A 72,089-nucleotide genomic window follows, 5' to 3' on the forward strand; every position below is an offset into this window, starting at 1 on the left:
TTCCAAACCACTTAAAACCAACCAAACTAATTTAGGTTCCATTACCATGTTGTGCAATGCAAAGTTTTCAATAATGATTCTCATAGGTATTTTAACAAACATGTTGAGGGCATAAGATTTCCAAAACTAAAAATCATGTATCAATTTAACCATTTCCATGCAACCACATGTTCAAACCACAATTATAACTTGAAAACTATAAGAAAAACATGGGAAAACACTATTAAACTAAGAACAACCAAAACCCCCAACATATATTTCAAAACCCTAATAATACCACAATAATACCATAAAAATCATCTATTAAAGCATGCTTTTAGTTGAACTAATAATGAGGGAGGATTAACATACCTTAGACAACAAGGAAGATAGAGAGATTCACTCTTGAAAGCCCCTAATTTAATAGCTTGATAAAACCCTAGCCTTTTCTTGAACCAAGACCTTGAGAGATTTAAGAGATGTTTTAGAGTGTTTGATTGTGAATAAGGGGTTAAAAAACCCCCCAAAATGTGTTTATGTCATGGGGTCAAAAGGATTTAAGAGGGGGAAATTCCCTCAGGTAGGTACGATTGGACCCATCAACTCATAACCACATCATAAGAGTGGTACCTTCAACTCATCACTAGAATAGAAAGTTGGACATCATATTCTGTCCAACAAATGGCTTCCTAGCTCAACTCGTATCATCACCATATGACCAGTATCATTCAAGTCCTACCCTAAGCAGAACATTAAGGGCTAGACACTGGACAACATACAATTGGACACTATACCCCTCGTATTATGAACATATGACTCCTACTCCGCAAGTCATAACCACAATAAAAACTCAACCACCAATCATTAGACGCCATACGAATTGGGTCACCTGACCCGTACCCACACCATACAACTTATATGGTGAGTTGTTACAAGGACAGTGAGCTCAAGGCTCAGGAAATTTTCAAGGTCCAAAACTTAGGGTGCTTCAGTTCTCTCCCACTTGGATCATTCATCCCCGAATGATGGAACAAGAGAGTACAAGCATGATTAAACCCCCAAATGTCTCTACTTTTACCTTTAAGACAAAAAACATAACACCACGAATTTACCTTTTTACCTTTAACAAAGACACAAAACAAAAAGGTTAAGAATTAACACATACCTTGAGCACGAATTTCTGAAATGGGGAGTAGAAAAGGATATTTAGACTTTACGTTCTCTTTAGCTTCCCATGTAGCCTCTTTCACCTATTGTTTTCTCCATAGAACCTTTATCGAAGCCATATCCTTGGTATACAACTGACAAACCTGACGATCCAAGATTTGAATCGGGATCTCCTCATAAGATAGGTAATCTGAAATACCAATATCCTTGATAGGTATATTTTGCGATGGATCACCTATACACTTTCTCAACATAGAAACATGGAATACCGGGTGAATGGAGCTCAAGATAGAATGAAACTCCAACTTATATGCAACATGGCTAACCCTTCTCACAACCAAGTACGGACCAGCATACCAGGGCCTGAGCTTCCCCTTTTTTCCAAACCGCTTCACTCCCTTCATAGGAGACACCTTTAGGAATATCCTATCCCCAACCTCAAACTCTAACTTCCTACGCCTCGCATCCGCATAGGACTTTTTGCGACTTTAGGTAGCCTTAAGACTATCCCAAATCACCTTTACCTTCTTCATAGCTTGGTAACCAAATCCAGGCCAAACATATCCACGTCACCAACCTTGAACCACCCAATAGGTGACCTACACCTCCTACTATACAATACCTCAAATGGAGCCATCCCAATGCTAGAGTGGTAGCGATTATTATATGTGAATTCCACAAGGGGCAAGTGCTCAACCCAACTACCACCATAGTTAATCACGTAAGCACGAAGCATATCCTCCAACATCTGAATAGTCCTTTCTTTATGACCATCCGACTGCGGGTGAGAAGCAACACTAAGACTAATCTTGGTCCCTAAATTTTTCTAAAATGACCGCCAAAAGTGAGATTAAAACTGTGTACCACAATCAGATGATAGAAATAGGTACTCTATGTAAATTTATAATTTCTTGGAAGTACAACCTTGTATAATCCTCAGCTGAGAAGTTAGTCCTCATTGGAAAAAGGTGAGTCAACTTTGTCATCCTATCCACGATGACCCAAACCAAATCAAATTAATTCTGAGACCAAGGAAGAACGATAACAAAATACATATTGATTACCTCCCACTTCCATCCAGTCAACTCGATTTCTTTATATATTCCCCCAGGCCTCATGTTATTAACCTTTACTTGCTGACACACCATGCATTTGGCCATAAAATTTTCCATATTCCTCTTTATATTGTTCCATTAATGCATCTCTTTAAGTTCATGATACATTTTCATCAAACCAGGATGAACAATATTGCACAACTCATTCACCTCAGCCAAGATTCTCTCTTGCAAACTATCTATATTGGGAACACATAATCTCCCTTGGTACCGCAAGGTACTATCACCACTAATCTCAAAAGACATCACCTTTTTCTCACCTATATTACCCTTGATCCTCACTAAGACAGGATCTAACATCTATTTCTCTTTGATTTCAGCACCAAGAGATGACTGCGCCACTTTCTACATAAGTACACCACCATTCTTGAAGTCCAAGAGGACAACTTCAAGGTTACCCAAATGGTAAATGTCCTTAAATAACTCCCGCTTATCCTTATCAACATGAGCTAGACTCCCCATGGATAACTTGTTAAGAGCATAAAAAACTATATTATCTTTACCTCGGTGGTAGTGAAGACTCATGTCATAATCCTTGAGAAGCTCAAGCTATTTTCTTTGCCTGAGGTTGAGATATTTTTGATTAAACACATATTGCAGGCTCTTGTGATTAGAAAAGATATCCACATGCACTCTATACATAAAGTAATGCTAGATTTTCAATGCGAACACCTTAGCTAACAGTTCCAAGTCATGAGTCGGATAGTTCTTCTCATGCACCTTCAATTGACTAGAGGCATAAGCTATTACCCTGTCATGTTGCATCATAACATAACTAATTCCCATATGGGATGCATCACCATATACCACAAACCCATTCGTGCCTTAAGGAAAAGTCAAAACTGGAGCCAAAGTTAGCTTGTCCTTTAGCTTTTCAAAACTATCCTCACAAGTATCAGACCATAAGAACTCTACCTTATTTTGAGTCAACTTAGTACACGGGGTAGCTATTGTCAAAAAACTCTCCACAAACCTCCTATAGTAGCTAGCCAAACCCAAGAAGCTCTAAATGTCAATTGGAGTCGTGGGCCTAGGCTACTTCTTCACCACCACAACTTTCTATGGATCCACCATGATTCCTTCACTAGAAATGACATAACCCAAAAAATTATAGTACCCCATACTTATCCTAGCTCGATTCATTTCTTAGTTGCATGCTTAAGGGGTTTAATGGTTGAATTTTTCACTAAGTGTTGGGGACTTAGTCATTTTCAACACCCTAAAACTTTGAGAATTTTTATTTTGGTCTTTCCGACCCTGAGACATTAGTTTTTGAGTTAATTCTTGTTCAGAAAAGTAAGAAGTATGTCTTGGGTAAGTTCTGGAATTTTTGAACGAGGTTTGGGTCGTGTTTGAATTTTAATTTAGCAACTTAATGTGATTTTGCCGTGTCGCACTGGGTATAACGATGAGCATTCCATCGCATCACGCAAAGCCCCTAAATGACATTCCAGTTATAACTTTAATCTCTAGAAAGACAATTAGGTCATTTACCATCACCTCAAGTCATGAAAACATAAGATTAAATGATGGTTTATGCATTATACACCTATTCTCCATCAATTTTCTCTCCAAGAAACCATCCTAACTCCAAAAACTCCAAATGTCCATTACATTCTCTTTAAGATAATCAAGAATTTGAGACCCTTAATCCAATAACTTTAAGAAGAAGCCTTTAAGAGTACCTTAAAGAGTTCAAAGTCAAGCTTCTACACCAAATCAAGCCTAATAAGGTATGTCGGGTTATGAACAAGGGTATTCTGTCATCCTTGTACCCAAATTACATGATTTTAAGATTTTATTTAATTTTTTTAAAGTAGGGTTCATACCTAAGTTTATATATTCTTGAAGTATGTGATTATTATGAGATTTAAAGCTTTAATTATATCAAGACGTGCTTATGTTTATGTTTTTAACATACATGATTTATATGAATGAGATTGCACTATCTTGACTTGTTATTGTTGGTTTAAAAAATTATATTGACCATGGAGCTTTATTATGAATTGACATGAGTTTAAAGCATGGGTTTTAAGCCCTAAGTTTGAGTATCAAGATTTCAAGAAAATTATGCTTTCAAGTATTCTTTGATAAGCTTATTTCAAGATTTAAAGCAAGAATTGATCTTTTGATCCTCAGTTAAGATATGGAATCCACATTTATTCATTTTGATTATAGTTTAAAGTGTAGAGAAACTTAATTGGTTTTCATTATAAACCCTTATGCTATTTTAAAATGGATTTCCTAAAAATCAAGAATATAAGTAATATGAGAATAGTATTTAGCACCGAGTTGGGTATGAGGCCAAGGTCACATGCCCTAGAACTACGTGCCACCATAGGTTTAAGTCCCAATATGGGTTAAGCATAGTGGTCACTCTATTTAGGTTCTATTTCGATGGCAAGGGTAGAACTGCTCTACCAACGTGGGTGTGAGACATTGGACTCCATGATAGCTCACATGGTTTATGTCAGTTAGAAGAACTTTCAAAAGAAAGAGTAAAAGTAAAGCTTTTAGAAACTAAGTGTGTGACTCATAAAGTTTATTTAGTATGCTTTATTATTCATGTTTTATGAGTTTTTAGCTTTCAGTTTTTTTCTCTCTCAAGGTGAGTCACTTACGCTTAGAATGCATTATTTGAAAGTCTATGAAAATATTAAGTTATTGTATTATTTATGTATTCACCCCGATATACTTAGTATATTCTAGAAGTACTGATCCATATATATGTCTATGTGCTACATTATCTGATAATGTAGGTACTGATTGTAGCCCATACATCATAATCAGACAGTGTCCAGCCTCCAGTCAGTAGGTGATGAGTCTTTTTGATTCGAGGGCTCAAGTAAATCATAGTTCGAGTAGCATATTTTTTCTTTAGTCAGTTGTATTGATTTGGGATTGATGAGGGTCATATCCTATCTACGTATAGTCAATGTTAGTAGCGGCTTCATAGAAAGTTAGTATAGTTGATGTATTTAATTTCAGTTTTATTTTGTATAACCAGAGTTGTAATTATTTTATACAGTTTTATATTGAACCTACTTAGTAATGACATCTCTTTCACTTATTTCTTTTAGATTAATGTATCTTGTTTAGTTGCACATGAGTTATGCCAGTATAAAGGTTAGCTTAGGATCACTTATGGTCCTAAGCATCATGTGACATCCATGGGTAGTCTCAGGCCATTACAACTTGGTATCAGAGAACAAAGTTCAAGTGTCCTTTGGTGTCTATGAAGCCGTGTCTAGTAGAGTCTTGCAGAGTGGTACAATGATGTCTGTACTTTTCTTCGAGAGGCTATAGAGCATTTAAGAAATGTCTTATTTTTTTTATATCTAGATCATGCAGTAAAGTTGTTCTTTCAAAAACCTTTGTTGATTTGAGTGTTACTTTATAATTCTCCATCTATGACTTTTCGAGATAACATGAGTAATAGATTCCAATTCCTCCCATGATGATGCTCTCAAATTTGCTATCAGTAACTTTGGGAGTCACACAAGGGGCTTCAGAGGAGCTCGCTAATATGTTATAAGTCCCTTATGTTTAAAGCTTATGTACTCATCCATATGAGTTGTGTAGTTAAGACATAATATGTTATGTATTCAGATTCCTCATTAACCCCCTTTATCCAAATAGTGCTCATAAAATGAGATAGTATGAACCTAAAGTGTTAAATAGTGTTCGCATTTAAGGGATATTATGACCTGGAGTATTATGATTCATAAGTAGTAGAACCTTTTTATAGTTGGAAGTATGGGTATAGAAGTATAATGATAAGAAAAATGGTGATGGCGATTGATTGAATGTATATAGATAAACTTTTGCATATGATAAAGTTAGTAGTGAGGTGATATATCCTTAAGTATTAGTTTAGGGGTAATGAATATGGTGTAGGTTCTTTGGAGGAAGGTTGAGAAAGAGTTATTAGTTAAAGGTGAATGGTTGTTTGCTTGAAGTAGGAAAGGAGTTATTGATGGTATTTATTGTGTTAGAAAAGTATAGGTTATTAATGAAGTATTTGGAGGTTGAGTATTGTGAATTTAGGATTCTCTTGAGGTTGGAAGGAGTTTAGTTGAAAATTATTGAGCTATGAAAGAAATTTAGGTGTATATATGGGTAAATAGTCATATGTGTAAAAGGAGGATGTGCTAAGGGATTTTAATAAAGTATACCATAGGATTATGATCGATTACTATTGTTATGAGGTTCTAGTGGACTAGTGTTTATTGGTGTTTTATTTTATAGTTTTCATGCGAGAATCATACGTGAGGTTATGTTGTTAACCCTGCCTAGCACTAAACACTAAGTTTGAACAGTGGATGATCATAAAGGTGGAAATAATAATTGTTTGGTCAGTGATACTAGTTATATGGAAGTGATCTAGTAGGCTTAAACAATATATGTAAGAGTTTAAGTTCATTTATCTATAATTGAGTATGGTACTGTAGATATGATTTAGATGTGTACTAAGGTGATATGGGGGATGCATTATTTTCTAAGATTATTAAAGAGTGTGTGGGGTTAGTAGTACCCATGAGTTGCTAAATGAGAAGAGGCTAGTTATATAGCATATGGTGTTCTTAATAGCTAAGTTAAGGAGTTATGGATAGATGATGTTGAACCTTTTGGTATGATTTTGATTCTTATGGTTTAGGAAAAAATATAAGTTTAGAGATGTGATATTAGTAGGCTATAATGGAAGTAGTATGGTTCATTAAAGGTTTAGGGATATCCATGTTAAGTGTTATAATCTAAGTTTGAATCTTTGAAGATTGAGCTAATAAAAATAAGTGTTGAAGCTCTAGATGGTGTGAACTCCGGGTATGGTGATGCTCATGAAGGTTTTGTGTTAGTAAGTGTTCAAGCTATTATATGATGACTATTGGGTTTATAGAATAATAAGAGTTGTATCTCAGAATAAAGTATTAGAAATGGGTTTTACACTTTTAGGTATAGTTTTTCAGAGTAAATTTGTTATTGATATGTATTGTCATCTCCTGAACTTTAGAGTAAAGTGGTTGCAGTTTAGTTTAGAGTTAATAAAAGGGTCTCACTGGCTTAGAATGATGGTAAAGGGGAGATGGTAGGAAAAGGAACCAAGTCAGATTATCAGATTCTAGTAGTGATGACAGTGTGTTGCAGAATAACTCTAGGGAGGAAGATGCCCGACCCAGTCTTATTTTAGTATTTGTACTTTAGTTATCATGATATCTACTCATGCCTTATGTGGCAGTTCCCTGATCATATTTTATGTTCATGCACATAATAGAGAATCATGTATGCTTCTAGTTCCTAGTATAAAGAGTTTCAGTTCACTCAGTAGTACGAATCATGTTCCATGAAATCATGAAATCCAAACTCAGGTCATGCAGCTCATGACTCATGTACTTATGCTTTACAGTATGTTCAATTCTCGGTACTCATGCTATACTCTTAATTATCAGTGAAATGCAGATTTTGCATTGTATATCCTCAGTTTTGATCTCTATAATGAATCCATGTCATGGATACTTTATTCCTCGGGCCACAGTTAAGTGTCCAAGTTATGCATATTATTGTTTCACTCTTCAGGTTCTCATGTCCTAACTTTTTACTGACCTTTTCTTAGGTCAAAATAGTGATGACGAATAATTATGTAGATGGGAGAGAGTAAATGTTTCATGTTGGGAAAGATTGTTGTATGCTTGTTTTATGTAAGTCTATAAGTTTGAAAAAATATTGAGGTGAAGTTTTTTTGTGTATGTCTTGGTTACTTAAGAATTTTTATGTGCGTCTTCCTAAGAATAGTGTAGGGAAGTTGTTATTGATGGAGGTATTAGAGAATATGAGAAAGATTCTTTTATGGGTGTTTTGTTTAGAAGTGCATATGTGGTTATGAAGATAGGCTTGAATGTCATGTTGGTATATATGAGTGGATGGGTGCATTGTGTGTTAGTGAATTCCTAGTAAGAGGTTGAATTTAGTTGTTAAAGTGGTAATAAGAATTATTCATGAGATGAGAAGTTGTGAAACAGCAGGGTATATTGAATTCATGATTCAAACTAGTATTACGATATGAAGTGTACAGTTTGTAGATTCAGGTAGGCTTAAACATAGTGAGAGAATTCGGTTCAGCTCAGTGTTCAGTAGGTACATTTATCAGTGCCTATGTGAATATTTTTAGTAGCCTCAAGTGAAGTGCAGTTTTGAAGTGGAATGTATAGTTGAGTATAAGCTTTCAGTATGATTCAACCCATATAGCCAGCAATTCAGTCTAGCAGTCAGACAAATAAATTCCTATAGTTTTTTAATCTTTCGATCTAGTCTTACTATCTAAAGTTCCATGAGTATGGCCATTCCAAGGGGTAGTTTGTTCGCATCCATGTAAATTGTGAATTCAGTTCAGTCCATGCATCATGTTTCAGATTCATATATTCAGTGATAATTCAGTTCGTAAGTGTGCCCTGCATCATGTAAGTCTTTACTTAGTATTTCAGCCAAGCCAGTCTCATTCGAGGATGAATGTTCCCAAGAGGGAGATATTGTAAAACCTCAAACTAATCCTAGCTCGATTCTGCTCTTAGTTGTATACTGTAGGGGGTTAAGGATTGAATTTTTCACTAAGTGTTGGGGACTTAGTAATTTTCAAAACCCTTAAACTTCAAGGATTTTCATTTTGGTCTTCCCAACCCCAAGACATTAGTTTTTGAGTTAATTCATGTTAAGGGAAGTAAGAAGTATGTCTTGGGTAAGTTTTGGAATTTTTAGATGAGGTTTGGCTTGTGTTTGATTTTTGATTCCAACAGCTCAACGCGATTTTGCCATGTCGCGCCAGATATAGCGATGAGCATTCCATTGCGTCACGCCAAGCCCCCATACAAAATTCTAGTTATGACTTTAATCTTCAGAGGGGAAATTAGGTCATTTACTATCACCCCAAGTCATGAAAACATACGATTAAACGACATTTTAAGCATTATACACCCATTCTTCATCAATTTTCTCTTCAAGAAACCCTAACCTAACTCCAAAACTCCATTACATCATCTTCAAGATAATCAAGAATTTGAGTCCCTTAATTCAAGAACTTCAAGAAAAAGCTTTCAAGAACATCTTTAAGAGTTCAAATTCAAGTTTCTACATTAAATCATGCCTAATAAGGTATGTGGGGTTATGAACGAGGGTATCCTTTCACCCTTGTGACCAAATTGCATGATTTTAAGATTTTATTTAATTGTTTTGAAGTAGGGTTCATACCCAAGTTTATATATTCTTGAAGCATATGATTATTATGAGATTTAAAGCTTTAAGTATATCAAGACATGCTTATGTTTATGTTTTTAACTTACATGATTTATACTATGAATGGGATTGCACTATCTTGACTTGTTATTGTTGGAATATTTCAAGATTTATATTGAGCATAGCACTTTACTATGAATTTACATGAGTTTAAAGCATGGGTTTTAAGCTCTAAGTTTGAGTATCAAGATTTCAAGAAAATTATGCTTTCAAGTATTCTTTGATAAGCTTATTTCAAGATTTAAAGCAAGAATTGATCTTTTGATCCTCAGTTAAGAGATGAAATCCACATTTATTCATTTTGATTATAGTTTAAAGAGTAGAGAAGCATAACTGGTTTTCATTATAAACCCTTATGCTATTTTAAAGTAGATTTTCTAAAGAGCGAGCATATAAGTAATATGAGAGTAGTATTTAGCACCGAGTTGGGTATAAGGCCAAGGTCATATGCCCCAGAACTACGTGCCATCATTAAATTAAGTCTCAATATGGGTTAATCATAGTAATCACTCTAGTTAGGTTCTATTTCGATGGCAAGGGTAGAATAACTCTACCAATGTAGGTGTGAGACGTTGGACTCTATGATAGCTCACATGGTTTATGTCGGTTAGAAGAACCTATGAAAGTAAGAGTAAACGTAAAGATTTTAGAAACTAAGTGTGTGGCTCACATAGTTTATTTAATATGCTTTATTATTTATGTTTTGTGAGTTTTCAACTTTCCATTTTATTCAAGCTCAAGGTGAGTCACTTACACTTAGCATGTATTAATTGAAAGTCTATGAATATATTAAGTTATTGTTTTACTTATGCATTCACCCCACATACTCAGTATATTCCAGAAGTACTGATCCACATATATGTCTATGCGCTACATTGCCTCATAATGTAGGTAATGGTTGTAGCCCACACATCATAATGATATAGTGTGCACTTCCCGTCAGCAGGTGACGAGTCCTTTTGGTTTGAGGGTTCGAGCCAATCATAGTTCGAGTAACATCTTGTTTTTTTATTTATTCAGTCGTATTGATTTAGGATAGCTAGGTGTCATGTCCCTGCTACCTATAGTCAATATTAGTAGAGGCTTCATTGACAGTCAGTATAGTTGATGTATTTAATTTCACTTTTGTTTTGTATAACCAGAGTTGTAATTATTTTATACAGTTTTGTATTGAACCTACTTAGTAAGGGCATCTCTTCCACTTATTTCTCTTAGATTAATGTGTCTAATTTAGTTGCTCACGAGTTATACCAGAATAAGGTTTAGCTTGGAATCATTTATGGTCCTAACACATTGTGATATCCAGGGGGTAGTCTCGAGGAGTTACAAAAAGTGACAGTGTTCAACCAGAACTCACATTTTGAAAATTTGACATACAACTGTTGTTCTTTCAAGGTCTATAAAATAATACGGAGGTGGTCGGCATAGTCCACCTCACTCTTATAGTACACTAGAATATCATCTATGAGCACAATGACGAACAAGTTAGAAACTGATGAAAGACCTTATTCATCATATCCATAAATGCCATTGGGGTACTAGTCAACCCAAAAGACATAACCAGAAACTCGCAATGCCCATACTGGATACGGAAGACAGTCTAGGGATATCCACCCCCTAATCTTTAACTGATGATACCCAGATTGAAGATCAATCTTGGAGAAAAACTTAGCACCCTGTAACTGATCAACCAAATCATCTATCCTTGGAAGAGGGTACTTATTCTTTTCCATCACCTTATTCAACTGTCAGTAATCAATACACATTCGAAGGGAACAATCCATCTTATGCACAAGTAACACCGGTGTACCCCATGGGGACTCATTAGGACAGATGGAACCCTTGTCTAAAATATCCTTGAGTTGCTCCTTAAGCTCCTTCAAATTAGTCGAAGCCATTCTATATGGAGGAATAGAAATCGGACTGGTGTCCGGAACAAGATCAATCCCAAACTCAATCTCCCTATTAGGAGGAACACCAGTAAGGTCATCAGAGAAGACCTCAGGAAATTCATTCACCACCGGGATAGAATGCAAGATAGGACCCTCCAGGTTAGAATCTTTATCTTTGATCAGATGATAGAGACACCCCTTGGAGATTAATCTCTGAGCTCTAAGATAAGATATGAAATTCCCTTTACGATATAAGGAACCAACCTCTCACTCAACAACAGACTTATTAGGGAATTTAAAGACAACCTTACGGGTTCGAAAGTTTAGAGAAGCATAGAACGAGTGCAACAAATCCATCTCCAATATGAGATTGAAATAAGCCATATCTAATTCAAAAAAATCCATCAAAGTCTCCCGATCACCCATAAATACCACATAACCTCTATAGACGTTGCTAGCCACCATAGAATTACCAACTGGGGTAGAAATAGAAAAAGGGTACAAAAATCCTCGAGACCAAAACCAAAATGCCACAACCACAAATAGGGTAACATAAGAGAGAGTGGATCCCAAATCAAGTAAACAGTACACATCATGAGAAACGAGTTTTAATGTACCAGTCACGACATCAGGCGATGCCCCAGACTCCTATCAGGTAGTGAGAGCATAAAGTCTTTCTAACAAACACCGGAGCTAGATGTGTACCCTTTGGTGCTGGAGTTGATGAAGAGGCAAATGGAACCTTGTTTGTCAGAGGTAACATAACCAATAGGATAGTTTCTAAGCATACGCCCTAGATAATCAAAGAACTTATCCCTTCCCCCATTACAGAAACCCTGATAAAATCTACCATAAAACTTATAGGAAGGATATGATAGAGTTTATTGAGCCCCACTAGAATAAGTTGGGCACCCTATGCCCTGAAGTTATCGCCACCTTGGAAACGCCTGCCACCCAATGACTTTGGGTAAGGAGCACTAGCCATCGAGTAAGACTTAGAGTTTCCTCACTTCCTCTTGGGCCACTTTCCCCCATCCCTGCCACTCTATTATTGGCCACCACCCTTATCAAAGAACCTAAACTTTTTTCCCTGCCTCCCCCATCTCAGCATGCTTATTCTTCTCTTTCTTTACCTACTACATGTACACAACCGACCTGGAAATATCCATATCTTTGATCAATAAGGAAGCCTTACTCTCTAAAATCAATTCTTGAGAATACCCAAAAGCGAAATTCCTCATTCTAGCCCTCAGGCTAGAAACCATCTCTAGAGCATACCGAGATAACTGATGAAAATTCAAGGCATACTCCTTGACTGACATCTTGCCTTACGTCAGATTAACAAACTCTTTCACTTTTTCTTACCTCAACTTCTGAGGAAAGAAGCGGTCTAGAAAAGCATTAGAGAAATTTTTCCATAGGGCTGACTCGGCATCGTCCCCCTTGACTGATCCTATTCCTTGTATCACTAGTACTCCACATCCTTTAACTGGTAGAGGGAAAACTTCACTCCCTCCACATTAGTTGCATACATAATTTAAAAACTCTTTTCCACCTTATCCAGAAAACCCTAAGGATCCCCCTTCACCGTAACACAAATAAAGGCCAGAGGGTCTAACCCCATGAATTGGCCAACCTTTGTGGCCTCAGAAAATAGAGTAATAGAGCTCCATGCTCAGCTTGAGAAACTACCAACTGTGCCAACATATGGATAGACTAATGAAACTCAGCATTTATTACGTCAACCTAAGGAGCTCGAGGAGGACTGGAGGGAAACTGTGGGACTCCAAAAGGACAATCATGAATTGGACCCCTACACTAGGCCTAGACCCCATAAGTAGAATATATCCCATCAGCATTGTCCATGGGTGGGATAGAGGATTTTCTGTGTTAATCAGATCATCGAGAAGGCATGATCTGAAAAGCAAAAAAATAGGAATTAGAAGAAAATTTAGGACCTTAGACTCTACATCTTGAAAACAGATAACAAGAAAGAGAAATATTCCTAAATGCCTTGTAGCCTCTTCGTTATGAGTGTGGCGTGCTACAAATCCTTAAAAGAGACTGTACTCGATACAACTTTGTGGACTTCCTATTAACCATAAACCAAGGGCTCTAATATCAATCTGACACGACCCAAATTAGGGCCTAGTTATGTCAAGTATCTCAAGTCCAACCCAGACCAGAGATCGCCCCCAATACCCAATAGTAATTGCCCTGCACCCTATGTCGAATGAATCCCGAACATATAACAAGATAAAACAAAATCAATTGAAAGATATTTAAAAAGGTACATAACCATAACCAACCAAATATCCAACCGATGTCAGTCCTAATGCCAATACCTATACCAAAGCTGACACCAATATTGACACCACCCATGCCTATAGTAGTTACACAAAGCCTCTAATAAAATCCAAGAATATCCGATCGGGGCATGCCTTTGACTATAGCCAAAACCAAAGTCCAAGAAATAACAAAAAGTATGAAAAGAAGGCCATAGTATGAAATGGAGTCTTCCAAAGTATGGAAGCTCACCACTTCAGTTTAATACAAATGCTGTCTCCAAATCTAAGTCACTAAGTTAGAAGAGTAGTATGGCCAATTCTTTCATTGCGTGGGGATACAATGTCTGAAAATGGTTAGCGGGTGAACGCTAGCATGTACTCAGGAATAAAGATATAATAATGCCATTATTTAAGACCAAAGTAAATGGTCATATGCAATCACATACATACACATATATATACTATGCTGGAAAAGGGAACCGGGTTTAGCATGCCCTTAAAACCTTTAACTTAGGTTATGTAGCTTTACTGTCATAATCCACTGACAGGCTATATAGGTCTAGTGTTACCTCTTGAACGATCTTAGTGTGTGTAGCCGAATGAACCATTGATATCACAGGGGCCAAGGATTTTTGTGTACCCTTCGCCCTCCATGATACATATATATAAGTATAAACTTGGGGGATTCTCATGTACCCTACAAGCATATGGTCACCAAGACCAACCCTCATGTCAGCAAATATGAGTTCTCAGCATCCGTCCATCTGACTCACACCATCATGGTTACTATCACCACCCATCATTATTGCCCAATTAAAAGCATTTAGCATGTAACCAAACCACCAATTCAGAAGTCAAGTATCAAGGCATTATGTAGTGGTTCATCATACCGACTATAGCTTGCGAGTAATGTCACAAGCCAACACTTAGGGGATACCCATATTCCCTACAAGATTTCTAATTAAACCAAAGTCATGGCCTTCAAGGCCTTTCCAAACTATTTAAACCAACTAAACCAATTTGGATCCCATTACCTTGTTATGCAATGCAAAGTTTTCAATAATATTCAAACTATGTGGCAAAATCATTCTCATAGGCATTTTACAAACATGTTGAGGGCATATGATTTCAAAAACCAATAACCATGTATCAATTTGACCATTACCATGCAACCACATGTTCAAACCATGATTATAACATAAAAACCATCCTAAAAACATGGGAAAACACTATTCAACCAAGAACAACCAAAACCCCAACACATATTTTAAAACATAAATAATGCCATAAAAATCATCCATTAAAATATGACTTAGGTAACAAGGAAGACAGAGAGATTTACTCTTGAACGCCCTTAATTTAATAGCTTGATGAAGCCCTAGCCTTTTCTTGAACCAAGATTTTGAGAGATTTTTGAAGATGTTTTAGAGTGTTTGATTCTGAATAAGGGGTTAAAGAAGCCCCAAAAGGTGTTTTATGTCATGGGGTCAAAAGGAGTTAAGAGGAGGAAATATCCTGAATACCCTTAACTTAAACTGTAAAAATTCCTGCAAGTGGGTAAGATTAGATCCGTCAACTCGTAACCACATCATACGAGTGTTACCCTTAACTCATCATTAGAATAAAAAGTTGGATACTATATTTTGTCCAACATATGACTCCCTTACCCAACTCGTATCATTTCCATATGACTAGTATAATTTAAGTCATACCTTAGGAAAAATATCAAGGGCTAGAACTGGACAACATATGATTGGACACTATACCCTTCATATTATGAACATACGACTCTTACTCATCAGTTGTAGCGACAATAGAAACTCAACCACCACTCACTGTACACCTTAAAATTTGGTTCACCTTACACATACCCACACTATATGATTCATATGGTGATTTGTTACAAGGACAGTGAGCTCAAGGCTCATGAAATTTTTAAGGACCAAAACCCAGGGTGTCCTAATTTCCCTCCATAGTTTTTTGTTTTTTAATAACTTTTGAGATGAATTTAAGATTTTAAATTGTAGGAATATAACTTTTAAGGATTTTAAATCTTTAAATTTGGTTATTTTGCCAATAAGACCAATCCAACAAGCTATGGTCCGCGTTGAACGATAGGCCAAAATTTTTTGTATATGTCCCCTTTTAATTTTTTATTTTCTCAAATATAAATATAGTTATAGTTGTTTGAAGTTGTATGTATAACACTTTATACTGGAATCTCTTTCACTAGCACATAGGAATGAAAATTATAAAGAATAATAGCTATGATGAATTTGTATAGTCCAAGGCTCCACATATTATTTTTGATGATAACAAACCAATATAATTTAATAAAAGAATATTTACTTGTGTTGAATCTATTTTTTATGTTAAAGGATAATTTGATAGGCAGAGAAAAAAATAATGTTAAAGGGCGTTCCCCTAGCAAACGTAGGGCTCATAACAATATTAGTTCCAACCATATCCTAACTTGGTAGGCTATTGAAAAAGTATCTAATTATCTAGAGAAAGTAGTTCTTAGTGTGCCTGTCTCCAAAACATCTCTTACAAACACAAGAGGAACTAGAAAAATGGTTATGCTTCCAAAACCCTCGGCCCTTGCTCCTTTCCTTGCTAGCATATCCGCTATATTGTTCTGCTCCCTAAACACATGCGTCAACATTGCTGCTCCTAATTCTATCATTAGAACCTATATTCACATAAAATATTACAGTATAGAGGGTGGTCAGTTGAAATCATGTCAATAATAACATTGCAATCTGTGTTGATTTACAAGGGCTTGAGGATATAGTTAATGGCTAGAAGTAGACTCCTTCTGAGAGGGAGGAAGTAGTCTATAAGAGAGGTTATATGAGGAATGTGTTCATCAAAACACAATTTTCAAGTGCCTAGATGGTCCCTAAAGACTCCCCCAGGTCTTCAGGTTCAGGCTTTTCTCTAATAACTCCTCTCGAGGATAGTTCACACTTAACGTGAATACAAATTCTGGGGTTATACCCTGGACTGTGGTCTACTATAAAGAGCTGATATTCTATAGCTAGCTAGATATTGGCTTTAGGGGAGGCTAGGTCTTTTAGTGATTGAACAAATTTTTGTTTCTTGTGAGCCAGATGTTCCATAGGTAGTGGCGTATAAGGATTCCCCATATTAGTAGTTGTTGTAGGCCTTTCTTAAGGTGGCTTGCCAATATTTATGCCAATCAGAGTTGTTGATAGAGTTCAGGTCCACAAAATAAGTGGTGTGGCTTAAATGGTTAATCTTATTCATGAACTGCTGATGTGCGATCTTTGTGTTAGCACATTTAAGGCTTTTAACTCAGAATAATTGTTAGTTCTTAAGCAAATTTTGTCGTGTTTGATTATATTCTCTGTGATATTGTAGGTAAGTCAAGATGTATGAAAACCTATGACAACTACGTCAAGAAGGATGAATTTTGAGAAAGTAGATATGAATATTGCAGTTGACGACTTTTCTGATAAGTCATTGTGATAAGCCATTAGAGACGTCGTCAATTAAAGACAGTGTGTAGGAGATGAAGTGAAAAGTTGATGGCTTAACCTAATATCAACCTCCTAATAGGCAGTCAGATTAGGTCATCACTCGTGGGCAGCAAATACGAATTTGAAATAGGAGTTGATGACTTAGTCATATAAGTCGTAAACTCTCTGATAAGCCATCAGAGAAGGCCGTCAACTATGTATAAAAAATTTGGGATTTGAAATTTGACTCCAAAATTAGCTTGAGTATTTAAGGGAAAGTTTTAGATTTTCAATGGCATCTTGAAACTTACATAAAATAGCAGCTTTTCAATAGTTTTCTCTGAATTTTTCAATTAAGTTTTTGGGATTATTATTGTGGTTTTGAGAATTCTCTTCTGATTTAAAAGGAGGAACAATCATATATCTTCATCGTTTGTAAGTTAACAACTATCGAATTATGAATTCAATATATGTTATTACTCTTTATATCATGAGTAGCTAATCTTCTTAACCCGAGTTGTGGGATCTATGAGTTTGGTCTTGTAAATTCATTAGTTGATCAAGATTCTTAAGGTACTAAGAACTTCTTGATAATTCTTCTGTTGTGCATGTTATTTATTGGTTGAAAACAATAGATTAGATCTAATTATTAATTTGTTTGAAGTAAAAAATCAATCTGATAGGAAGTGAGTTATCGACGGGGATTTGGAAGCGTTAAACTTTCATCCAATGATTAACACTATAACAAGGTTAATTAACTCGAGATAAAATCTAGTTAAGTATACGAATTTCCTAAGTTAGAAAGAACTAGGTAATTAAATGTCTAAATAGGTTGAGAGACATTTAGATAGTTCTTTGATAGTGATAGTCTACTGTTCCTACATGTCATAAGAATCTTGAGCCATAACTAATGTACATCAAGTGCCAATACTCATAGTGAACATAACTCTGGTTTTCCCTTAACATTAATTTGATTCATTGAAAATATTAGTTGCAAGCTGTTAAATAAAAGTGAACAATAACTTCTGTTTAATCTCTGAAACCCCCATTTACAGAAATCTATTAACTATCAGTCGATTGATTCACGAATAACTTAAATTAGCACCATATTCCCTGTTTAATTTGACCCCAATCTAGTTGGGTTATATATTTGATAACGACTGCTTAATTTCTCGTAAGAGAGGTGTAATTTGGGCATGTCAACTGAGTAGCATTAGGGAAGTGGAAAAAGATTTGCTCTATGTTTTCTTGGGGTGCATTACAGTAGCAATATTCATCAAGAATGTTCAGAACAATTCTATGAAGGTAGTAATTAGTAGGCGTTCTACCATGATGCATGAACCAAAGAAAGGTTTTGATTTTGTTTGGGCAAGAGGTTATCCAAATATGATGATAGTTGGATGCTTCTCCCTCTACTTGAATACTATAGTCCTTCTTGAGACTGTCATAAGTATTGTCAGTTTTAAAGAGTCCATTACTAGTGAGACACCAGATGGGAGTATCTTTTTTATTATTATCCAAAGTGAGAGGATAAGTGTGCGGATGTGGATAGTATTTTGGGGCAGCTCAAAAAAGATTTTTCAGAGGTTCCAAATGCCATTAATAAAGATATCTTTGATGGTTAGAGCTTCATTAATGATACCCCTGAAAGCTTCATTAATGATAACCCTAGTTATGGGAGTTGAGCTACTCACCTCCATGTCAGAAATCAAAGTTATATTTATGTTCATAAATAGCTCCAAAAGGGTACTTACGAAATTCACAATATTGTTCTTCTCAATCTTTGATGGAAAATATGAAACTAATATCGCGTCTCAATCTCTAGATTCAAATATCAATGAAAAGTAGTACAAAGCTCTCAATAGAAGAGAAGGTATGAAATCGAAGACAAAGATGCCTACTAAACCCTAATACTCGGTATTTATATATTCCCAACTAAATGGATTTAAAATTCAAGATCATAAAATTTGCATCCAAAGTGACGGTTAAATTGGTGGTCCATCGTAAGGTTGACGGTCCACCATTTGGCCCATCGCTGCTGATCTGTGAAGGTCACTTTCTGGATAATACTAACGGCCAAATTGTTGGTCCATCATAAGACTGACGATCCACCATTTGGTCCGTCGCTAAGTCCTTCAAGGAGCCTGGTTCAGGATGACACTGACGGCCAAATTGGTGGTCCTTCATAAGACTGACGGTCTGTTATTTGGTCTGTCACTGCAAGGCCTAAACTCTTGGGTTTTTTTTAGGCGTGACGGTCAACTTGGTGATCCGTCGCAAGACTGACGGTCTACTATTTTGACCGTCAGAAGTGTTTTTCTACCACTTCTCTGAGTCTTTTTTTCCAGCTAGATCCTTACCCTGAAACATTAAAAATTAGCATTAAACACAACCTTAGTTGCTTGAAAACATAGAAATTTCTCAAGAAAATGATGCAAAATATTTTATCGAAAGCCGGAACATCAACACCTTCAACTTAAGATCATTTCTTGTCCTCAAGCAACTCAGCATCCAATTGCAAACATGAACCATACAATGAAAAGCAACTAGCAAATGAATCACTTTGACGCAACCATTCACTCATCATTTCACTCATATGAGTTTCAACTAGCATGTTCTACACCCAACATTAATTATAATTTAGCACACACAACATGGATGTCATGTCCCACAACGAACAACAAAAATAAGTGAAACTCCAGTTGCCCTCACAATAATGAATTCCACCACTCTTTATACTACGTGGACACAATCTAAACTCTCATGCTCATCAAAGAAGTTACAAGCATAGTCCAGCTACCCATAGGCTTGCCCTTACCATTTAACACACCCTCAAAGCTGATTCGCTAGGATCAAACAGGTCTTTTCTAGGATTATAATGAGAGTTCAGGCTAGGTGAGGGTACTCTTTTGAGTAAAGTTACTCATTAGGGCTTAACTCTCATTGACCTAGCAACTTTTCATCCCCAAGATGCTATTTTAATCAACTTACTTACAATTTTCTTTTAATTTATGAGTTTTTTTTTACTAAGCATCAGCCACCCTCAACTTATGCTGATGCAGTAAGCTAAGGTGCATAATATCTTTGGAAAGATCTTGGCCAAATGCCTTTAAACTGTATTCTAAACCAACTTTCCACTGGGTGCTTACATTTTGACAATAGCCACCCTCAACTTAGGTGTTTAACCTAAGTTGAGGTGCATAATGTCCAATATTGGGCCAGGGCTAGAGTTGAATGCTAATGCCCTACAGTTATAGTTATAGGAAATGAAGAAAACTACTAAAAAGCTCAAAACGGATTCGAGTGAGAGAAAAATCTTAGAGAGGTTAATTATTTAGGCTAAGTGGACTAAAAATACAAGGAGGCCTATCATCCTATCCTATTAAATTAGTTAGAGAACAGTATCAATGACTCAGTCAAGTTCTAGGCACTACACTATGCAAGAACTCAAGACAAATCCTCACACACGTAGTGGCAACTGATTTAAACTTCTTCTGCTGCTCTTAGGATTTCTATCACATGATTCATGCACCTCTTACATGTTAATGCCAAATGCAGACTCACTGAAGGTTATGCACATATGCTACATGATTAGAGTAAATAATCACACATTCATGCTCATAGTCTTATGCCAACATCATTCATTATTCATATCTACAAAGGGATACTGAAACAGGGAAAATTTTTATAAAGAACATTAAACAAAGATATTTACATTACAAGCTTAGGAAATTAGAGATGCGAAAATAAAACACCCTAGACATACCGATTCTATTAGATAGCACATGAAGGAAAAAGATATCGGCAATATAACCCACCATAATACAAGTACACCATCCCCACAGAAAAATAGATGCATTGTCCTCAAAGCATTGATTTAAAGTACAAGGAAATGGCTTTACTTGTTTTGCCTCTTATTCATCTAAGGTTTCTGTGAAGTGTGGCGAGGCTCCTGCATCCTCACCTGGTGCAATGTTTGCCCCTATGATGGTATGGGTGCTCACAACCTCACCCTCCAAGATTGGAGGAATCATCTCTCAAACAGATCCTGCACTGTGCCCCCTTGCTAGGGCAACACTATTGGATACCTTTGCTGCTTTGTCTTCTTTTTTATTTCTTCTTTTTTCTCCATCCATCAGTGAATTTTTCTGAGCTCTCTTAATATCATGTCATTCTTGTTGTTCTGGTGTCATTTCTTCTCTCTTTTTCCTTTTCGCTTCTTTTCTTACAACTTTTTCATCCATTTGGTCCTTCTATTTGTCCTTCACTGGTCTGACCAACATCACTTTCCACCAATGTTGGGTCGAAAATAGGCTGCTTACTCTTTAGCTCTGCAATATCCGCCTTTGCTTGTTCAAATTCAGCCATTAATTTGGCAAGGTCGGGGAGGGATAGTAAATTAAGCATTTTGTTGATACGAAGTTCTATGGTGTCTATCCTAGTATGAATGGTTTGGAAGGATGAACTGTATCAGCTATGATCTCATAAAAAAAGGCTTGAAGTCTGCAGACAACTTATCTAGTTATCTCTGAAACCTCTTTGCGTCTTCATTGACTTAGGAAAGTTTTTTTTTGTGAACCTGTATTCAGCAAAATCTGCTCTACCCATAGATTGTGCAGAACCTGACCCTACATATGTACCTTGGGGTACGTACTCAGGTAGCACATAGATGGTAATAGGCAAAGGCATACCTGTGGAAATCTCCGTTGTATCAGGAGATAGTGTAGATTGAGTCTGGTAAGCTGGAGGCTTGGTGACACACATCTCGAACTTCAAGTCGTCTTTCAACTTCTCAAGGTCTTGTTTGTGTATAGCCTGGATTTCATTATCTACTCTGCTAATCAAGGGCACACCATCCTATCTACATAAAGTCGTGATTAAGCACGAAAATGGCAATGAACTGGAGATTTTGTGTACCCTCACGAACATCTCATTTGTAATTATCTGACCAAAGTCAATTTGAAGCCCTGAGATCAAGCTTGCCACTAACACAGCTCTGTGTTTATCCAAGTTTCAATCCCCTTTTTTTCGCATTAACCTCAAACGAACAACAACCCACCAGAATTTAGCCTTAAAACTAAGGGATTATTTTGCAATACGCTCCCGTGAGTTGGTCAACCAAGAGGGGTTACCATCCTCAGTCAAGAATGAGGCCACCCAAGGACTTTGAATGGAAGCATTTCTCAATCTATACTCAAGATCAGGCACAGCAAGTGGGGACTCGTACTCTGGTCCGAACAATATCCTATTAATTATTCGGGATGAAATATCAATAGTGACTACTCAGACAGGTACAGACTCTCTATCTGGAAAGTTTGTAATTGATGTCCCTTTTGGGAAATCTTGTACTACCAGTACAAGGTAATCTTCAAAGAATTCTCTTACCCAATTTGGCTGATAGGCTCCCAGTTGCTGGCTCATCCATGCTAGTTCATACTCGTTAAACTGGCGTTCTAACTCAGGATATTCATGTAAGTCCTTGGTCACAATCTGATGCTCTTCCACAAATGATCTTTTGATCCCTCTCGCAGTGGGTATTAACCCATCATATAATTTCTGACGTGCTCCCTCTATCTACCATCTAATCGCATCCCGAACTTGAGGATCCTTACGTCTGACAACATTAGCACCCTCAAGTTCAATTTCTGCGTTATTCGCTTCAGCTTGCCCTTCTACATTGGCGTCCTCAATTTTAACATCAGCCACCTCAGGTGGAGTGACATCAACTGTGGCCCTGTCTAGGCTCTAACTAGTACTGCTAGTACTATCCTTACTCTCCTTTTCAAACAGGGAGAGTGGGGGATTTTCCCTTCTACGTTTTCTGGTGTTGTATCCGAATGCGGTTTCGCTGCCACCCCTTTGAGATCTTCCTCCTCTGTTTACTGGTAGTTTGGGAGCCATAACACCTGAGAAAGAGGTAACAAATCAGTCCATAGCAAAAATCTATCAAATCAGTGTATTTTATGACTTGACGGTCAAAATGGTGGTTCACCATTGGTGGGACAGTCCACCACTTTGGCCGTCGAGCCTTATCCAGTGTCCTATAATTTTCATAGCCCTGTGACAGTCAGGTTGGTGGTTTGTTGCAAATCTGATGATCCACTTTTTCAATCGTCGCACCCTCTTCTTCAGGTTCAACTTTCAACTAGGTATATATTCGAGCATTTGTTGAGCAACATTGTATGTTCAGAAATATTTGACAACCATAACACAATCAAGTACAACTTTTCAAATTTTAATTAGGTAGGTTACTCAGACTTCACCTAAATAGATTATGCTCAAACTCCTATTTCAAAACCTTCAACAATTCAAGGCAACAGAACTATAACAAGATGCTAATTACTTTACAAAACAACTTGCCAAACACGACCCATAATTGAATACTTCGTTTAGACAAAGAAGAATAGAATTATTCGCATACCTTAGTTCTGTAGAGAGACAAGCTTGAAACTTTAGAGAATAAGACTAATTCAAACAACTCTTCAACTGTGATCTCAACTTGATTGTGATGAAGAGGAAAAAAAGAGTGGATGTGTTTAAATAGGAGAAAAGGAAGGAAACGTAGAGTCCTAGAGGCAGAAAGTTCCTTCAGATTCTTTGAACCCAAAGGGAGTTGAGCAATTAAGGAGTTGAAGGGGTTACAATGCAAGTAAACACCTTTTTTTAATCACTTTAAAAGCTTTTGGGTCAAATATGGGCCATTTAACAAGGCTTCAGAGTCAAACAGACCCGACCCAAAATTAGGGTTACAACGACTCCAGGCCCGACGATCCGTCAGATCTTCGACAGTCCACCAGGTCGGCCGTCGAAATTTACCAAGACCTGAGCACTTTTTCTTCATTGTGACTGTCATCGGAATGGTCCACCTCATTTTTGATAGTCCACCAAAGTCATGTCGTACCTTTCTAGAACCCAGGTCATCTAGGTTGATTTTGATGGTCAATTAGATGATCCACCAACTTTGGGATGGTTCACCACTTTAACCGTCAACTTGATCCAGTGAATGGATTTTTCTGCTTGTTTACAAAGAAGGAAATGGTGAACCGTCATAGGAATGGTGGTCCACCAAATCGGCATCACTTTTGTTCCAGTGGCTCAGCTTTTTACCCCTATTTTTGACTATACCACTCCTCCTTTTTTCTATAATTTTAATCCTGCACACTTCACAAATGCATAAAAATTGGACTAATAACAACAAACTTAATTTAATACATACTTTACATAACACATTGTGGGTTGCCTTCCACTAGCGCCTGAATTATTATCGTGGGACGACTTAGTTATATCGATTACTCAGACTTCATAGAGATAGACAGTAGCAATATTCTTTATCGAGTCCTTTGGACTGATATATAGTTTCACAAGTTGCCCATTTACCTTGAAGACACTATCGTCTTCATTTCAAGTTCCACTACTCCAGATGAGTAGACTTGACTCATTTTAAATGGGCCAGACCATTTGGATTTAAGCTTACCTAGAAACAGTTTGATTTTGGAGTTGAATAGAAGCACTAAGTCACCTTTCTGAAAATCCTTCTTTTCAATTCTGTGATCATGGTATTTCTTCATTCGTTTCTTGTATAGGTCGGCTCTCTCAAAAGCTCCAAGATGGAATTCGTCTATCTTATTAAGCTGCCCCAGTCTCTTATTTTTTGCCTCATTCCAACTCAGATTAAGACACTTTAGTGATTACAATGCTTTATGCTCTAGCTCAATCGGCAAATGACATACCTTTCCATAAACTAATTGGTATGGAGACATGCCAATAAATGTCTTGAAAGTTGTTCGATATGCTCATAATGCATCGTCCAGCTTCCTAGTCCAATCTTTCCTGCTAGGACTCACAGTCTTGTTAAGGATAGCCTTGATTTCTCGATAGGAGATCTCCACTTGCCTACTTGTTTGTGGGTGATATGACGTAGCTACCTTATGCTGCTTAACCCCATATTTTGCCAATGTGGCTTGAAATATCTTGTTGTAAAAGTGTGATCCTCCATCACTTATGATGGTACGTGGTACCCCAAAATGAGAGAAGATATTTCTTTTTAAAAATGCAACAAACCACTTTCCTTCATTATTCGCCAGAGCCACAGCCTCAACCCATTTTGACACGTAGTCAATAGCAATAATTATGTACTTCATTCCAAATGAGCTCATGAAAGGCCCTATGAAATCTATGCCCCACACATCAAATAATTCTACCTCCAGCATTTTAGATATTGGAATATCATGGTGGTTTGAGATGGACCCTTGTTTTTGACATTGGTCACATCCCTTCCCGAACTCATAGGCATCTTTCAACAAAGAAGGCCAATAGTAGCCACTCTGAAGTACTTTTCTTGCAGTCTGATCACCTGCGTGGTGACTTCCAACTGGGGAAGCATGGCTTGCTTCCAATATACTCAGCATTTCTACTTCTGGGATGCACCATCTAATAATACCATCTGCACATCGCCAAAAAAGATATGGCTCATCCCAGAAATAATGGGTCACATCGTGAAGAAACTTTTTTCTTTAATGAAAGGAAAGATTTTCTGGTACCACCTCACTTACCAAATAATTCGTGAAGTCAGCATACCAAGGCACTTTTTCGAGCACTGCAGCTAATACTTTCTTATTAGGAAGGAATTATCAATCTTAAGCCTGTCTTTTACTGCTTGCTCGCCTTCGAGTCTGGATACGTGATCAGCCACTTGATTCTCACATCCCTTATGATCCTTAACCTTGAAGTCAAATTCCTGAAGTATCAATACCCACTGGATCAACCTTGGTTTAGCATCCTTCTTTTCTATTAGGTACCTCAAGGCAGCGTGGTCAGTGTGTACCACTACCTTGGTACCTAGAAAATATGCCCAAAACTTCTTAAAAGCATATACCACTCCTAGAATTTCCTGCTCTACGATGGTGTAGTTTTTTTTAGCTCTATTCAGTGCTTTACTGGCATAATAAATTGGATGAAATAATTTGTTCTTCTTTTGCCCTAACATAACTCCGAGGGCAACATCGCTTGCATCACATATTATCTCAAATAGTTTTGACCAGTCCAGTGTAACAATGATAGGCGCCTCAACCAGCTTCCTCTTAAGGCATTCAAATGCCTTAATATAATCAGTGTCAAAGAAGAAAGTTTCCTTCTCTAAAAGTTTGCAAAGTGGTTTTACAATTTTAGAGAAATTTTGTATAAACCTCCTGTAAAGACAACATGTCCAAGGAAACTACGCACCCTGAAAGGGAGGTGGTAGATTCTCAATAACCTCTACCTTGGCTCGATCGACCTCTATCCTTTTTGTTGAAATTTTATGCCCGAGAACAATGCCCTCCTTCACCATGAAGTGGCATTTCTCCCAATTAAGCACAAGATTGAATTCCACACACCTTTGCAAAGCCTTACTCAAGTTCTCCAGACATAGCCCAAATGAATCTCCAACCATAGAAAAATCATCCATGAACACCTCCAAGGTGTCCTCAACCATATCCAAGAGTATAGACATCATGCACCTTTGGAAGGTAGCAGGTGCATTACATAACCCAAACGGCATCTGATTGAATGCAAAAGTGCCATACAGACATGTGAACATTGTCTTCTTCTGATCTTCAGGAGCAATACATATTTGATTGTAGCCAGAATATCCATCCAAGAAGCAATACCACCCTTTCCCGCCAACCAATCAAGCATTTGATCTATGAAGGCATTGGGAAGTGGTCCTTTAAAGTACATGAGTTTAGTTTGTGGTAGTCCATGAAAACTCTACAACTAGTCACAGGCTTGAGAGAAATCAAATCATTCTTTTCAATTGCAACAATAGTCATGCCCCCTTTCTTGGGCACACATTGAACCGGGCTTACCCATTTACTGTCGAAAATAGTATAAACCACTCCTGCATCTAGCCAAATTTCCTTCTTAACCACCTCTTGTATTAGTGGATTAAGTCAACATTGATGCCCAATGGTAGAAGTACATTCTTCCTCAAGTTGTCAGGGGAAATGCCAATAATATCAGCAATAGTCTAGCCTATTACTCTTTTGTATCTTTGAAGCACCAAAATAAGTGCTTCCACCTGCTGCTTACCCAGGTCAGCCACAATAATAATAGGTAGTGTATTCCCACTACCCAGGAACATATACCTCAAATGACTGGGTAACTCTTACAACTCCAGGATAGGTGGTTCTTCTATAGAAGCCTTAGTAGGTGGACTAGGATAATTTTCTAAATCCAAGTCCAACTTCTTAGGGGAATATGAGTAAGACCCCATGCCCGTTAAGGCACATATAGTCTCCTTATAATATTCTATACCATCCTAATCAAAATTCATCAACACTGCAGCCAAGGTTTCAACAACAAATTTCTCTTTTATCGGCACTTCCTTCTCTTTCTCATAATAGACATCTACAATGAAAAACACACTCATTTCTTTCTGCTACTTCATTTATTGTCACACATCAAATCGTACTACTTTATCATTCATCCTGAATAAGATCTCATTAGCTCACAAATCAATCAGCACACTTTTAGTTGCTAGGAAAGGTCGACCCAAGATTATGGGCACCTCAAAGTCCACCTTTCAATCCAGAATGACAAAATCCTTAGGAAATATGAAAATAGCAACCTTCACTAACACATCATACAAAATACCAACAAGTTATTTGACCGATCTATCCGCCATCACAAGTCACATATTATTGGGTGTGGGGTCCCCTAAACCCAACTTTATGTAAACAGATAGCGGCATTAGATTAATGCTTGCTCTCAGGTCGCATAGAGCTTTTGCAAAGTCAAAAGGTCCAATAGTCCATGGAATAGTAAATGCTCTTGGATCTGCCTTTTTTTGCACCAGAGACCTTGTACAAATAGCACCACAATGATACAAATTGTCTTTTAGCTCAAAACTTGCCAACCACTTTTTGTGATGAGGTCTTTCATGAACTTTACATACCCGAGAATTTGCTCTAATATCTCCACCAGTGGTAGATTAATCGTTAACTTCTTCAGCATAGCTATGAATTTGCTAAACTTTGTGTCATCGGCTTTCTTCTTCAACCGATGAGGAAATGGAGAAGGTAGCTTTGTAAGAGTGGTAACCATTACTTCAGTATCCTTTCCTTATTCTTCTTCAACTCATCAACCTGCTGACTATTGGATAGTGTGTCATCAATAACCTCATCCAATTTCCCAGACTCCATCGGATGATAAATCTCTGCTTCTTCAATATCATCAGCTATAATATCAACTGCAGGCTTACCTACAGGAGGGCCTGCCAATACCTTACCACTTTTAGTAGTGATAGCCATGCAAGAGCCATCATTTTTCAAGTTATGAATAGTGTCACTTGGCAATGTTTCAGTCTTTCTCTAATTCAAAGTTGTCATAAGCTGGCTTATTTATTGCTCTAACTGCTTGATAGAGGTAGAGTGCGAGTTCACCAACTGACTTATAGATGATAAATTTCTCTTCATGGTAGTCACTCCAGAGTTGGTAGCTTCAAATTTCTTTAATAATTTATCCATCATATTCTCCATGGACATCTTGCCAGAGCTAGTTTCAGTACTATCTCTACTTTCGGGAGGTACATATAGTCCACTTTTATCATTTTTACCTTTCTAATTTCCTTGCTCCCTATCCTTATAACCAGTCTTGTCATAGTAGTTCCAACCTTTATTAGCTTGGCTATTACCTAAAAAAACCCCTGATTATTCAAATAGTTAGCCTCTTCTTTTGAATTAGAATCATCTCTACCTTTAGCCGCAACAGCCTTCACTTTTTCAGTCTTTACAAATAATAAATACTTGGTCAATAGATCTATCTATGTCTTCAAGTGTGCCATGTCTTGATCACATTCTTCCTCTTTCTTTCGTTGCTCCGTAGTCATGCCAATAAACACAGCAAGACTTGCTACCACAGAATCCCTGGTATGCTAAGCTCTACTTTGTTTGGTCATTTGGTCAAGTATCTCAGAGGCCTCTTAAAATGTGAGATCCACAAATGATCCCCTTGCGGCATTATCAATAACTAGCTTTGTAAAAGAGTTCAAAGCCCAATAAAGAGCCTCCATCAGATAAATACCTTTCATATTATGGTTTGGGCACTACATCAGCTTCTTTTTTATTCTCTCTCGTGTCTCATGAAGGGCTTCAGTTAGGAGCTGACTAAAGTTGTTGATCTCGTCCCTCAATTGTACCCTTCTAGAAGGCGAAAAGAACCTTTCTAGGAAAGCCTCTTTTAGTTGCCTCCAGTTGGTTATTGAATCGGGCGTTAGCTTATTAAGCCATAATATTACCTCCCTAGATAGAGACAAGGGAAATAAATGCATTCAGATGGCATTCTATCCTACTCCTGGGTTATCAAAGGACTTGTAAATAGTGATAAAATTCACTAAATACATATTTGGATCATCTCCCAGGATTCCACCAAACAACCCCTCCAGATGAAGGACCTGGATTATTGTACTGGTAATATTAAACTTTTCTCCTAGTGCTAGAGGTGGAGAAATAATAGCTATAGCGGCACCAACTTCGTCCATTCCATTGTAGTACCCTAAATTTTTTCTAAGCTAAATTTCTCCTCGAGAAGGTTAAGCAGTGACTTCCTAAGTGAGTATCATTTTAACCATATAGAATTTCCCTAATTTTTACTTTTTATCATATGAGAAATTTGATAAGATTTCCATCGATATAAAATCCACCCAAATCTGATGTCGAGGCAAGAAGTTATGGCTAATTTAAGTCTTAGTCGTAAAACAGTGCCATTTTAGTGCTTGGAGTGTTGCAGAGAGGTTCTATTTGAAAATTGTCAAATTCCAGTGGAACTCTGTGATAGTGGCATATCGTGGAGGACCCCAATTCCCCAATAGTCAATTTCCAGTGGCCTAGCATAATTGTGATGCGTCGCACTGAAGATCCAGGTCCCAACCAGTGGGATAACGCTTTGGCTCCGCATTGCGGTGACTCCTAGATTCCCATTTGTCAATTTCCAGTGAGCCACCACGATAGTGGTGCATCATGGTGGCCCATAAAATTGGGTTCCCAGTTTAATTTTTTCCAGCTTCGTACAGAAGTTAAAAGGGCACTTTGGACTTTTTCCAAGCCTCTTAAACCGTACAAACACCAAATTAAGGTCATTTACAAGCATTCTTTGAAGTTTTTCTCAAGTTTTATCTCAACAAAAACCCTAAGTATCCAAAACCTCTTCAAAGAATCTTAAGAATCCACTATAGATTTTCTAAATTGAGTCAATATTCAAGGTTCCCAAGTCAAGGGATTCAAGAACCCCCATTCAAGAGTACTAATAGAGTCCAAAAAGCTATAGTTCATCCAAAGCTTCTAATTCAAGGTATGCGGGGTTTGAAAAAGGACACTCCTTTCATCCTTGTGCCTAGAAGTTGTTTTAAATTATAAGAATATATGGTTTCACATGTTTTCTTATGAAAATTAAAGTATGGGTTTGTACCCTTTGTTGTTGTTCTTGAGATTATGATAATTTCCATGTTTTAGAAATTGAGATGCATAAGTATGTTGAGATTTTAATGCATAATGTTGAAATTCCATATTTCTATATGATTTATGAATCCTTATGATCTCTAGTATGCATTTTGATGAGTCTTAACTTAAGATTGAACTATGGGCCACTAAGCCCTACTTGAGAATTGCAATTTTATGAACTTCTGTGCTATAAGCACCTATGATTTGAGTACTTTGAGATTATTGAGAAATATTTGAACTTTTTGGTCCTAATAGAGTTGGAATACACAATAATGTTCTATTAAAACAAATAATAATACATTTTGGTCTTCAGTAAAGACCCTTGAGTTATTTGAGGTGGATTTCCTAAGAGTTCTGAGCTGAGTATAGGAGTAGTATTTAGCACTAAGTTGGGTATGATTTCGAGGTCTCTTACCCCAAAACTACGTACAACCGTAAGACTGAGATTTATGGGCCTGAGGCTGAGATAGTGATCACTGAGTTGAGGTTATACTCCCTAGAAAGAGCATGACGCCTCTCCCCAATGTGAGTTTTCTTCCTTTGAAGGACAAGACGTTGGACTCCATGTAGCTCACATGGTTTATGTTGTTTAGAAGAAACTCCCGAGTGTCCAAAGTTATAAATCCCAAGTTCTAAGTGTCCCAAGTCTAAAAGAGTTCTAGAGTTCCCAAGTGTTGAAAGTTCCTAAAAGTTCTGAGTCCTTAAGTTTTAAAGAAGTTTTACTCTCCATGAGATAAAAGTAGGAGTTTGAAAGTATTGTTTAAAGTAACTGTAGCCTTCAAGTATTGAGGATAAGAGGAGGGAAGAGATTTTAAAGTTAAGTATAATGACCTACAAGATTTATTCATGTTTCACTATTCACGATTTATGAGAATTATATTTTAGATTTTTTTCAAGCCATTTGAGTCACACATATATGCACGCATGATTTTATAAAGAGGAATGATAATGTTTATTTAAATGCATACACCACCATATACTCAATACATTCCCAAGTGCTAATCCATATATATGTCTATGTGCTACATTATCTTATAATGTGGGTTTAGGTGCTCAGTCCCAGCCTCGTCAGTGATTTCCGAGTACCTTTGTCTACATCTCTACAGTGGTGATTCCTCATGGTTTGAGAACCTATCTTCAGACACTTCAGTATTTTAGTAGATATATTAGTGCTTTCAATTTAGTTTGAGTCAGTTAAGGGCCAGTCCCAATGGCTCTTTAGTCATGGAGTAGTAGAAGCTTTGTCAGAATAGATATTTGATTATTAGTATGTTGAGATTTCCAGTATTGTGGTCATTTAGATCGAGTATTTTCTTCGTATTTCCTATCATTTGATATGATAGTTCCAATGTTTTGTTTATTTCATCTCGAAATAAGTTATTATATGTACCAATAGGCTCAAAGGGTTAGCGTGGGGCTACTTTTAGCCTTAAGTATCGTGTGACTCTTTGGGATGATATTTTGTGGCATTACATCCATATTCATCATCATTAAGATTAAATTGAACAGCTTGATGATCAGGTCTCTCCCTAAAAGGACAATTTCTGTTCATATTTTTGTTTACTGGTGCAGCTACATTCTCTGCACGTCTTTGATTAGCAGGATCTAACAAGTCATCATCCCCTAAATCATCATTGTGAGGGTTAGGATGACGTTCCTACTAGCCATCATTTTACTGATTTAGTTAAGCTCTAGCCAAGTGGCTAGTCTCTCAACATCTTGGGGTTCTGTCATTCTACCAATAAGTTGCGGTTCTAGATGAATTGGTAATAAGGGTTCACCCGATCTTTGTGTACTTGGAATACACAACAATTCCCCTGGACAAACAAAAAACACCAAACAAAAGTAAAATTTAGGAAACTTGACCAAAGTTCAATTACCAAACACAAACTTTATTGGCAATTGTAGTCTCCAGCAACGGCGCCAAAATTTGATACGCCCAAATTACAACTCTCTTACGAGAGAGTAAGCGGTTGTTGTCAAATATAGAACCCAACTGGGTTGGGTGTCAAATCCCACAGGGAATACTATGTTCACTAAGTATTATGGCTATTATTAGACTGTTGATCTAAGGCTCCAAAATAAAGGGGGTTTGGAAATGTTAACAGTGTTATTTTGTATTGGCGTTACACAAAATCCCAGCTATTGAGAGTAAATATAGATGTAGTTCCAATGAGAATAAATTAACTAGAGTTATGCTCACCAAGATATTTAAACAATTAGGGTTGTGAGTTTGTGCTCTAATTCTAACTTATGTATCCAATTGCAAGAATTATTGAATTCTAAAGATTACCCACATGTTTCTCAACCTAATGAGTATTTCACCCTTTACTTCTCTCAAACTTGAAGGGTTCATGCATTATTCAATAACACTCTCATGAGGGTTGATCTTGTTAAGGCATTAACCTATTAACCCAAAGGGTAAACCTATGGAGTTCATGTGAATTACTTCTTTTCCCAACATCCACTTTCTTGTCAGACAAGTAAAGTTCATGGGATCACTTCTCAAGTTTGCAACCAAGAGATGTTATTAAAATGAAGAAAGATTCATGCAAATTCGATAGATATTAGAAAACAAACGCATTCATAACCCCAAAATAGTTCTCTACATCAAGGCTCCCATAACCCTAGTTATGGGAGTTTAGCTATTCATCTCCATGTCAAAAATCAAAGTTATATTCATGTTCATAAATAGCTTCAAAAGGGTACTTACAAAAGTCACAATATTGTTCTTCTCAATCTTTGATGGAAAATATGAAAACTAATAATTGCATCTCAATCTCTAGATTCAAATCTCAATGAAAAGTAGTAAAAAGTTCTCAATAGAAGATAAAGTATGAAACTGAAGACAAAGATGCCTACTAAACCCTAATACTTGGTATTTATTTGTTCCCAGCTAAAAGGATTTAAAATTCGAAATCATAAAATTCGCATCCAAAGTGATGACCAAATTGGTGGTCCGTTGCAAGGTTGATGGTCCACCATTTGGCCCGTTGCTTCTAATCCGGGAAGGTCACTTTCTGGATAAGACTAACGGACAAATTGGTGGTCCGTCGTAAGACTGACGGTCCACCATTTAGTCCATCGCTGAGTCCTTCAGCGAGCCTAGTTCTGGATGACACTGGCGGCCAAATTGGTGGTCCGTTGCAAGATTGGCGGTCTATCATTTGGTCCATCGCTACAAGTCCTGAAGTCTTGGGTTCTGTTTAGGCCTGACGGTCAAGTTGGTGATCCGTCGCAAGACTGACGGTCCACCATTTTGATCATCAAAAGTGTTTTTTTGCCACTTCTCTGAGACTTTTTCTTCATCTAGATCCTTACCCTGAAACATTAAAAATCAACATAAAACACAACCTTAGTTACTTGAAAACATACAACCTTCTCAAGAAAATGATGTAAAATATTCCGTCGAAAGCTGAAACATCAGGAATCAAGGTCGGAACTATTATGACAAAGTTGATTACAAGGATAGAGAGCAAAAAAGTTGTAAGAACAAGAATGATAGGAGTGGACTATATGTACCTCTTGGAAAACAAGATAATGCTACTACCAGTTCAGGCAAAACATCCATGGAGGACATAATGGAGAAACTACTAAAGGGAGTTGAGGCGACCAATACTGGGGTGACAACGATAAAGAGTGACTTTTCAACCATGAGTCATCTAGTAAAGTTGCATTCAACTTCTATCAAATAGTTAGAGTAGTAGATGAGCCAAATCTTAGCGGAACTTAATCAGAGGAAGAGTGGTACACTGCCAAGTGACACAATGCAAAATCCTCATAATGATGGCTCTTGCATGGAAATTACCACTCGGAGTAGTAAAGTATTACCTGGCCCTTCTGTGGGAAAAGGTGTGATTAATGATGTGATTGAAGATAGTACAGAAGATGATGAAACCCATCCAGTGGAGTTTGAGAAGCTGGATGGTAATGCGAACACATTTAACTATCAACAGGTTAAAGAGTTAAAAAAATAGAAGGATCAGAAAAAGAAGGCGGTGGTTACTACTCTCCCAAAACCACTGCCACCCTTTCCCCATCGATTGAAAAAGAAGGAAGATGACACAAAGTCTTGTAAATTTATGGCAATACTGAAGCAGCTGACAGTGAATGTACCCTTGGTTGAGGCAATGGAGCAGATGCCTAGATATGCTAAATTTATGAAAGACCTTGTGATGAAGAAGAGAATGGTGAGTTACGAACTAGTGGATAATATTCACCATTGTAGTGCCATTTCAACAAGGTCCTTGGTGTAAAAGAAAGTAGACTCAGGAGCATTCACTATCCCTTGCACTATCGGTTCTCTTTATTTTGCTAAGACGTTATACGATTTGGGAACAAGTATTAACTTGATGCCCCTTGTTGTTTTTAAGAAGTTGGGTTTAGGAGATCCTACACCCACAAATATGCAATAAGTGATGGAAGACAGGTCGGGGAAGTGGCCAGTGGGAATATTGTATGACGTACTTGAGGTACTTATCTATGAGCTTGGAAGATATAAAAGGGATATTGGTTGGACTATTGCCAATATCATTGGTATTCCTTTTGGTATTTATACTCACAAGATTCAGCTTGAGGAGGATTGCATACCAACCATTGAGCACCAACGTCGCCTTAATCCACCAATACAAGAAGTGGTTAAGAAGGAGATCATGGCTCAATGTAGGAGTTGTATATCCCATCTTGGATAGTAAATGGGTAAGCCCCATCAAATATGTGCCCAAGAAGGGGGGCATAACTTTAGTGGAAAATAAAAAGAATGATTTGATTCCACTCAGGCTAGTTACAGGGTGGAGAGTTTGCATGGACTATCACAAGCTCAACTCATGGACTCTGAAGGACCACTTTTCGATGCCTTTAATGGATCAAATGCTTGATCGATTAGCGGAAAGAGGTTGGTATTGTTTCTTGGATGGGTATTTGGTATACAACCAAATTTATATTGCTCTAGAGGATCAGGCAAAAATGACTTTCACTTTCCCGTATGGTACTTTTTCTTGTAAGCAAATGTCGTTTGGTTTGTGTAATACACCTAAAACTTTTCAATGATACATGATGTCTATCTTTTCGGATATGGTGGAGGACACCTTGGAGGTGTTTACGGATGACTTCTCAGTGGTAGCTGATTCTTTTGAGTTGTGTCTGGTTAATCTGAGTAGAGTAATGCAAAGATGCGAGGAGTTCAAATTGGTGTTAAATTGGGAAAAATACCACTTCATGGTGAAGGAGGGCATTGTTCTTGGTCACAAAATTTCAACTGAGGAAATCGAAGTTGATTGAGGCAAAATCAAAGTTATTAAGAAACTACCACCCCCTATTTCAGTAAAGGAAGTGTGGAGTTTCCTTGGTCATACAGGCTTCTATCAGCGATTTATAAAAGACTTCTCCAAAATTGCAAACCCAATGTGCAAGTTTTTGGAGAAGGAGACCAAATTCATAATTAACGATAAGTGAAAGAAGGTATTTGATTGCCATAAGGAGAAGCTAGTTGTTGCACCAATCATTGTTGCACCAGATTGGTTAAAACCATTTGAAATTATGTGTGACGCAAGCGAAGTAGCACTTTGGGATGTGCTTGTCCAAAAGAAAGATAAGCTATTTTATCCTATTTACTAAGTAAGCAAAGCATTGAATGGGGCCCAAAAAAATTACACTGTGACTGAGCAGGAACTTTTTGGGGTAGTTTATGCATTTGAGAAGTTTCATGCTTACTTATTGGGGACTAAAGTGGTAGTGCATACAAACCATGCTGCTTTGAGGTATTTGATGTCAAAGAAGGATGCAAAGCCAAGGCTAATCACGTAGGTGCTTCTTCTTTAAGAGTTTGACATTGAAGTCAAACATCAAAAAGGATGCAAAAATCAAGTTATAGATTACTTGTCTAGACTTGATGGAGATCAAGCAGTCAAAGATGAGCTCGAAATTGATGATCCATTTTTGGATGAGAAAATCTTGGTTGCTGTGCTTGAATGAGTACCTTGGTACACAGACTTTGCACATTATGTGGTGAGTGAGATTATCTCAAAGAATCTTTTATTTCACCAAAGAAAGGAGTTTCTTCATGATGTTACACAATACTTTTGGGATGAGCCATATTTATTTCAGAGGTGTACGAATAATATTATTAGGTGGTGTATCCTGGAGGTGGACATGCTGAGTATTCTAGAAGCTTGTTACACTTCTCTGGTTAGAGGTCACTATGCAGGTGATCGTATTTCAAGAAAGGTGTTATAGAGTGGCTACTATTGGCCAACCCTATTCGGGGACACATATGAGTTCATGAGGAAATATGACCAATGCCAAAGATAAGGGTCAATATCGAAGCATCATAAGATGCCCATAGCGAAGATGTTGGAAGTTGAACTATTTGATGTCTGGGGTGTCGATTTCATAGGGAAGTTTGTGATCTCTTATGGACTAAAATATATCTTTGTAGCTGTGGACTATGTGTCCAAATGGGTTAAAACAGTTGCTTTGGCCGATAATGAAGGCAAGAGAGTGGTGGCTTTTGTAAAAAGGAACATCTTCTCTCATTTTGGAGTCCCAAGAACTATCATTAGCGATGGGGGATCCCACTTCTGCAACAAAACATTCTGGGTTGCTTTGTTGAAATACAGTGTAAAGCAGCATAAGGTTGCTACTCCATATCACCCACAAACCAGTGGGCAAGTGGAAGTTTTGAATAGGGAGATAAAAGTAATTTTAGCTAAAATGGTGAATGTAAGCCAAAAAGATTGGTCTCGAAAGACCGATGATTCCTAGTGGGCATATCAAACTTCTTTCAAGACACCTACTGGGATGTCATCATATCAGCTGGTGTATGGAAAAGTGTGTCACCTTACGGTTAAGATAGAGCACAAGGCCTTGTGGGCTCTTAAATGACTGAACATGAATTGAAAATAAGAAGATGAGTTAAGATTGGGCCAACTAAATAAAATGGATGAATTCAGTCTTGGAGCCTACGAAAGAGCTGATTTGTACAAAGAAAGAATGAAGAATTACCATGACTGAAGAATACAGAAGAGAGATTTTAAAGCTGGTGATTGGGTGTAGTTGTTCAACTCTTGGCTTAAACTTTTTCTGGCCAAATAAAAATCAAGATGGTATGGGTCGTTCAAAGTAAGTAAAGATTTTTCATCAGGTGTGGTGGAACTCGAAGGTAAAGACAAAAGTCTATTCAAAGTTAATGGGCAAAGAGTCAAGATCTATGTTGGTCCAATAGGGGATGCAAGGATATTATCCACTATGTATCTCGATGAAGTCTGAGTAGTCGAGATAGCTAAGTTGTACCACGACAGTAAATCAGGCCCAATTGGGAGGCAACCTAAATTTGTATGTTGTAAGTATGTTTTTTTTGTTTTTAAAGTGTGTGATTGCAATGAGTTGTTTAGGTGTGCAAGGATTAAGGTGAAATAGATGTTGTCAGTAAAGTGGAACTGACGACCAAAGCTGACGGGTTATTAGCCAGTTCATGATGTATCACTTGATGTCGTCAACTTGAGAAAAAAGGGGCATCATTCTGGATAAAGGTGACGACCAGAGCTGATAAGTCATCACCCTCATGATAAGGCATCATGCAAGGTCGTCAGTTAAGTCAATATTGAGGTATAATCTGGATAGAGCTAATGACCAAGGTTGATACGCTATCATACTTATGATAAACCGTCGCACCTGGTCGTCAGAAGACCCAAAATGGGGAACCATTCTACCTTAAGGTGATGATGAAATGTGATGGGCTATCAACTAAGTGATAAGCCATCACGTAATTTTGGGCCTAGAGAAGACATCCTGACTTGACCCACATACTTTAACCTTAATCTTTTCACATTCCAAACTCTATTTTTTTTAGTGTATTTTCTTTCCATTATTAGTTTATTATCTGTAATTTCTTTTTAATTATTACTTGGTAAATGATTATAGAAAACAAATAAAATAGGCTATGTAATTGCAAACACTTCGCCTTGCCCGTTGGTTTTCTTTGCAAAAGCCAAAATTCTACTTTCTCTTCATCTTCTCTAAGCCACGTGAAAAAGGGGTACAAAAATTTTTCTTCTCCTTCTCTGAGAAACCAGTCAATCTCATTTTTTCTTGTCTAAGCAACTTGAAAACCCTCACAAGGGAAGCCTGGAACTTGAGTCGACTAAGAGGTATGTTTCAAGATTGACTCTTTTTCATTAGTGAGTAATGATTACCCAAAAATGTAAAATTTATAGTCTTTGAAATGTCTATGATCAATTTTAAGTGATGTATAGTGACTTGGTCACCCAAGATCGATTACATCTTGCATAACTAAAAGTGTCCATGAACAAATACTTGTTAAATTCAAAAATTGTACCATTGATAGGTAAAAATTCATTGAATTCTAGATTTTCAAGCTTATTGAGTTGAATTTGGGTATGAGTTCTTGTTGAAACTGAAAACTAGGGTTACCAGTTCTGAATTGAGCAATAAAGTTTGAAATTTCAGCCTAAGAATTGAATTCTACATGTTGGAAAGTATGATGTTGAATGATGACTATGTTGAAAAGTCCTCAAAGAAAGAAAAGTGGGCTGATGATTCTGTTTTGGGACGATGACCTGGCTGATGAGCTATATATAAGTTACGGCTTCTCATACCAAGTCATCACTTGTTGTTCAAATTAGTTACATTCTGCCTGAAGCTAACGACTTGGCTGATAGGCTATCACATAAGTGACAGCTTATCAGACCAAGCCATCATTTGTTGTTCAAATGGGTCATATTCTGCTTAAGCTGATGACTTGGTTAATGGGCTATCACTTAAGTGACGGCTTATCAGACCAAGTCATCACACCCTTGCTCAATGACAGTGATAAAAACCTTTCAAGCGTGGCATTGGAATTGATTAGCTTTTGATAGATTATTTGCTCTTGTGTATTAAGTGATTATTTCTTTTTGTCCTTGCTGCAGAATTGATTATGCCTCCTAAAGGAAAACCAAAGAAAGGTGATAAGAAGGTGACTAAGGAGAACTTAACTCGAAGACTCCTCAACGAATCTAAAAGTGAGGAAGAGGTACCACAACTGCAGAGACGCAACAAAAGGCAGAGTCTAAAGATAGATGAACCTCTTCCACAACCTGAGGAAGAGGTGGTTAAAGAACTTAAGACTGAGGAGGAAAAAACCTCTCCATCTGACATACATATTCAGAGCAGCCCAACTCCAAGGAACCTTCAACAGAACATCCTGCTTATGAACACCCAACTAGAGAAGATTCTCAGATAAGGGGAGACATGATTAGATGAAAAAATCCTAGTATTCGAGAAAGTATCAGATGGCAGGTTCCTGGAGCAGACACAATCTACCATGGAAGAATGAAAAGAACAAAAATAAGAAGTATTAAGCGGCCGATATGTGAAAATATGAGGATCATCACTACTGGGCTGAACAAGTAACCCTAAATAGAAAAAGCATTCAAAGACTATGATTTGGGATGGACCATAAAGGGAAGTGAATCATTCTGCCCCACACTAGTTCAGGAGTTTACTCAAACTACCAGGCTACACTGGAGAATATGTGTAAGAAATAAGAGAAAGTTGTAGACATGCCCAACATGAATAAGAATCCAGTAAGGGGAGTAATGGTGGATCTCTCTGACAACACTATCAATAGATTTTTCCATACCCACACTTTACCCCTTCATCCACTTCTCCAGAATTCTATTATAGGATGAAGGAAAGAGCAAACAACGTCCTTGGTTGGCAAATATTATAGCTGAGGGACAACCGAAATGGTTGACAAATGCAAATGAAAGGATCTTTAAGGCCTCACTGACTCAAGAGGCAAGATTTTGGTGGGGCGTAGTACGATCTAGATTGATTCCAACAGTTGGAGACAACATTATTAGTGAAGATAGGGTAGTTTTAGTGGAAAGTTTAATGTCTAAGATTCCCTTGAACTTTGGGGAAATTATTGCAGATGAAATAAAGATTCGGGCAATAAGACCCAATACTACATATCTCTTTTCTTATCTAGTTACGAAGCTATGTGAGGCTGCTCATGTACCTGAGATTTTAGGCGTAGATCAAGAGATTCCTGCTCAGAAAATTCACAATCCCATCAAGTATGATAAAAATCAGCCTAGGCTAGTGTTAGGCAAAGGAGCAGGGATGAAAATGAACCAGTCAGGACTGATGAAGTGCAAATAGCTGCCACTAATACTAGTTCAACACCAAATGTGGAAGTGTCAATTCCTAAAGCTGTACAGGCAACATCTTCTACAAGGACATCTTCAGTGTATGAGAGTGAAGAGAACCTTATAGTTGCAGTACCAGTGTCGGAGTATTTCTTTACTCTTCTTAATTTTAGGAAAATGGTGAAGCAAGGGAAGAGATTCGAGGCACAGTTGAATTTATTTGCTAGCCAATTTGAATCTAAAATGGATACAAGAATTAAAGTGGCAATTGAACCCTTCCAAACTTTTCATAGTCATGTTGATGAGTTGGAGAACCTTCTTAATACAAGGTTGAGTGAGATGTCGACCCCAAATCTTGTAGATTTCAAAACAACTTTGAATAAGGTGAAAGTTGATATTGTGGCAATGCAGTGTCACTAAATTATGTTGCCTTCAGACCCTACTAATGAAAAATCTAAAGATGAAGGCCCTCTATTTGACATTACTGGAAAACCAGTGAAGAAAAGAGAAAAAAAAGGGCGATAAAAAATAAAGGCAAGAGAAAAAGAATTGATAGCGATGAAGAAAAGAGAGTAGAAAAGAAAGCAAAGAAAAAGACAGAGAAATAAAATATAAAAAGGTGATACAAATATCGAAAGCAGAGGGTGAGCTAGTGGAAGACGCACTAAGAGCGGGGGTTGTGGGTACCTCAACTAGTAGGCCTCTGTTGAATGTTGGTGAGAATGTTGGAGAGTTTTTACTTCGCCAACCACTATGGAAGATATGTCAGCACAGCCTGATACTATTGATGTGATTGTTTTAGCTGATGATGCAGCAGCAAAGTCAGCAACTCATGATTCACGTGCTTGAAGTGCTGCAGGTATATCCTATCCCTTGTTGTTTTAGGTTGTTAGATATGTATTGCTATCCCTTGTTATTTTAGGTTGTTAGATATGCATTGAGGCCAATGCATGTTCTTTTCTGTGGGGGTGGGGGTACTTGCAACCTCAAGGGTATATTTTCTGTGTTTTATACCCTTGAGTGTTACTTAGTGAACCGATATATTTAGGCTTGTTGTTTGTGTTTGTGTTTGTTTCATGTTGTTTTGTGGTTAACTAGGAGATAAATAAGTTTATACGGTAGTAAACATTATTTTTTGAATGATAAATACCTCTCTGAGTATGTATATTGCAACTGTGTGATATGTATCTACATGCGACTATTGTGAATCTTGTTGTGGCATTGGTATTAGAGACATGATAATTATTGGTAACAATTGCATAAACCAAATAGGTAGTGGCCTGTGATGTATCTTTGTGCCAAGTGTGTGTGAGATATTACCAAGTTCTCTCTCTGTGTTAAATCCAGAACTTGCTCAGTTAGTCTTATCGAGGTTGTAGGATAGTGATTAGGAAAAGATCATAGGACATTTTTGATATGAGTCCACTTTTAGCCTAAATAACCTTCCATGTGTGAATAATACCCCTTGATCCCGATTTTGAGCCGGTATACCTATTTTTTTTGTTAAACCTGTCACCTTTCCATTTGTATCATAATGAACCTGTTTTAGCCTTGATCCTCCTTGGATATTGTGCACTTTGACTTAGGCAAATAACCTAAGTTGGGAGTGACTATCATAGGGGTGCGTGATCTAAAATGAGTATGAACATGGGTAAAATAAGAGAAAAGAATGCAAGGCTGGGTGTGGTAGAAAAAGAATAAAAAAAGAAAAGTTGTAAAAAAAAGTAAAAGACTAAAAGACTGCACCTAACCTGAGTATGCTTTAATAAAGAAAGGGAGAAATAAAGTAAATGTTAACAAGTGAGACCCTAAAAATAGTGTAGTGCCAAGGAGGCTTAGTCACTTTAAATATCCTTGTGTATTATACTAGCCCCAAGCCTACATTACAAAGCCGAAGAAAAGTCCTATAATGATCCTAACTTAACTGTCTGAAAGCTTCGGCAATGAAATAAGGGAAAGATTATGGTATTTGCCACACATTGACTGAAACTTCTTTCTGAGAGTGAGTGTCTCTTGGTTGTCCCTACTTTGATGTACTTGATTTCATGTTTGAATGAGGAGGGACTTCTTTGTTGTAAGGGCACTTGGGTTTTATTGCTAGCTGCTTATTTATTTGGGTAGTGTAACCTGTACATATGCATGGTTGTTGTTGCTAATGAGATGTCATATCTTGATTCCCTTGTTTCACATTGTTGTTCTTCATGAATACACACAGTTGGACTTGGAGAGGGTAATGTACTTTGAGCAAAAATTTGATGATTGACTGTCATATATACTTGACATTCTCTTGGTTAATTATCGTAGTATTGTACTATGTCAGCTTCTTGAGGACAAGAAGTTGTTTGAAGTTGAGGGTGTTGATGCGCGAGCTTTGTGCTAGCATATCTAAGGCCTTTAACTCGAAATAATTGTTAATTTTTAAGAAACTTTTTTCATTTTTGATTATATTCTCTGTGATATTATAGGTAAGTCAAGATGCATGAAAACCTATGACAACTACGTCAAGAAGGACGAATTTTGAGAAAGTAGATATGAAGATTATAGTTGACGACTTATTTGATAAGTCGTCAACTTTGTGATAAGCCGTCAGATACGTCGTCAGTTGAAGTCAGTGTGTAGGAGCTAAAGTGAAAAGTTGATGACTTAACCTGATAAGTCATCAACCTCCTGATAGGCCGTCAGATTAGGTCGTAACCTGTAGGCAACAAACATAAATTCAAAAAAGGAGTTGACGACTTGGTCTGATAAGTCATCAACTCTTTGATAAGCAGTCAGAGAAGGCCATCAGCTATGCACAAAAAAATTGAAATTTGAAATTTGACTCCAAAATTAGCTTGAGTATTTAAGGGAAAGTTTTAGATTTTCAATGGCATCTTGAAACTTACGTAAAATAGCAGCTTTTCAATAGTTTTCTCTGATTGTGGTTTTGAGAATTCTCTTCTGATTTAAAAGGAGGAACAATCAAATATCTTCATCGTTTGTAAGTTAACAACTATCGAATTATGAATTCAGTATATGTTATTACTCTTTATATCATGAGTAGGTAATCTTCTTCACCCGAGTTGTGGGATCTATGAGTTTGGTCTTGTAAATTCATTAGTTGATCAAGATTCTTAAGGTACTAAGAACTTCTTGATAATTCTTCTGTTGTGCATGTTATTTATTGGTTGAAAACAATAGATTAGATCTAATTATTAATTTATTTGAAGTAAAAAATCAATCTAATAGGAAGTGAGTTATCGACGGGGATTTGGAAGCATTAAACTTTCATCCAATGATTAACACTATAACAAGGTTAATTAACTCGAGATAAAATCTAGTTAAGTATACGAATTTCCCAAGTTAGAAAGAACTAGGTAATTGAATGTCTAAATAGGTTGAGAGACATTTAGATAGTTCTTTGATAGTGATAGTCTACTGTTCCTACATGTCATAAGAATCTTGAGCCATAACTAATGTACATCAAGTGCCAATACTCATAGTGAACATAACTCTGGTTTTCCCTTAATATTAATTTGATTCATTGAAAATATTAGTTGCAAGCTGTTAAATAGAAGTGAACAATAACTTCTGTTTAATCTCTGAAACCCCCATTTACAGAAATCTATTAACTATCAGTCGATTGATTCACGAATAACTTAAATTAACACCATATTCCCTGTTTAATTTGACCCCAATCTAGTTGGGTTATATATTTGATAACAACTGCTTACTCTCTCGTAAGAGAGGTGTAATTTGGGCATATCAACTGAGTAGCATTAGGGAAGTGGAAAAAGATTTGCTCTATGTTTTCTTGGGGTGCATTACAGTAGCAATATTCATCAAGAATGTTCAGAACAATTCTATGAAGGTAGTAATTAGTAGGCGTCCTACCATGATGCATGAACCAAAGAAAGGTTTTGATTTTGTTTGGGCAAGAGGTTATCCAAATATGATGATAGTTGGATGCTTCTCCCTCTACTTAAATACTATAGTCCTTTTTGAGACTGTCATAAGCATTGTCAGTTTTAAAGAGTCCATTACTAGTAGGACACCAGATGGGAGTATCTTTTTTATTATTATCCAAAGTGAGAGGATAGGTGTGCGGATGTGGATAGTATTTTGGGGCAGCTCAAAAAAGATTTTTCAGAGGTTCCAAATGCCATTAATAAAGATATCTTTGATGGTTAGAGCTTCATTAATGATACCCCTCAAAGCACTCAGTTGAGGTATCCAGTTATCAATAATCAATCTCACTTTATCTCTTCTTTAGATATTTCAGGACCATCTAAGAGAACAGTCTTTCTACCCATTCTAAATGTTCATCCAAGTTCTAGACACAATACCCTTCCCTCTCCTAGTTTTAATAGGCTTATGGTACTTGGTTATGAGGATTTGGGCCTAAAGACTGTTAGGAATTTGGGAGATTCTCCATGCCAAGCTAGCGTACAGGGCTTTATTTTTAAGCTCAGATTTTTGCCAACCTAGGATCCATGGATTTTTTTTCTTTGTAATTGTATCCCAACCGAAAGGATAGATTTTTTTATTATTAACATTGCTTCCTCAGATAAAATCCCTTTGGATTTTATTGATACTGTTAGTACTTCTAGTAGGCAGTGTGATATATTGCATGGTGTGGGTGGGAATGCTATTGAGAATGGATTTTGCAAGAACAGTTCTCCTAGACTTTAGCCAGTAAGTTTGTTATACATCTTGAATAATATGAATTAGAAGTCATTGTTATTAGGATTTTTATTAAAGATGGGATACCATACATATTTATTAAAGTCAATACTGACACTGATGCTTAGAAGGTTTTAGCATAGGGAAGAAGTGTCAGCATTGCAATTCCCAGAGAAAATAATTTTGGATTTTGCGTTGTTGACTTTTTGGACAGATTAGCTACAGAACTAACTCAGGATATTGGTTATTGAAGAACATTAACTTAGTTATCTCTGAAAAACAAAGTGAGATCATCAGTAAATTAAAAAATATTAGAGAGATTTTGAGGCCACTAATAATAATGCTGATAGGGTCCATGTTTTAGATCTTACAGCAGTATCAATGTTCTTAGACAATCTCTTTATAAAGAGGAAAAAGAGGTAGGGGAAATAGGGTCCCCTTGTCTAATTCCTCTAGTAGGCTGGAAAAAAAGGGAGTTTTCTTTCCATTTACCAATATGGAGATAGAGCTAGAGGAAACAAATGACATAATGAGCCTAGTTAGATTGGGAGGAAAATTGAAAAAGAGAAGTATTCCTGATAAAATACCACTCTAACCTATCAAAAGTTTTTCCTAAGTCAATTTTAAGGATCATGTTGGGTTGTTTTCCTTTCATCCTCTTAAAGTGGGAGATATATTCTTGGACAATGTTGGCATGATTACTGGCTCTTCTAGTAGCAACAAACTAGCTTAACTAAGGCCCATGATATATGAAGGAAAGGTTTGATCTTATTAACTATGATTTTGGCGACCAACTTATAGTTAGTGTTATACAAACATATGGGCTTGAAGTTTTCCATCGTGCTTGCATTGATGCACTTGGGGATAAGACAGAGAAGGATGGCATTATTATCTGTAAGAATTATGGAGATGGAAAAAACCTTTTGGAAAAATTCCATGATTTATACCCTACCAGGTTCCAGTACCTTTGGTAGACCATGGGATGAAGGCCATGAAAGCTAAGGACTTTGTAAAGTTTGAAAGATTTTAGAGCTAAAAGAATCTTAATTTCCCTTAGAGGAGCATCCAACTTATCTTTTATCTTCCTGAGTGAGGTAGAGTTGTCCCCATTATAGTTATAGCTAGTAAATAAGGAAGATATTTACTTTATGGTATAGAGATTGGTGATGAAAAGAAGGATGTGCTCTGTGAACTCCTCCCCTTGTTGGAGGGTGTTACCAACCTTATCCATAATAGAGACAACCATGTTTCTCTTTCTCTTGCTAAGAGTGGAGGCATAAAAAAAAGAGGTGTTGGCATCTCAATCTGATATTCAGCTAATTCTAGACTTGACATTTCAGGAGTCTTCCTCATTCTTGAAAAGGCCATCATATTCACACATAATATGATTTGGTGATTTGTACAAGTTTATTTGATGAAGAATGGTTTGGTAAAGATAAAAGCAAATATAGAATAAAAGATATTATGAGAGAATATATGAAAGAAAAAGACTTGTCCAAATCAAGGTTTACTTGATAAAGAAAAAAATATTGAGAAGAAGATAAGAAAGGATGTGACTTGCTCAAATCAAGATACAAAACTCATGAAAACAATACTTATTACAATCTTGTGGAAGGAAGTATTCTAAATAACAAAAAGTCAAGATCAATTTGTTACTTAAGGAACGCCCAATAATTAAGTTCACAAAAGAGTCAACATTCAAAGTGATCGAAATTCAAAATCAAGAAGATGAATGTGTTTACATTCAAATCAATATCCAAGGTGAAATGAAAAGGATCTTGAAATTCTCTTGGGTTGCAAAATAAGAGCTCATATTTGTACAAGCTAAAAAAAGAGTATAGAGAAATTATAGGGAAAAACATTTGTTTATTTGGAAATAAGATATTCTATAGAGATTTTTATATTTGATATCTATATCTATTAAAGAAAGCAACTGAATTTACGCTACAAAGTAATGAAAATTAAGATGTTGAAAGATATATTGTTGGCACACAAATAGAAAGAAAATATTCAAAAATATTATTAAATACTTATTTAAAGAAAATAACATGAATTATTTCGAGAAACAAATATTGATCACGGAATATTACATCATCAGTCCAAGAATGAAAATATTTATTATGTGATATGAGATCGCACGTACCATGGCAGAAATTATTAAGACAATAAAAAAAATTATCTGAGATTATTTACTAAAATATTTTATAAAATCAATAATAAGGAGGTATAGATAGAAGATTAATCTTAAGGTAAAACCACGTTTGAAGTTATTTAAAATATCAAGAGATCCATTATTACAATATTTATAAGAAAACTAATCAAATCTGTATAGGACGTGAATGAAGAAAATCAAGAATAAGAGGTGCAACTATCATAACTTGCCTTGTAAAGAGGAGAAAGAGAATCAACAACAATCAATATTTTTTATGATGCAAAATCTTTTTTGATTACACAAGATCAAGAAGAAAATCTGCATAGATTGTTTAAAGATTCAAGGGAGCATTATAAGTTCTATGAATACAAGAATTAATTTGTGAAGACATACACAACCACACTTACTTTTGTCTTAACCACTCTCAAGTTTCTTTATTCTACTCTTCATAAGCATTGTAATTCATTATCGATTTACTATGTAGTTAAAAAAGAGAAGAGAGAAAGAAATATTATTTGGTGAGGCATTATATTGAGAGGTTGTGTCACTATTATTTCTTTGGTGAGTGAGTGAAAAGCGAAGAGTCGTTGTTGGTGAGCAAGTGAAAATCAACCCATGTTCCTTGTTGGTTAGTGAGTGTAAACCAACCTTGTAAACATTGATGGTGAACGCAAAAAAATACTAAGGCTATACTTAATTCAAGTTACAAATAGTTTAAAGAGAGAACCTTATTGCAATCTAAGAAAACTAAAGTAGAATATCATATTGGTTCCGAACTAGTATAAAAATTCTGATGTCATTTATTTTGTACGCTCATATTATATTTCTTCATGTTGAATATTTATGTAAAAGATTAATAATTATTTGCAAGTTGTCTCGTCATCAGTCGACTGAGTCCAAACGATAGTTAACTAGCTAAATTTTACTAAACATACAATTTATCCCCTCTTATACTTTCAATATTAGCAGTGATTAAAAAATGATTGAATTTCACAATTTGTTAGGAATGAAAGATAATGAGAATTTGTATTCCTATACATGACACTGCTAAAGTAAGGGGCATTTTGAAAAAAAAAAACAAAGAATATTCTTTTTTTTGGTAAATAAGAAGTTGCATTTAAATTAAGAGATTAAGGGATGATACATGGCGTTAGAGTTTTACCCATGTACGTTAATGTCACAAATTCTAAATTATCTGTCAAAATAAGTTCCTAGACTATCTGCTTGGAAGGTATCTAAAGCATATAGAGGAGGGACTTCAAAAACTTGTAGGTCTGCATTTTGAACACCTGTCATCCCTTGTTTGGCTAAGCTATCTGCTAGCCTATTTTGCTCCCTCCAAGCATGCTTCAGTTCTATGACTTGTATATGGGTCATCAATAACCTGCATTTATTAACAATGTTTCTATGTTTGTTAGTATCAGTGTTGAATAGATTGATCACTTCAAGTGCATCTGTCTCAACTAGTAAAGGCCACAAGGAGTGGATTTTTGCCAGTTTCAAGCCTTCAAATAAAGTAATTAGTTCAGCTTGGATGGGGGAGCTGTTGATGAGGTATTTTGAGTATCCCTTAATCCATTCCCCTCTATGGTTCCAAAAGACCCCACCTACACCTCCTACGTTTTAAGAATTAGAAGAGCTATCCGTGTTAAGTTTAAAAACCCCTGGTAGTAGGGGTTCCTATTTTAAAGGGATAGTGATACAACTGATAGTTTTATCCTTCTGCTTTCTCCCCATGTAGTAGAATTCCATGGCCCATTGAATGGCCAGTTGCTCATTTGCAGGCTCCTTCTTTTGGTCGAATAAGTTATTGTTTTTGTTGAGCCATAAGGTCCACAGTGCAAAGGGAATGACATCATTCCAAGTCAACCCATAGTTGAAAGGTTTATTTTTTATGCTCTCCCAAGTGTTGCGATAGTTTTAGATAGTTAAAATGAAGAAGTCGATGGATAAGATAGGTATTCCTAGAGACTAGTCTACCCCAAAAGAAAGTAGCATTGGTACAGTAGAAGAAGGTATGGTTGGAGTCCTCCTGGTTGGTGTCACAGCAATGACACATGGGGCTGTTAGAGATCCCAATGCTATGCATGAATTTGTTAGTGGGGAGTCTTTTATGTTGAAATAGCCAGAGGAATTTTTTTTTAGCTTATTTGGTGTATGCAATTTCTAAATCCAATTGAAAGTGACTACATGGTGAGGGTTATTTGATTCAGAGATGGACTGGTAGGTTGATGCAATTGAGAAAGTGCCTTTGTAAGTTTTATCCCAGGAAAAAGTGGACTTGATGGCCTGGTGAATGTGGTCAGGAAAGGTTATTGAGAGAGTGTGCAAATTCCATTGGCCATTTTAATAGATTTCAACATCCTTTTTGTTGGTGTCTGCAATAGTGAGAGGGCCATGGATGTAGCTTATTAATGATTTGTGGTTAGGGATCCACTTATCATGGAAGAAGTTAATCTTGATCCCATTATGTGGACTCCATCTGATGCTTTTGGAGTATATGGCCCATCCCTGCTTGATGCATTTCTAGGTCCTAGAGGAGATTCTTGTTTTTCGTTCTCTAGGGAGAGGACGGCAGTAATTTTTATAGAGAACTCAAGCCCATAGAGTATGAGGGTTGTGGTACATTCTTCAAGCCAAGCTGGCATAAATGGCTTTATTCTTAAGGCATCTTTTCCTGAGACTAAGCCCACCCTCTTCCTTATGAGAGGTGATGGTATCCCAACTGATCAAGTGAATTTTTATTTTCTCAGAGGTAGTACCCCAGAGGAAGTTTCTTTGGATTTGATCTAACATTGTGTTGGACTTCTTGGGAAGTTGAATGTATTGTATGACATGGTTGGAGATGCTACCAAGGGTAGCTTTGGTGAGGGTTGTTCTACCAGTCATATTAAGCATTTTGGTTTTTCGTCTTGCAAGCTTATTATGCATGTTGTCAATGATGTATTGAAAGTCTACATGCTTGGGTTTGGAGTTCAGGATGGGAACCCAAGGTGTTTCCCAAAGGAAGTGTTGGGTTGTATGTGAAGAATGGTGGAGCACTAGTTGGCAACTTGGATGTTGCAGTTTTTGGAGAAGACACATTTGGATTTTTGGGTATTGATTTTCTATCCTAATGCTTGAAATAATTTGTTGAGGACTCTGATTATAGTTTCACTGTCCTCAGTAGTGCTTTGAAGAAGATGATTAGATCATCAGCAAAAAATAGATGGGATATTTTGGGACACTTTAGCATATAGAGATGGGATTCCATAATTTTGCTGAGACTTGAGCATCAATGTCTCTAGATATCCTCTTCATGCAAAGAATAAAGATGTAGGGTGAGAGAAGGTCCCCTTGCCTGATGCCCCTGGTGGGTTTGAAGGTCGTAGTTTTGTCACCATTAATCAGAATAGATATGTTGTTACTGGTCATATAGGACATAATCAGAGATATGAGTTTTGTTGGTAGATGGAAGAGTGTGAGGGTTTTATTAATGAAGGGCCACTCTATCCTATTAAAAGCCTTTTCTGGGTCAATTTTAAGGATCATATTCCCAACTCTGCCCTTCATCTTAAAGAAGTGAGTTATGAATTCCTGAATAATGATGTCATTATCAGAGGCCCTCCTATTAAAAAGGAAGTTGGCTTAGCTAGGCCCTATGATGTGGGGCAAGAAAGGTTTGAGTCTATTCATAATTATTTTGGTGATTAGCTTATAGCTGGTATTGCAGAGACCAATGGGTCTAAAATTTTTTATGGTATTAACATTAGCAGTTTTTGGGATCAGGCAAAGAAGAGTTTTGTTCATCTCAGGGTCCATTGTTCTGGTCTTAAACACTTCTTTGCAGAAGGCAATGACTTTATGGGGTTTTAAAGACTTGATAGCTTAAAGTATTTCAGAGTCCCTCAGGGGCTCATCCAAAGTGGAGTTAGCTTTGCGGATGAGTGTAGGTCCAGGATGGTTTAGAAAATCCCTTAGATAGAAGCTGGAGCTAACTTGGTCAGTAGTATAGAGCCCCAAAAAGAAGAAGGTGATGTGGTCCTAGATTTCAGAGAGATCAGTAAGCCAGGTGCCATCCACCTTTTTGATGTTGTTAATCCTGTTCCTCCTTCTCCTATTGAGGGTTGAGGCATGGAAAAACCTGGTGTTTGAGGTTCCTTGGCTGAGCCAGGAGATTCTTGATTTGGTTTTCCAGAATTCTTCTTCCACCTAGAGAAGACCATCATATTGGAGTTGTAGATCTTCCTCAAGGTTTTGAAGGTAATGGCTGGTGGGGAAATTGTTGGAGTTCTGGACTCCTTTAATTCTAGCAAGAAGCAATCTCATTTTCTTGAATATGTTCCCACAAGTTTCAGAGTTCCATTAGAAAGCCAAGGTCTGCAACTTTTGGATAGAGGTTAGGAGTGTGGGAGAGCGGTGGGAGAAAGTATCCCTGACAATATTTCGGAAGGTGAGGTGGCCATACCACATGGGTTCTATTCTAAAGGGTCTGGGGCCTCTAAGTCTTGTAGGGTCCATGTTGACAAGCATAGGGCAGTGGTCAGACTTAGTTTTAGGTAGGTGAGTAACACTAGCTTCAGAATATTGCTAGGCACCTGTCCAACCTTTTAAAAATGAGGTTCTGTATATTTTTAAACCTCTTATTAGTCCAAGTATATCTATTTCCCTTGTATCCTAAGTCTACCATATTACAAAGGTTAAAACACTGCCTTAGAGCTTCAGCTCTCTAGCTATTAATACTCTGCCCACCCCACGTGTCACTTGCTTAGAGAACTTCATTGAAGTCTCTTTCCATAAACCAGTCCCCATTGATGTTTTGTGCTATTCTGGTGAGGCTGTCCCAAAGATCTAATCTAGTGAAGTAGTTAGTACTAGCATAAATGGCAGAAATATGCCAGTTGTGATAGAAGGGGAGTACCTTAAACATGGCATGGATACTTTGTGGGGTGATAGAGATTTCTTTAAGATACAAAGTGTCAGTCTTCCACATTATAATAATCCATCCAGATCTTCCAACAATAGCAGATTGGAGTTGTCTATCAAAACCTAGGGTCTCAGTAATTCCCTTGTGTTCAGTCATCTTGGTTTCAAGTAGGATGAGCATGGAAGGTTTTTATGTCTTGACTATCTCAGTACAGTGTCTCTTGAAATTTACACGATTGGCCCCCCTTACATTCCAAATGATGAAGTTATTCATGGTCATGGGTGGGGAGGAGGATGGTGTTGGATCTTTTCTCTGCCCAGTAATGGGTGAGGTTCATTGAGTTGGATTGTTTTTAAGAGGACAGCTAGGGGGTGTTTTTCTTCTCCTCCCTCAACATCAGAGAGCACTTCTTCAAATTTATGGGACAACACACTATAATAGCTTCTCTGGTAGGCTTGTTGAACTCTTTCAGAAAGGTGTTTTCTAGTGCTGATACATGTGCTTGTGGTTCTACAAGACTCTCTGAAAGGTCTTCCAATTTCTTGTTGCACTAGATGAGTGAGCCCATAGGGGTTTGACTTGGTCCTTCTAGGCCTTCTACCAAACTTGTTAGGGGGGTTTGAGACAGATGGCCTAGGGGTGTCCAAGGAATGAACTACGGGCTCACTAGGAGAAGGATGAATGGTTGAGGAGGGAAGAAAGGTAGGCTGTTGAGAGCCTGGTTTATGACAACATTGTAATCTGGGGTCATCATATGGCTCATATGCCCCTATGCTTGACTCAGAATCATGGTTTGCATGCATGCTTGGTTCCCCAGGTTTGATACTTCATAGTTTATTCCCACTTTGATCAAATTGGCCAGAAAGACTGGGTCCTAAATGGTAGTGACTATTGGCTGGCTCCCTATCTTGAGGTTGAGGGTAATGTGGAAGTTATGTAGATAGAGTTCTAACCATGAAGTGGGAACATGGTCTTCAGAGAGTGGATTCGTTACCAGGAAGAGGGAGTGATGGTATGGCATTGTTCATTTGATTCATTTTGGTGATTCGATGAGATACTCAGATTGTGAGGAGAGCAAGTATCTTATGTGTATTATGCTAAGTTGGATAAAATGGTGTTGTTGTTAGTTGGAGTGGAGTTAATGGAAGTGACATTCGCCGTAAAATCCATTGAAGAGGGGCTCTGCAAATTCCCTATGACTGATGGATTATTCTCTTGGGAGATGAAGGGGTTTGCTCTCAAGTTATCCTTGGGAGAGGATTTCCCGCATTTTGGTAGGGTACCCGTGTGGGGTATGAGTGGACCAATTTTTTGGCCTTGATCGATTTTGGACTTTTCTTTGATAATATTAGGTGGAAACTTTTGTTGAGTTAGCACATTTATTGGGGAAAGTAATTTGTGAGGGATACTACTGTGCGTGGGGTCTGGAAGACCCTGCATACCTTCTCCGTCAGCTTGGGTCAAAGGGTCTTCGCTTTTGGCTAAGCGCGAAGGTCCGGCGTCGGGGGTAGGCTTAGAAGTACGATTGGTTTTTCGGAGTGTAGAGATACTTACCTTGGTGCCTGCGATGGGTTGGTGCATACCTACTGGAGGGGAATTTGAGGTCTTACCCTTTTTCTGGGGATCGTTTCCACCTGAAAGTTACAGTTTTCCAAGGTTCTGCATCTTCCGAATTTGGGTTTACCTCTTGTGATGTTGGTGGTGTTGGCGAAGCATTTGGTTGGCTTGATTGGACCTGGAAATTGTTGTAAGTGTAGCCTAGACATCCACATCTTGTACATAAAGTCCCTTCTCCCTCATAGATGACTTCCTGTCTATGATCTTCTATATAAATTGATTTCTTCATAGGAACATTAAGTGGAACTTGAATGCAGATTCTCGCGTAACGTCCCCTTAGTGTTGCAGAAGTGCAGAAGTTAATTTTCAACAGCCCACCTAGCTTTTGACCGATCTGTTTGAGGACAAATCTATCGTAGAATTCAGTCGGCAGTTGGGGTAGACGCACCCATATAGCTGAATGCGAAATCGTTGATGTTTGGGGGGAGAAATTTGGCTCCTAATGCCTTAACGACAGGAAACTTCCTAGTACGAACCATGGCCCTCCATGCAAGGCCTTGTTTGTGTTTTTCTCTCTTGTAAACTTGACTGTGAAGTAATTGTACCCTAGATATATGAGTATAAGGGGCTCATTTGGTTGCTAGAGCTGTATCAGTTTTGTCCCCAAGAATTGGTGTGTGACTTTTTTCTCGCTCACTTTGACTATAACGGATCTAATTCAGGGTTCGTAGATGTTTTCCTTCTCCGCCTATGTGAAGAAAATGGGTTCTTTGGTACCGGTAGGGTTGGGAGGGCATAGCATACTAATTTCTCCATAGCAATGGTTGTGTAAATTGCTCTTATCTGTGAGTATTTCTTTGAAAGAAGGAATTTCTGGAGGGGGGTCCTCCATGGTAGTATCAGTCATCCGCACCTCCATCGGACGGGGATCCGGTGGCTCCGTTGGGGAGGGGGTAGTACTGTGCCTGTGGGGGTAGCAGTCGAGAGCATTTCTTCGAGTTTATGTTATTTAGCTACTTGTATGTTGTTTCATTATTCCAAAGCATATTCTATTAAATGATGGAAATAGAGAGAACTGTGCTTCAATACAAAGGAGCTATTGCCGGGAACGCTCTTTACAATTATATACTTCTTCCGTTTTGATTTATATGACACGCTTTTATATTTAGTATATTTTCAAAAGAATGATATAACTTTAAGCTTATACGTAGAGTTAAATTTTACCCTTAATGAGATAATTTATGACCACACAAATGTCGATTTTAGACCACAAATTTTGAATATTTTTCCTTTATTAAATTTCCCGCCCAGTTGAAATACATCACATAAATTGGATGAAGTGGATTGAAAATCATGAGGTCTCAGGTTCCAATCTCAACAGAGATAAAAAAAAAATACTAGATGATTTCTTCTCATTATCCTAGCCTTGGTGGATACCAACTGTTGTAGATAGGAGATAATATGTCGTAAAATTAGTTGAGGTGTACAAAAACTGACCTGAACACCAGTAACTACTAAAAAATGAAATTGGAACGGATGGATTACTATATATTGCTTCAACCAAAAGAAGCTGGCCTATGATCAAAGCAAAGAGTTAGTAACTTTTTATAATTTAGACAAATACAAGTTGCCCTATGCAGAAACAAAGGGTTGCTGTAATCATTCACTTTTTTTTCTCTTTCAAGTATATGATTGAACCGCACGTACACTACCGACTGTCATTATCTTTCCATACTTGTTTAACAATTCCCTTTGTTGGCTGCAAAGTCTATAAAATTTTTCGTGTATTACTTCTACTTGGGATTTAATTTCTTAAATAATTGTTGGCCTTTCTCTTATATGGAATGTCTGTCTTCTTAGCTATATATACTTTTTACAATTTTAAATGCAGACGCCGCATGCTTGCATGATTAATACTGAGGAATCTACACTAATGTTTAGTTGATCATGAGCTTATAAGGAACTTAACTATTTTTCTACTCGCACATGCCTTTATCTCATTCAAAATGTCCTGCTACTTTGAGTTGGAATTAACATTTAATTCCGGAAAATCTAAGTAACTCGGTTGGTTGGCTATCTTAACTCTCACCTTGTTTGTAAGGGTTCAATTCTCCACATTACAATCCCCTCCAAATTTCTTCTACCCCTACCCCTAATATTTTTTTTAAATAGCATTTAATTCCTCTTTGTGGCGAAGGCAGGATTTGCACTCACGAATTCCTCATCTACTATGTACACATTAATAAATTTATTTAACCTTATATATGAATTCGGATGAACCTCTTCCGATCCTCTCGATTGTTGGGTTCGAAATCGAGAGGGCATCATGTAAAAGCTTATAGTTTGCAAACCTTGAGATGATAAATCAGACGACAAACAAAAAAAACGTACTAAAAACATATTATTAATATGGTTTGGTCAAACAACCTACATATTAAAAACTAATATCAAAAGTATAAAAAAACTATTAGGACAAAATATCTCCCTAAACAAAACTCTTAAACAACTACATTGTGGATACTATTATGTTATGGTATGAGAAGAGGGGTATTCTATTTTTAGAGTTCCAAAATCTTTTCCTCCAAGAAAGAGGTTAGCCAATATGGAAAAAGATTATATTTTCCTTTCTGAAAAAATAAAAGTAATTATGGTAACTTAAAATAGGTAAGAAAATCAGGGCAAAAATCGTAACAAATCTCTCCTTTTTGGGTTGATTTTCTTCACTTGATCCGCCTTCTTCACATGCATGAACTTCGTTCTTCACAAAATCTTCATTACTGCTGTTTGCCATGGTTAAAAATAAGGTTTAAAATATCATGGTTAAAAACTGATTTAAAAGTAATATTTTAATTTTATATTTGAAGATGCAGCAGCAAGAATGTTAAAAATATAGTTGAAACTTGTTCTTCACACGTAGTTCGACAAAAATCCTTATTATCATCAAATTGGTTGTAAATTGGTTTGAACTGCCATGAACTTTTCTTCAATCTCGTTTCACCAAACCACTGGACCTTTGAACCGTAGGCTCTGATACCATTTGTTGGATTCGAAATCGAGAAGGCGTACGGAAGTTTAAAGTTTGCAAACCATAGAAAATGATAATTCAAATGACAAAGAAAAACATAATACTATAAACATATTATTGATATGATTTGGTCAAACGACCTCCATGTTAAAAACTAATATAAAAAAAGTATAAAAAAACTATTAGGTGAAAATCTCTCCCTAAACAAAACTCTTAAACGATTACATTGTTGATATTATTGTGTTATGATATGAGAAGAGGGTATCCAAGAAAGAGGTTAGCCAAATATGAAAAAAAAATTATATTTTACTTTCAGAAAAAATAAAAGTAATTATGGTAACTTAAAATAGGTAATACCTAACATTGATTCCCTCCAAACCTCACAACTTTTGTATTTGTTTTGTTCTAGATTTGAAAGCGGCAATGGTGTTTTGTCAACATTAATGAATTCCGTCATGAAAGCATCACAATTTTGCAACGTATTTATCCGCCACAAATTTGTTTTTTCCTTTTTTTGTAGCATGGGATATTCATGTTATATCCTACATGGCTAATGTTAATTTTACTTAGTGATGCTAGTGTATTTTGAAGATCACAAGAAGCAACCATAAGCATGTAATACTCATTTAGTACAGTTGGATCAAAGCAAATTAAAATCTTGAATTGTTAAATGTTCATTTGGTTTATTCTCTTCAGTATTATCTAAGTGGCTATACTGATTGTTTTACTTTAAGATAGGCTGACAACAAAGATTTGTTCCCTCATTGTCTCCTAATACAATACACTAATCTTGAACATATTTGGGACCACAATAGCAAACAACATTCCATAACTTCCTCTTTGAACTATATATATTTATGTTCTTTTTCTACTTTGTATTTAAAATATTATAGCAACAACATTAGCTGCAGGAACATCGTAGAATTCTTAATTCCATATTGTCTGCCATTGACTCAACTTTACTCTAACAAACAAGTTGGCTACCTTCTAACATTGCTCAACATGTCTCCTGTGAGAAACCATCAAAAACCCAATGTAAAGCTGAACTCTTTAAAAAGTCTTGAACAGTCTCTGTCTCTCTGCCAAAAAAAGAAAAAAAAAATCTTCTTGAATTTTCATCATGTCAGGTTCTTGGAGGCACTGTCTGATTTTTGTTCTGCTTTTTACCATTGTTCTTTCCGAAGGATCAAGATTGCCTAAGGCTTCTACTTGGGAACAAATGCTGCCCAAGAAATTGCCTTCCCCTTCTTCAGCTCCATCCAAAGGCACAAACTCGGTGACTACATCTTCTATATCGGCGAAAATAAACCGTAAACTGCCTTCTGATGATGGGAAAGTATAACAATTGCAGTAGCATTAGATCAAGATGAACGTGTATACAGATGAAAATGGATCAAAAGTTGCTCGTTTTGACGGAGAAGTTCAAGTCTAATACGAGTAGCATTATAAGCTCAATTTGTCTAACTTTAGACAGATATAATTGTTTCTGCTTGAAGATCGTCAAAAGCTAATGAGTTGATGTCTTCATAAAGAATTTGAGGCATATATATAACACTCAAAATGACCAAATTGCATAAATGATGTTAGCTCCTGATGATGTTGAAGCATGTTGTCTATAGATTATGATGAACATATCAAATTAGAGAGTAAATTAGTTTTGCAGATATCATGTAATAAAACATTTTTGTCTTGTTCAATGAAATTCAGAGATAAATTGTTCATATTTCTTCCATTATCCTTACTTTATTAGTCTACTTCCTGAGTTGTTTCACATCCATTAAGCCTTTGTGAATTTCCAAGAACCATAAGGATTTTCACTGAGAGGCACAACCTTCAAAATCATGATTAAGGGCCTTTAAAAACTAGTTTGAATACACATTAAAAAAACAAAAAAAAAAACTTTGGGACTTTTCTTCCAATCTAACTAAAGCTTTTAGGAAAGAACATAAGTGAACTTCTGTTGAATATTTATTTGGAACAGGAAGGAAGAGTTCCTATATCTTTTGAACTGTCTCACTTAAATTTATTCCTGGTTTACAATCCATCTAACTTGACTCTGCAGTACTTATGTTAAATTTCTTAAAATTTTCAGTGGAATAATTGTGTGGGGGGGGGGGGGGGGGGGGCAACGCATTTATACCGAGTATTAGGGGTGGGTGTTCGGTTCGTTCGGTCTGATTGTTTAATATCGATTTGGTTTATCAGTTTTTGGATTGACAAAAATGACATCCGTAACCAAATCGAAATAAATTCGATTTGGTTCAATTTTTACAAATTCGGTTCGGTTATTTCGGATTTTTATTTCGGTTTGAAATATTAAAGTAGTTAGCCTCTCTTTTTCATAACTGAACATTTAAAATTGATGGATTTTTTATAAAAAAATATATTTTTCAAACCTGTTTTTCATTCTCAAATATAAATAACTCAACATGAATGAAACGAAATGAAATAATCATAAGCTTAACATAATACATAACGTCATTAATCATTACAAATAATATAACCTTGCATAAATAATCTACAAAACAACACAAAACTCATAAAAATAGTCCATGAAACAACATACTTTCTGCATAAACAGTCCATAAAACGGTCCAAAATCACCAAAATAGTCCATAAAATATTTAAGTCACTAAAACAATTCATAAATAACCTGCGGCGTACGCAAATTTGCTGTTAAATGTTAATTGTGAATGTGAATTACTAAATATCACACACACACACACATATATATATATATAATATTATATATACAGTCCAAAGTCACCAAAATAGTCCATAAAATATTTAAGTCACTAAAACAATTCATAAACAGTCTGCGGCGTATGCGAATTTGCTGTTAAATGTTAATTGTGAATGTGAATTACTAAATATCATATATATATATATATAATAATATATATATATATATTATTTATTTATTTATTTTAATTTTGGTTTTCGGTTTATCAATTTTTTTTTCAAAATCGAAAATCGAACCGAAAAACCAAAATTTTAAAATTACAAACCGAATTCGATCCGAAAAAACTAAACCAAAATTAAATTTCGGTTTGGTTTTTTGGTTTTTTGATTTAAACCAAAATATGCACACCCCTACCGAGTATAACATCTTACATCTTTCGTTTTAATTTGTTTGTCTGCTTTTGACTTCACTCAATGTTTAAAAAAGTAAAGAACATTTTTAAATCCTGTGGTCTTAAATAAACATATGTCAAGTGTTACCAAATGTCATTTAATTTTGGGGCCTTAAACATGACACATAAAAAATTAGAATTACAAAGTTGCCAAAAAAGGAAAAGAGACTTTTTCTTTAAAAAAATGGACTAAAAAAATACGAAGATAAACTGAAACACATACAATTTTTTTGGGGGGTTAAAAAGAGTTTATTCATTAGAAGTTAAGGTGGGAGATGGGTTGTGCTCCTCATAGACGCAAGAGCTAAAACAATTTTGTTCGAGGCCACATCCCGGCCCTGTAGGATAATAGATGAATTTTTAATTCTACGATTAGATAACACGCCTTCACAGTCCAATTGTAGAAAATTAGTTCCAAAATATGGCATTTGCAAGAAAAATTTCGGGGATAGTACTCGACTCCTAGCTCCCTCCTTCGCAATTGCGTCTACTACTACATTCTGCTCCCTGAAAATCTTAGTTGGTGGGACTGCCTGTGTCTCTTTGATTAGTGACCTGCACTCATTAAGTAGATTATGATAGGAGGGATGTCATTATCGAGCATATGAAGTATGATACTAGAATAAGTCTCAATTCAAAAATGGTGAAGATTGTTAACCTTGGCGATGGTTAGACCATGTATTAGAGCTAGTAACTCAGCCATGGTAAAGGTGCATGTAGTATCCTAGCAACATTTCCCATTATAGTTCCTAAAAACTCCCCTATCCCATCTGTTCCTGGATTGTCAAGAGCTGAACCATCAATGTTCAGTTTAAGTTGACCATTGATGAGTGGATTCCATCCGACAGCTATTGTGGTGGTGACAACCATTTTAGGGCCTTTTTGGTTAGCTAACATTCTGAACTCACTGGTTAGGAAGATGGCTAAGTCAGTAGAGATAGGACTGCTCCCATTGTTGAAATTATTTTCATTTCTACTGAGCCAAATGACCTAAAGACAGTAAGAGGGAAGGGTGGCCCAGGTAAGCCAACTGTTGAAGGCTTTGTCTTTGAGTTGCTGCTACTAATTTTCCCACTTAGCAGCGTTAATGGTAGATTGAATCTGGGTTGGTTTAAAATGGGCCTGCTGGATTAGTTTATCCCAGAAGTGGGTAGCATTAGGGCATTTAAAGAAGTTATGACCAGTAGTTTTCTCCTGATCTTAGTAGGGGGGGGGGGGGGGGAAAGGCCAATATGGCTTAGATAGGCATTGGTGGGGAGCCTATTATAGCTCATTAGCTAAAGAAAAGTTTGTTTTTATTTACAGTGTTTGCTCTCTACACCATTTTGAAATTTCTTAGGGTGTGGTGCATGTTCCTTGTCCTCTAAGGAGATAATACATACTACAAGTGCTAAACAGACCATTACTGGTGAGGCCTCAAATGGGTTTATCCTCTTCAGTAGAGTTGTGAGGTTGAAGGGTGGTGATAATAACCTCTTGTAGTTACTGGGGAAGTTCAAAAGAAAGAGATCTGAAGTCCCAGCCACCATTATTATGGAGGTTGTGGATAGTAGTGTTCAAATAAGTATTGATGAGAGGGCCAAGGATGAGGCTTTTAATGCTACCTAAGTGAGGGATCCAGTTGACTAGGAAGAACCTTACCCTATTCCCTATATTGACTCTCTAATTGATATCTTTAGAACAATCATTCCAGCCCCTTAAGATATTTTTCTAGGTCCTTGTCCCAACATCAACACAGCTATTCTAGTATTTAGTAGTGAGGATTCTACCCCACAAACTGGTAGAATGAGTAGAAAGTCTTCAGACCAGGCTAGTATAGAGGGCTCTGTTCCTGATCTCACTTTTATGGAGTGCTAGCCCTCATCTAGCATTGAGGCTAGTGAGGGAGTCCCAACTGAGGAGGTGGATTTTCCTTTTCTCCATATAGCTACCCCAAACAAAGTCCCTTTGCATTTTATTGATGTATTCATGGACTCTGCTAGGAAGTTTGATATAGTACACGATGTGAGTGGGAATGCTGCTGAGGGTGGATTTGACAAGAATAGTTCTCCCAGACATGGTAAGGAATTTGATTTTCCATCCAGCCAGTCTTGATTTCATGTTATCCAATATGAACTGGAAGTCACTATTTTTGGGTTTACTAAGAAAAATGGAATAGCCTAGGTACTTGCCAAAGGCCTGGCTGACCTTGATGTTAAGGTTCTGGGAACAAAGGGCAGCATTTTCGGGAGTACAATTCCTGGAGAAGATGACTTTGGACTTAGAATTATTGATTGTCTGCCTAAAAAGGAGGTTCAAAATTTGCAAAATATTAAAAATGGTGTAGCAGTTGCTGGGAGTAGCATGGGAGAGTTTAGGACCTCCATTGGTAATGCTTATGGGATCCTATTTTTTGGAATTTACTTCAGAATCAATGCCCTTAGAGAATCTCTCCATACAAAGAATGAAGACGTAGGGAGACATAGGATCCCCATGCCTAATGCCCTTGGAAGGATTAAAGGATTCAGTTCTACACCCATTTACAAGCACAACAATAGAGGAGCTGGTGACACAAGACATGATAAGCTTAGTAAGGTTAGTAGGGAAACTAAAGAATATGAGGGTGTCCTTTATGAATGACCATTCAAGCTTGTCAAAAACCTTTTCAAGGTCAATTTTTAGGTCATATTGGAATTTTTACCCCTCATTTTACTGAAATGAGTAATGTATTCCTAGATGATAATGTCATGGTCAGAAGCCCTTCTGTTTGCCAAGAAACTAGCTTGACTGGGCCCAATAATGGAGGGAAGGTAAGGCTTGATCCTGTTGACAATGATTTTAGTAACAAGCTTGTAGGAGGTGTTACATAGTCCTATGGGTCTGAAGCTTTTTAGATCGACAATATTGTTTCATTTGGGGATGAGGCAAATCAGAGTTGCATTATTGTTAGGAGACATTGAGAAGGTGGAGAATACTTCTTTATAGAAGTTCACAGTTTTGGTCCCTACTATATCCCAAAATTTTTGAAAGAACAGGGGGTGGAGGCCATCAGGGCCAGGAGCTTTGAGGGGTTTGAAGGATTTGAGAGCTACCATGATTTTAGTGTCCCTAAGAGGTAAGTCTAGGGTGGATCTGTTGTCTTCGGAGAGTGTATGAAGGTTGTTGGTGGGCACGAAATAGTTGTTAGGGCTACTGATGTGGCTCGTGGTGAAAAGGTCCCTAAAGTGTTTATAGATGTGGGCTTGGATATTCATTTCATCAGAAATGATGTTGCCAACATCATCTCTGAGTTCATTAATCCTATTCCTCCTTCTCCTATTGATGGTAGAGGTATGGAAGAATAAAGTGTTGGCATCCCCCTTAGTAAGCCAGGATATTCTAGACTTAGTTCTCTAGAAGTCCTCTTCACATTTAAGTATGCTATCATAGTCACTGAGGAGCTCATTCTCCAGATTTTGGAGAAAGAAACTAGTGTGGTAGTAAGGGAATTTTTGGATGCCATCCAGTATAACCAATATACTCCTTAGCCTGTGAAAAATATTGCCAAAAATAGTGTTGTTCCAATGTGTGGCAGTAGTATAGAAATGAGAAATGGAAAGTTGAAGGGGGTTGGGGCTAGAGAAGCACTCTTCCACTAATCCATGGAAGGATTGGTGGTTTCACCACATAGGCTCAAATCTAAAAGGTTTATCCCTAAGTCTTCTAACTTCATTAGAGATGGAGAGGGGTAGGGGACGGTGGTCAGATTTGGTTCTAAGGAGGTGGGTGATGAGAGAATTAGGAAAGTGGTTTATCCAAGAGGTATTAGCAACACATCTATCAAGACTCTCCTATATAAGGCACCTCCTATTTTGATATCTCCTATTAGTCCAGATGTACTTACAACCCCTATATCCTAGGTCTTCCATGTTGTAATAATTTAAGCACTCTCAGAAGTGATTGGCCCTATTATTGCTGATAGGAGCACCTCTTAATTTCTCATTGGCCCCAAGGACCTCGTTAAAGTCCCCTCCCATAAGCCAATCGCCAGTAAAGCTATTAGCTACATTTCAAAGTTCTTTCCAAAGTAAAAGTTTATTATTAAGGTCAGGGCTAGCATAAATAGCTGAGAACAAAAAAAATTATGGTTATTACTAACCTTAATAGTGCATGAATGCCTTGGAGTGAGGTGGAGAAATTCGGGAGATGAAGCAGGTCTTCCTTCCACATAAAAACTATACCTTCCTTTCTTTCCTATGGAATTGGACTCCAGGTAAGCCTCAAAATGGAGGGATTCAGTGATGTGTTTGTGGTCAACTATCTTGGTTTCTAGAAGGGCTACCAAGGCTGGGTTGTGTGACTTGATAAGAGCATCACATTAATGCCTGAAGGATGAACTGTTATCTCCCCTAGTGTTCCATATGATGAACTTCATAAGATCAATGAGAATGGGTGGGGGTGGGTCATTGGTTGTTTCCCCTTTCCCTCTTTGGGGGGAGGGGGGTCCTCCTCAGATTTAGTTGAGGGATCAGAGCTATTGTTGTAGTGAGTTATTCTGAGGCATTCCTCAGTGTCAAGCTTAGGACTTTTGTCTCTAGGGGATAGAGTGTAGTAATAACTGAGTTCAAGGGATCGTTGAACTCTTTTCGAAGCGGCTTATCGAGAGTGAAGCTTTTGACACCCAGCTCTCCTATTTCTACTAAGAGTTGTTCCATTTTCATGTTTGAAAGTCTTAGCTCTTCTAGCACTAATTTGGGTGCTCCATTTGGGTCGACATCTTCTTGGGGTATTTAGGAGTTGGGCATTACGTTGGGTTGTTCCAGGGGATTCCATGGAATAAAGTTCAAGGTCTCCATCTCGGAGAGGTAGTGGGGTAGAACAGTAGGCTTTTAAATATATGACTCATGAGAGAGTTGAGTTCGTTTGAGTTCATCATGTTCAGAGTCCCCATCCTCTGTGCTTGTAGAGTCTGGCACCAGACCTGGTAGCTAAGGCCCTCCATTATTTGGTCCACTCCCTCCTTCAGAATTTGTTCCATCCAAGCCTGGTCTTGGATCACTAGGACTATCGGTTGATCCTCTATGATTAGGCAGTGGGATATGGTTTTTCCCTCCAATTCTAGCTCTACCCATGACGTTGGTAGCCGGGTTGGCTGGTGGTCGGGCAGTCTTAAAAATGAGGGGTTCCTTCAGGAATGGGGTGTTGTTTGGTGGAGGGTTTGCCATTAATGAGCTGTTTGACGATAGCATTCCCTTGAGTGAAGTCTTGATTCTTCAAAGGGGTAGATGAGTTAGTGGGGAATTTAATTGGCATGGCTATATTGGTCATGTCAATCGACCTAGGGTGATGATGAACCTTAGTGGCAATGGAGTTACTCCTCCCAGAATACGCAAAGACGGAGGAAAGAATGAGGGCTTCCCTAAGGGGGTGAGGTGGGCTACCACGTTGGGGTTAACGAGAGTTAATGAGAGGGGTTTTGGGGCCAAGAGAAGCGTGTTTTTTGGGAGTTAATTCCCCTCCTGGAGCAGTGGAAGAGTTGAGTTTGTTGGGACCGTCATCTCAAGGTTTTGCGGGGGAGGTAGTCTCGGGTGGCCCACAGAAGACTTTATTTTCCTTTTTTATTGGTGTAATTAGTACCTTTTTTTTAGTTTTTTCATTATTGTAATTTATTGACACGGTGTTAGCATTATCCTTACTACTAATACCATTATTGAGATTGTTAGCAATAGGCATGAATGAATTTAGATTGAGGAACTTACCTGCCACGGAGACGTAAACCTTTACCTATGTTTGGCTATCTCTAATTGCTTCTTTGGCTTCTAGGGAGGATCGGTGATCCTTGGTGGCAGGTCTCCTTTTTGAGAATTTAACTGTTTTCCACACCTCTGTTGTATTTGATGATTTACTGCTAGAAGGCTTGGACTTATCAGGATCTTCCACATGATTGTATGGCTGTGTAAGGAAGTTGGGGCAATTTGTGTGGATTTGTCCTAGCCTTCCACACCCAGTACACAAGACCCCTTCCCCTTCTTATATCACCTTTTGTTTATGGTTTCCCACCATGACAAACTTCTTCACGGGATCATCTAGGGGCACTTGTATACATATTCTTGCACATCTGCCACGTAGTGCTACTAAAATGCATATTTCAATCTTGAGTAGTGTACCCAGTTTGTTCCCAATTCTTTCTAAGATGCATCGATCATAGAATTTTATTGGTAGTTGAGGTAATCTGATCCAGATGGTAGTGTGTGTCTGCGTAGCCTCCTCAGGAACAAAATAAGGCTCCCAATGCCTTACTGAGAGGAATTTTACTCTAAAAACTTTTCTCTCAAAGAAGGCAGACCACCTTCTTGAGGCGCCATGGCCGACCCCCATGCTTTGGAACCATCTCCCCTACCCCCAGTGCCACCGGACCCACCAGACCCCACGGAAACAATCACTGAAGAGCCTCCCAAAGACTCCTTCAAGTCTATTCTCCTTAACAAAGAGAATAGACTGAACAACCAATACTTAAACTTCAACAATGGGAAATCGCCCCTAATTTCTCATGAATTAGAAGACACGATAAGCCTAAGTGAGCAAGATAAAGAAAGAATCTATGACCCATGGAAATTCTCAGTAATTGTCATGATGTTCAAAAAGAAACTCGCGCACAATTACTTGAAAATTCAACTAACTGAGTTGTGGAAACCATCTGAACCACTGACTCTGATTGATCTTGGGAATGATTTCTACATTGCGAAGTTCAATAACCCAGATCACACATACAGTATTTGGCCAAAAATAAGTGGTGCAAAATAAGTTATCCCCATTTTAGAAGAACACTTTACTCTCCTTTAATACGTTTATCCAAGTGGAAATTCAAATTAGATATGCTGGTCCTGACTTTCTTCTCATCGTCTACCCCTTCATTATTTCTCTGAGTGGAAAGTCATCCCTTCCAGTGAGCGAAAATTTATTCAATAGAGATAACGCAACTTGGTTAATTCTAATTATCCGTACAAATAAAATAAATTAAAAATGGCTCATTCCACCTAACAATTCATGATTAAGAAAACACTTGTAATTCACGAACATATTCAGAGTTTTGATAATATTGGCCACTACATAATATCCATAAACCTAGAGGCAAAACCAATATAGCTTCTAGTACGAATCCGAGCCAATAAGTAAGATAAACTGTGAAGGGAAGTGTGAAAAACTTATAAATGCATTATACGGGCACACTACTAATCACAGCCTAATCTGGTGGTCATGACCAGTACCTGACAAGTTAAGATCTAGCTAGGGAAACCACTAGTGTTATGTTTGTCTCAAATTACATAGTTTTTGGTTACGCTTATACAAGAATTCAGTTCTAGAAGCTAATCTCGAGGAACATTAATGGCTATTCAGGGGTTAGTCTGAGAAGATAACTCTGAATTAGCGAGGAAAAATAGGGAAGAAAGAGAAAAAAAGTTGATATTTCATAGATGATAACTAACTATTCTCTCCGTTTATTTTTAGTTGTCACATTTTGGCTTGACATATCCATTAAAAACAACTAATAACATAGTTATTTATCATCGTACCCATATTTAATGATGTTTACATTGTCTTTAAATTAATTTGGAGAAAACGTAATTAATGCTAAGGGTAAAAAAGGAAAAATGAACTTGTCTTTTCTTAATATATCAAAAATGATTAAAATTACAACTAAGAAATTAGTGACAAGTAAAAATGCACGGAGGAAATTTTACAATCGGGTCTTTTATAGACTACTCATTAAGGAGCTAACGAACTATAACTAACTAACTACAGTGATAACTGCTGCTACAGTGCTAACAGTTTTCTTGAAATGCCACTGTGCCACTACTAACTACACTGCTAACTAATGAAACTATGTCAAATCAGCATTACTAATCATGTTTAATCCAAATAATTCAAACCTTTACAATCAATATATAGAACAAATGCATTGAGCTTATTAACTTGTATCTGCTAAACATATAATTCACAAGGGAATATCAGAAACAATCATCATCCATAGCTGAGATTTGAGAAAACACGGAGAAAGCAAGCAAATGAGAAAATGGAGAAACGAAAACTATACTGATTTCCTTCAAGGATAGTAGCCTATATACAAGTCGATGTATCCAGCATGTCATTCCATCAAAAGTATCTAACCAACTAATCGAGAATAAGAAAATATCCTAACTAAATAATTGAGTGCTAACAATGTTAACTAGCTGTCTAATGAAACATCGATAACTAACTACCCACCTATGCAACTAACTGTGAAATATCAATAAAAAATAATTATTTATTATAAATGAAGGCTAATCTTCGATACCCCTCTACTTGAGGACTTCATAACCAACTTATCCAATATTGCAGAATGTTTGATTCCTGTGAGGGACTTGGTGAATATGTCTACTAACTGATTTATGGTAGAAACATGGTGAAGTGAAATGATCCCCTCCTGAAGTTTATTTCTAATAAAGTGACAATCCACTTCTTTATGTTTGATCCTTTCATGAAATACGGGATTATAAGCTATATGAATAGCAGATTGACTGTCACAAAAGATTGCAATGGGAGCATAATCAGATATAGTCAATTCTGTAAGCAACATGTGTATCTAAACCAGTTTACCTACCACTTTTGTAAGGGAATTGTACTCTGACTCTTCCAAAGATAAAGAAACTATTTCCTACTTCTTTGATTTTCAGCTTATTGGACCGTTACCAAGCAGAACCAGGTAGCCACTTTCTGATTTTCTTGAATTTGGACATGATGCCTAGTCAGAATCATATTAAGACTTAATGGTGCAATCAGGGTCATTTGACGTGTACACTCTCAAAGTTGGATTGCCTTTGAGATATCTAAGGAGATAAAAAGCAGCTTGAAGATGAGGAACCCTAGGATCTTGCATATATTGGCTCAACTGCTGAACACTAAAGGCTATATCCAGGGCCCAGTGTTTGTAAAAAAGTTTACTTTCCTACTAATTTTCTGTAGAATATGGGATCAGAAAGAGGAATACCTTCTTTAGCTCTTAGCTTGACAGTGGGATCAAGAGCTGATGAGGAAGAACTAAATTGAGACAGTCATACTCCTTCAACAGATCTAGCACAAATTTTCTTTGTCATATGATGACTTCTCCATTTGTATTAAGAAATTCTAACCCCAAGAAATAATACAACTTGCCCAGATCTTTAATTTTGAAGGTGTCTCGTAGATAGGCCTTGAGATTATTTATCTTTGTAGTGTCTGTTCCAGTCAAGGAAATATCATCAATATACATTACCACAAATACTACCAGAGCTCCATTCTTCTTGTTAAACAAAGAGTTGTTACGGTGTGAATGAGCACAACCTCAGATAGATGGAGATTCTGTTAGTTTTTCATACTGTTGTTTACTGTCCTGTTTTAGTCCATAAGAGACTTATTGAACCTGCAGGCAAAAGTTGGATCAGGTACATCAAGTCCTTGAGGATCTTACACATACACTTCTACATTAAATTGCCATGAAGAAATGCATTATTAATAGCAAGCTAAAATATTTCCCAATGTTGTTTGACAACATAAGCAATCAAGATCCTTACTATAGTCGTCTTAACCACAGGTGAATAAGTTTCTTTATAGTCAATCCTTGCTTGTTGTGTATATCTCTTCACAACCCCTAGCCTTGAGCCTTTTTGTATTTCTATATGCTTTATGTTTGACGTTGTACACTAATCTACAAATAATAACTTATTTGCAACAGAAAGCTTGTCAAGATTCCAACTGTTGTTGGCATTTAATGACAGAAATTCTTCTGTTATTGCCTTTTGCCATGCAGGATTTAGGGTTGCTTTCTCAAAAAATGAGGGTTCACTATCATGACAAATTATCTCAACAAGTGTTTGACTGTTTAGGGAAATAGAATTAGGGGAAATGTGATGATGTTCAATAAATAAAGCATTTAGGGAAAGATCCAAGTGAGCATTATCTGATTCAGGTAAAGATTGTTTCCAAGTAGGGATAGAACATATACAATCTAAAAAGTGTTTAAGAATCCTATTTTCCCTATTGGACTTATGCTTATGGTTTCTTGAGGTGTAATATTAGATGAGGTGCTAGATGATATAGTAGGATGAGTATCATGTACACTAGGACGGACATCATGTGCAGGATTGGTGTCTGCAGTAGTTATACTTTCAAAATCATTATTCAAATTATTAGAAGTGTCAGACTCAATGTAATCATCGAATATACTAATAGGAACTAATTTCGGAGAAGAAGGAATAAACAACTCTTAAAATTGGAGGAAATAGTAAAAAGAAAAACATCTTCGTGGAACACTACATCTTTAGATACATGTATTCTTTTGTGGCAATACTCATTACCTTATATCCCTTTATTCCAAAAGAATACTCTACATACATGAGAGGTTATTCTGAGCTCAAATTTGTCTCAATGAAATTGGGGAAATGTGGTATAACATAAATAGCCAAACGATCTAAGTTGGTCAAAGTTTTGGTTTTCTATCATAGAGAGGTTCATATGGACATTTGTCTTTGAGGAAACTATATGGATGTCTGTTTATGATTTGAGTAGCTGTAAGGACGCGCTCTATCCGGTATCTTGTAGGTAAGTTTGACTGAAATAATAAATGACATGACCCAAATTGGAGCCTTGTCGTAATGGGCATCTTAAGTCCAATCAGGACCGAAGACCACCCCCGATACCCAGCCCAATCAAGTCAATCCATCCAATAACCAACCAAACCAATACAATAACCCCATGTGAGTGTGTGTGTGTATATATATATATATATATATATATATCATGACCATTCCAGACAAAGTCCACAGTTGTCCATACAAAGTCTCTAAACCAAATCAAAGAATATCTAGTCGGGACATGCCCCCGATCATAGCTAAAAAAACAAAGTCTATGAAATGACAAAGCATGTAAAGAAATCCATAAAATGAAATGGAGCCTTCCGAAATATGGAAGCTCACCACTTCAATCCAACACTGGCTATCCTCGAGTCCGATCAATGAATGGTATGAGTAGTATCGCCGGTTCCTATATCACGTGGGGATACAAAGCCCGAAGACGGGTTAGCGGCTGAACGCTAGCATGCACTCAGGATAAGGATAAAATAATGCAAACCTTTAGAACCAAGTAACAACCATATGTATATACATTTATACATACATACATACATACATACATATATATATATATATATATGTATGTATGTATGTATGTATGTATAAATGTATACATGCCAGGAAAGGGAACCAGGTTTAGCATGCATTTAAAATAATTAACCTGGGTATGTGAAACTTAACCATCCTAGAACCACCCACGGGCTATATGAGTTCAGTGTTACCCTCTAAATGGGCCTCGATATGTGTAGCCGCACGAACTGAAGATACTATATGAGTAGGGGATTCTTATGTACCCTTCACTCTCCATGATACATATTAGGAGTGTAACTTAGGGGATTCCCGTGTACCCCAAAAGTATAGTTTGTGGTAGCCATGACCAATCCTCATGTTGACAAACATGAGTTTCCAGTATCTGTCTATTATACTCACACCTTCACGGTTAGCTATCAAGACCCGTCATTATTGCCCAATCAAAACCATTAACACACAACCAAACACCATTCTATTTATTATTAACTAAGGCTATAAGTAGTGGTATCGTCATACCGATTATAGCTTGAGAGCAATGTCCTTAGCCAATCTTTTTAAAAAAGGGATTCCCATGTACCCAAAGATTACATTGTTAAGTTTACTTGGGGGATTCATATATACCCCATAAGTGTATTCATTACTTAGTTTGCTTAGGGTATTCATATGTACCTCACACGATGTTCAT

This window comes from Capsicum annuum, chromosome 4, assembly GCF_002878395.1.
Source record: "Capsicum annuum cultivar UCD-10X-F1 chromosome 4, UCD10Xv1.1, whole genome shotgun sequence".
Lineage (NCBI taxonomy): Eukaryota > Viridiplantae > Streptophyta > Magnoliopsida > Solanales > Solanaceae > Capsicum > Capsicum annuum.